This window comes from Oncorhynchus mykiss, chromosome 6 (assembly GCF_057628025.1).
Source record: "Oncorhynchus mykiss isolate SJ-2025 chromosome 6, ASM5762802v1, whole genome shotgun sequence".
NCBI lineage: Eukaryota > Metazoa > Chordata > Actinopteri > Salmoniformes > Salmonidae > Oncorhynchus > Oncorhynchus mykiss.
The window spans coordinates 64,910,710-64,981,548 of record NC_143027.1 but is presented as its reverse complement, the minus strand read 5'-3'; the positions used below and the strand labels follow the sequence as shown (position 1 = coordinate 64,981,548).

The following is a 70,839-nucleotide window of genomic DNA, read 5'->3' as shown; positions in this document are numbered from 1 at the left end:
AGCTATAATAGTATCCGGGATAGTACTAGAAGCTATAATAGTATCCGGGATAGTACTAGAAGCTATAATAGTATCCGGGATAGTACTAGAAGCTGTAATAGGAGCCATACTTGGGGATGGGAGAGAAGATGCTGAGTCCTGCGCGGAACTTCTTAATGGTTCCCCCGGCCTTGAACCAGCTGTGTCTCTTCTCCTGCTGGGCCTTCAGGAACTCATTACTGAGGTGCTTCCACTGCTGGGACGTGAACGTACTCAGGATCCTATAGGGCAGACAGCACAACCAGTCACAATCAATTAGCAATTAGCAGATGTCATTGACTCTACTGTACATTTAAGTCCATAATATACATTAAATGACCAAAAGTAGGTGGACACCTACTTGTCGAACATCTCATTCCAAAATCATGTGCATTAATATAGAGTTGGTGTGCAGGCCAGTCAAGTTCTTCCACACAGATCTAGACCATTTCTGTATTGACCTCGCTTTGTGCCCTTGGGCATTGCTATGCTGAAACAGGAAAGGGCCTTCCCCAAACTGTTGCCACAAAGTTGGAAGCACAGAATTGTCTAGAATGTCAATGGATGTTAAGATTTCCCTGCACTGGAACTATGGGGCCTAGTCCGAACCATGAAAAACAGCCACAGACCATTATTCCTCCTCCACCAAACTTTACCGTTGGCACTGTGCAATCGGGCAGGTAGCGTTCTCCAGGCCTCCGCCAAACACAGATTCGTCCGTCAGATTGCCAGATGGTGAAGCGTGATTCATTACTCCAGAGAAGGCGTTTCCACTGCTCCAGAGTCCAATGGCGGCGAGCTTTACACCACTCCAGCTGATGCTTGGCATTGGGCATGGTGATCTTAGGCTTGTGCACTCGACCGTCGGCTGTCCTTTTCTGTGAGCTCGTGTGGCCTACCAGTTTGCGGCTGAGCGGTTGTTGCTCACAGACGTTTCCACTGCACAATAACAGCACTTACAGTTGACCGGGGCAGCACTAGCAATCCAAAACTTTGACGAACTGACTTGTTGGAAAGGTGGCATCCTATGACAGTGCCACATTGAATGTCCCAGAGCACCTCAGTAAGGTCATTCTACTGTCAATGTTTGTCTATGGAGATTGCATGGCGGTGTGCTTGATTTTATACACCTGTCAGCAATGGGTGTGGCTGAAGGGGTGTCCACATACTTTTGCATATTAAGTGTAAGTTGTATAGGTGTCATTGAAAATGGTGGAAATCTTGTGAAATTAGCGTAGGACCCATGGATAGCCTCTCTGAACCAGAATGTGAGGAATCGTGCTGAGTGGCATATGACTTGAGTAGGACTCACTTCTTGAGCTGCAGGCCCAGGCTGAAGCCCTCTTTATTGGAGGGCTGGAACACCTCCACTGACGGTTCTGAGAATAGATTACACATTATTTCGCAACCCATAGGAGTGACGAGCTCAGCTCTCATTAAACACACACAGGCACACATACAGTTGAAGTCGGAAGTTTACATACACCTTAGCCAAATACATTTAAACTCAGTTTTTCACAATTCCTGACACTTAATCCTAGTAAAACTTCCCTATCTTCGGTCAGTTAGGATCACCACTTTATTTTAAGAATGTGAAATGTCTGAATAATGGTAGAGTCAATGACTTATTTCAGCTTTTATTTATTTCATCACATTCCCAGTGGGTCAGAAGTTTACAAACACTCAATTTGTATTTTGTAGCATTGCCTTTAAATTGTTTAACTTGGGTCAAACGCATCAGGTAGCCTTCCACAAGCTTCCCACAATAAGTTGGGGGAATTTTGGCCCATTCCTCCTGACAGAGCTGGTGAAACTGAGTCGGGTTTGTAGGCCTCCTTGCTCGCATGAGCTTTTTCAGTTCTGCCCACAAATGTTCTATTGGATTGAGGTCAGGGCTTTGTGATGGCCACTCCAATACCTTGATTTTCTTGTCCTTAAGCCATTTTGCCACAACTTTGGAAGTATGCTTGGGGTCATTGTCCATTTGGAAGACCCATTTGTGACCATGCTTTAACTTCCTAAATGATGTCGAGATGCCATTTCTCCTCCAAACATAACGATGATCATTATGGCCAAACAGGTCTATTTTTGTTCCATCAGACCAGAGGACATTTCTCCAAAAAGTACGATCTTTGTCCCCACGTGCAGCTGCAAACTGTAGTCTGGCTTTTTATATGGCGGTTTTGGAGCAGTGGCTTCCTCCTTGCTGAGCGGCCTTTCAGGTTATGTCGATATAGGATTCGTTTTACTGTGGATATAGATACTTTTGTACCTGTTTCCTCCAGCATCTTCACAAGGTCCTTTGCTGTTGTTCTGGAATTGATTTGCACTTTTCGGACCAAAGTACGTTCATCTCTAGGAGACAGAATGAGTCTCCTTCCTGAGCAGTATGACGGCTGCGTGGTCCCATGGTGTTTATACTTGCATACTATTGTTTATACAGATGAACGTGGTACCTTCAGGCATTTGGAAATTGCTCCCAAGGATGAACCAGACTTGTGGAGGTCTACAATATGTTTTCTGAGGTCTTGGCTCATTTCTTTTGATTTTCCCATGATGTCAAGCAAAGAGGCACTGAGTTTGAAGGTAGGCCTTGAAATACATACACAGGTACACCTCCAATTGACTCAAATTATGTCAATTAGCCTATCAGAAGCTTCTAAAGCCATGGCATCATTTTCTGGAATTTTCCAAGCTGTTGAAAGGCACAGTCAACTTAGTGTATGTAAACTTCTGACCCACTGGAATTGTGATACAGTGAATTATAAGTGAACTAATCTGTCTGAAAAAATGTCTTGTGTCATGTACAAAGTAGATGTCCTAACCGACTTGCCAATGCTATAGTTTGTTAGCAAGAAATTTGTGGAGTGGTTGAAAAACGAGTTTTAATGACTCCCACCTAAGTGTATGTAAACTTCCGACTTCAACTGTACACAGGCAGGCGAACGCATGCACACACACACACGCACAGACACTGGGGTTCTTCTCACCCGGTCCATCTAGGTACTGGGAGAGAGAGAACCGTAGTCTCAGAATGATGGGCTCTGTTCGGATGACCTTCCAGGCTGTTGCCACCTCCTCCTGGAACAAACACACACACAGATGATATACACATACACGTTCTACTATGCTGAATTGTAATACTGGAATGCCCAAAGATAATAAAAATGAAAACTCACATCCAAGAAACTGATATTAATCTGAAGGTCAATGTCCACATCATCAATGGTTCCATACTCTCTGAAAGAAGAAGAATAGCAAACATTCAGATGTAATAATCACATTAACTGAAAAGCTTTTCCGCACCAAGAAACTTGACATCTCAGTGGGTCTGACGTTCTCTGTAGCAAAGTATTTACTGATAATGACAATAACAGTTAGTGGTCTTGGTTTCCAGACTTGGCTGTGGCGACTGTGTGTGTACTGTAGTACCTGACAGAGACAGCACTGTCGGTATAGATGTCCTTCACTGCCTCGATGTCTGCATCCAGTTGGGGGTGTCGGTACAGGTCAGCAGCACAGCTCCCCTACAGGCCGGGAGGGGCACAGGTCAGACCACTGAATTATCCCCGGAGATGCTGCTGTAGCATCCATGTACAGTAATATGAGCTAGCACTGATACTCATGTATACAATGACTGTAGTATTAGAAAAGGTACAGGGGCAGTCTCCTGTTCTGCTGCCTCACAGGACTGTATCGGCGTGTCTCTATCTCTAGTTCCGTCTTCTATCTGTCTCGTTCTCACACACATATATTAGTGCCTACAAACAGGCTCTCATCTCTCGGTAGATGGTCTGAATCCACTGGAGAATAGGCTTTTAAAACCGGACTGAATTTACAGTACTTTCAACTCAATCCTTTAGAGATAACTTTTTGTAAAAAGCTGATTGAAAGATTAAGACATTGTGTATGTCATATAGGATTTGACGTAATAAGATTGCAGTTACTGAAGACTCCTAGGGGAGTTCTGTAGACCCCATGTGTTGATTCTGTTTGTATTGGACCAAAGAGCCTAGTGGGCAAAACTGGTTGAAATGAAGTCATTAAGACATCATTTCAACCAGTTTTGTCCGGTTTGCCCTCTGGGAGGGATAGGAGGCCTGGGAGGATGTCATGACGGCCTGGGTACCTGGATCCCATAGAGGAACTGCTCCGACTCATTCTCCCCATCTGATTCCTCATCAGTCCAGGACTGGCCTTTGATGTCCTGCAGGCATACAGACAGATGTGAAACGCCATTCTAGTTATTATCGCTCCATCTCCCATCCTTTCTCTCTCTCTGTCCATTTAGCTGACAGTTCTTCAAAGACTTCCAAATAAAGCTTTTGATGTCACGTCAAAGGGATGGACGGAGATCCATTTGGATAAACAAAGTACAACTAGACATGAAATAAGCCACAGATATTCAATACATTATTTGTAAAACATGTATGACGATTCACTATTATGTTATTGTTTGGCTTAGTAGTTATCGACAGCAAGGGATCACGCCTTATATATCTATTAGAGATCTACACACATCAGACATTCTGACTGTATCTATTATGATAACTGCAGTCTGATGATAAACAGAGACTACAGTATTACGACTACTACCATTGGATATGGTGTTATACGAGTTGTCTCACCATTGGGTCTGTTGTTCATAGGGGTTTCTCAGACAGGGTTAGGCTTCTCCCATCCATAACAGCTGAGCTCCATGTAGGTGGAGGGACTGAGGTTGAAGTCTGGCCTGGTCACTCGGACTTCCTCTCAAACTGTGGTACCTAATCATTTGGCATGAGAGACAGGAGGAACAAGAACAATAATCTTACAGTATGTCTCTTATTTCAGCATTTTCACAAAGCATCTACCTTAAATAAACACAGTCTACTAAACAATGATGCAATGACGTTTTCCGCATTGCCACTTCCTAATGGCGGCCTCCTTTTCCCCTTTTTCTTTCAATCATCTGCACTCCACCTTGCCATGTATCCTAGCAACAGCCACTTCTGCCATCTGTCACCGTCCCATTAATCACAGTGAAGACGGAGAGTGTGTGGGAGAGAGAGGCTTTATGTGTTTGTGCTTTGTGCACAATTTTATGTTTAGGTCATCTGAATATCCAACAGAATCTTCATCTAACCTTTTCAATCGGTGTACAAAAGATAAGGAAAGGGTAGTCCATTTGATAAAAATCACTTCATTGTATTACCTGCACTGTCAAGTTTAGGAATAGTCTTTGTTAGGAATAATCATTGAAATTGTGCAAAAATATTTATCTGGCTGAATTAGGAGTTAAAGCCAGGGATGGATATATTTATCTCAGGGCATTTTTTTACATTTTCTCAACATCCTAAAATTGTGATATTTCAATAGAGGTATCATCATCAGCCATTAAGCTCTCATACCTCACAATGACCTCAGAGGATGAGATCACTGTGCTAGATGGCACCAGGTGTGTACTTTTATAAACTGAATCTATGATATATCCCTAACAGCTCCTAACAAAAGCATAATAGCGTTACAGATTATACCGTACTTCCCTCCACATATTCCAGCTGCCATATCTTTACATTCAGATGCAAACACATCAGACATTGTGTCCCCTAAGCTAAATACAACATGCACTGAAGGCAATACCTTTTCAACATTGGACAAAATTACAACAGAGATGGCAAAAGATCTAGAGTGACACATCCAACACAAAAATAATATTATATCAGTTAAACTGCATAATGGTAATGGACTCCTGTCAGCTGAACGATGCTCATAGTTGATAAACACACACTCACGCTAATAAACACACACTCACAACACATACACAGCCTGTGGCTGTTAGCATCAACAACAAATCCAACGATGCCTCCTCTACCAGATACGTATGAGTCCATAAAAATGAAGAAACACTGTCTCTCTTTTCCTCTCCCTCTCTCTGTCTCTCTCCTTTCTTCTTCTGTGCTTACTCAGTTCAGCGACCTCATCTCTCCCCAAAACTGAGCCATTTTGTTTCACCAGAAGCTGCCTCTAGTGAGACCACATTCAATTTCAACTATAATGTATTTATCATGCGTTATTTTGCTATTAATGGTTTTCCACATTTCCTGGATGTTCAGCAATCCTCTTTGGAACCCCCCCCCCCCCTCCTCCCGTATCCCCCCACCTGCATTGCCTATCCCCCGAACACCCCCACCCCCCCACCCCCTCGCCTCTCTCTGTCGTCTCACATACCGATAGAGATGCAAAGTGACCCCCTCCCCTCATTCCTTCAATGAGAATTAAACACACGCAGAGGCATGCAGCTTTACCCATCCCCCACCTCTCTTCTATCCGACACGCTTACCTATACAGGAGCTGGAGATGGAGGATGGAGATGGAGGATGCTGTCCTTGGTCCTGATCCTTTCCCTCTTAAAGGGAACACCTGCTTTTATATCCCTGCTATGTCCCCCCTGAATGAAAAATAAAAATAAAATGACTTAAAAACAGAAGTGAGAATTGTAAATGCCAAAATGGCTGCCTCCCTCTCTCTCCCTGTCGGTATCAGCCTCTCTGCTTCCCGGTGGCTGCTCTATGTCTGTGTTTATCTATTGCAGATCTCTGCTCGTACTGCCGTCTTAGTTTTTGCCTGACAACACTGAGGAGCCTGAGCATGCTCAGTTGGAGCTAGCAGCTGGTCATGTGACTTGCAGCTGACTGTGTTTCTGCTAAGGGGAGAAGGGGGAGAGAAAAATTTAGGAAAATGGCAGTCCTGTTAGTGCTGTGATGACTGTGTGTGTGTGTGTGTGTGTGTGTGGGTGTGTGTGTGTGTGTGTGTGTGTGTGTGTGTGTGTGTGTGTGTGTGTGTGTGTGTGTGTGTGTGTTTCTAAATCTGGGCCTGTGTATCTACCAGAGCAATCACTTTTTGAGAAAGAAGTGCATGTCTGTTGTCTGATACTATTTTAGTACCATTCTGTCTGTTACGCTCACAAATCGCCTTTTCTAAAAGATTAAATGAAGAAAATATATACAGTGAAAACTCAGGAACGACACCACAAAACATTAAACATATTACATTCTAATTAACTAATGAAATGTAGAAGCATTGGTACAGTATTTAATGTATTGCAGTGTGTATATCAATTATATAGCAGCATATTGTTTAGGATATTGTACTGTGGCTGAGTCAGCGTCTGAGCCAATGGCAATTAGCCTCTGTGCAACAGTCTTAATCAGTGTTTATCCTGGTTAGCTCCCTGCATCGTGGTAAGTACTGACCAATATAACGGACAGATTAGGCTCTGGACGAACTGTCTGTTTGGCTCTGCTCTGTGTCCACTCTTAGTAAGGAGTGCTGTCTCACTCTTTGCTGATGTGTTATGGCAGGAATTCAAAAGTGCAGTGACCCTTGTCAAGATTTTCTGCCTGAAGACAAAGATAGGACATACAGTGCATTCAGAAACTATTCAGACCCCTTGACCTTTTCCACATTTTGTTACGTTACAGCCTTTGTTCTAAAATTGTTTTATTTTATTTTTTAATCTCACCAATCGACACACAATACCCCATAATGACAACGCAAAAACAGGATTTTAGACATTTTTGCAAATGTAAGTATTCAACACCTACTCCTTCAAGGGTTTTTCTTTCTTTTTACTATTTTCTACATTGCAGAATAATAGTGAAGACATCAAAACTATGAAATAACACATATGGAATCATGTAGTAACAAAAAAGTGTTAAACAAATCAAAACATATTTTAAATGTTCAATTATTCAAATAGCCACCCTTTGCCTTGATAACAGCTTTGCACACTTGGCATTCATTCTCTCAACCAGCTTCATGAGGTAGTCACCTGGAATGCATTTCAATTAACAGGTGTGCCTTCTTAAAAGTTCATTTGTGGAATTTCTTTCTGTCTTAATGCGTTTGAGCCAATCAGTTGTGTTGAGACAAGGTAGGGGGTACATTGAAGATAGCCCTATTTGGTAAAAGACCTACTCCATATTATGGCAAGAACATCTCAAATAAGCAAAGAAAAATGACTATCCATCATTACTTTAAGACATGAAGGTCAGTCAATGTGGAACATTTCAAGAACTTAGAAAGTTTCTTCAAGTGCAGTCGCAAAAACCTTCAAGCGCTATGATGAAACTGGCTCTCATGAGGACCGCCACAGGAATGGAAGACCCAGAGTTACCTCTGCTACAGAAGATAAGTTCATTAGAGTTACCAGCCTCTCAGCATCAACTGTTCAGAGGAGACTGTGTGAATCAGGCCTTCATGGTCGAATTTCTGCAAAGAAAACACTACTAAAGGACACCAATAATAAGAAGAGACTTGCTTGTGCCAAGAAATATGAGCAACGGACATTAGACCAGTGGAAATCTGTCCTTTGGTCTGACGTCCAAATTGGAGATTTTTGGTTCCAACCGTTGTGTCTTTGTGAGATGCAGTGTGGGTGAACGGATGATCTCCACATGTGTATTTCACACCTTACAGCATAGAGGAGAATGTGTTATGATGTGGGGGTGCTTTGCTGGTAACACTGTTTGTGATTTATTTACAATTTTAGGCACACTTAACCAGAATGCCTACCACAGCATTCTGCAGCGATACGCCATCCCATCTGGTTTGGGCTTAGTGGGACTATCATTTGTTTTTCAACAGGACAATGACCCAACATACCTCCAGGCTGTGTAAGGGCTATTTTACCAAGAAGGAGAGTGATGGAGTGCTGTATCAGATGACCTGACCTCCACAATTCCCCGACTTCAACCAAATTGAGATGGCTTGGGATGAATCAGACCGCAGAGTGAAGGAAAAGCAGCCAACAAGTGCTCAGCATATGTGGGAACTCCTTCATGACTGTTGGAAAAGCATTACAGGCGAAGCTGGTTGAGAGAATGCCAAGAATGAGCAAAGCTGTCATCAAGGCAAAGGGTGGCTATTTGAAGAAACTCAAATGTAAAATACATTTTGATTTGTTTAACACTTTTTTGGTTCCTACATGATTCCATATGTATTATTTCATAGCTTTAATGTCTTCACTATAATTCTACAATGTAGAAAATAATAAAAAACACTTGAATGAGTAGGTGTTCTAAAACTTTTGACCGGTAGTGTAAGTATTGAGACCCTTTAATTTTGATTGATTTATTTTTATTAAACTTTATACTTTATTTAACTAGGCAAGTCACTCAGTTACTCAGTACTTTGTTGAAGGACCTTTGGCAGCGTTTACAGCATCAAGTCTTCTTCGGTATGACGCTATAAGCTTGGCACACCTGTATTTGGGGAGTTTTTCCCATTCTTCTCTGCAGATCCTCTCAAGCTCTGTCAAGTTGGATGGGGAGCATCGCTGACCAGCTATTTTCAGGTCTCTCCAGAGATGTTCAATCGTGTTCAAGACCGGGCTCTGGCTGGGCCACTAAAGGACTTGTTCTGAAGCCACTCCTCCGTTGTCTTGGCTGTGTGCTTAGTGTCGTTGTCGTGTTGGAAGGTGAACCTTCACCCCAATCTGAGGTCCTGAGAAGGTGTTCATCAAGGATCTCTCTGTACTTTGCTCTGTTCAACTTTCCCTCGATCCTGACTAGTCTCCCAGCCCCTGTTGCTGAAAAACATCCCCACAGCATGATGTTGCCACCACCATGCTTCACCATAGGGATGGTGTCTGGTTTCCTCCAGACATGACGTTTGGCATTCAGGCCAAAGAGTTCAATCTTGGTTTCATCAGACCAGAGAATCTTGTTTCCCATGGTCTGAGATTCCTTTAGGTGCCTTTTGACAAGCTCCAAGTGGCCTGTCATGTGCCTTTTACTGAGGAGTGGCTTCCATCTGGCCACTCTACCACAAAGGCCTGATTGGTGGAGTGCTGCAGAGATGGTTGTCCTTCTGGAAGGTTTCTCCCATCTCCACAGAGGAACTCTGGAGCTCTGTCAGAGTGACCACCGGGTTCTTTGTCACCTCCCTGATCAGGGCCCTTCTCCTCCAATTGCTCAGTTTGGCCGGGCGGCCAGCTCTAGTAAGAGTATTGGTGGTTCCAAACTTCGTTAATTTAAGAATGATGGAGGCCATTATGTTCTTTTTGGAACTTCAATGCTGCAGACATTTTTAGGTACCCTTTCCCAGATCTGTACCTCGACACAATCCTGTCTCGGCGCTCTATGGACAATTCATTCAACCTCATGGCTTGGTTTGCTCTGACATGCACTGTCAACTGTGGGACTTTATATACACAGGTGTGTGCCTTTCCAAATCATGTCTAATCAATTGAATTTACCACAGGTGGACTCAAATCAAGTTGTAGAAACATCTCAAGGATGATCAATGGAAATAAGATGCACATGAGCTCAATTTTGAATCTCATAGCAAAGAGTCTGAATACTTATGTAAATAAGGTATATTTAAAAAAAATGTTTTAATGCATTTGCAAACATTTCTAAAAACCTGTTTTTGCTTTGTCATCATGGGGTATTGTGTGTAGATTGATTAGGAACATTGTAATTTAATCCAAGGCTGTAACGTATGGAATATGGGAACTCTGTCAGACTGCAGAATGAAGGAAAAGCAGCCAACAAGTGCTCAGCATATGTGGGAACTCCTTCAAGACTGTTGAAAAAGCATTCCAGTTGAAGCTGGTTGAAGGAATGCCACGAGTGTGCAAAGCTGTCATCAAGGCAAAGGGTGGTTATTTGAAGAATCTCAAATGTAAAATATATTTTGATTTGTTTAACACTTTTTTTCAATACATTTGTAAACATTTCTAAAAACCTGTTTTCGCTTTGTCATCATGGGCTATTGTGTGTTGGTTGATGAGGTAAAGGGAAGGGGTCTAAATACTTTCCGAATGCACTATACTTCAAGAGCCTATGGTGGGGGAGTATGACATAATAATTTAATCAACTCAGTTCTATTGCATGACCCTTTCAATAGACATAATTATACAGGACAAATGTACACACCATCTCAAAGGATGGCTCTAGCTGCATGCATACAGGGGATACTTGCCATGGACATAGAATAGATAGTTCTGCAGTGAATAGTGCTTTTCTAGGTCTTTTTCAAAAATGGAATCACTTCAATGAAATATTATAAAAACCTGATGAAGATTTTTACATGATATGAAAATAAACTATCATCTTAGTCAGAAAACATATAATCTCACAAATCAAAATATGAATATGTCATCACAGCCGCTTATCTAATATCTATATATCTATAGCATTTGACTGAGGATTTCACCAGGGTGAGGGTTATCTTACTGTATCTCATGACTGTGGTGTGTGAGATGATAATGCCCTGTGACTGGTAGGGGCTTGGCCAGTGTGGCCAGGTGATTGGGTTGGAGGGAATGTCCCTCACCTGGGCAGGTGTCCATTGGTCTGAGGGAGCAGAGCAGAGTGCAGGACACAGCCAGAGTCTGGCCGGGGCCAGGGAGAAGCCAACAGTGGCAGCAGCTGCAGCAATGTTACCGTTGAGATCAGGTGAGGACTACCGTAGGAGCGGACAGAGAGGGAGGGGTTACATTCCATAACTGAATGGTGTACATGATGACATGTAGACAATCCCTACACAGAACACTTCGCCAGTGACAACAGGTAGGAATTTTCCTCTAACTTGGCTTGATGAGGGTTAGGAAGGACTTGTAGTCTCACTCCCATCTGTGATGAGAGCTTGAGTTGAGTAGGAATACAACAAGTCAGATTGAGTGAAAGGTTTTTTGTTTATATAACTCCTTTACCCAAAATATATTGCATGATATAAAAGTAAGAGAAAAGGTTAGAGGGAAACCATCAAAGGTTTGTGCTGGGGGAATGAATATTCAATTGTAGTTTAGCCACAGCAAGCTAAGCCTCAGCTAATCTTTTCTTGATAATGAACACTAGAGGGAGCTGTTGATTATAAATTATCTCATCCTCAACTGTTACAGTAGACCAAAGATACTGTCTCCTAACTGTGGTTATACTTGTGCTGATGACAGACCCCTCTGAATTCTCTAAATTAAAAAGTTAACTGTTAAAGTGAAATGTTGTGGAACTGCCTTGCATGATCAGTAGTATGGTGATGGTAACTACAATTATGTAAAATATCGTTATCATCATCAGATACTATGTGTTTGGGTGAGATGAGTGGAGATTGGAAAGGATTAAAGTACTGATTTGTTTGAGCGCGTGAGACACGATCATTTTCTGACACATTTGTTACTTAACACAATAATATAACCTTTCAGTCATGGGCATCCCATGAGACACTGCGGCTTCGAGGATGTACGTGCAATTTTAGGTGTGTCTTTCCTGGGATTTTCACATCTCCAACCACCATGATGGGTATACATTTATGCAACTATTGACTATACAGTGAGATTGAGCATAGTGTAACTGAAATGCAGGTGTTTGAATATAATGCCCTATGGTACCCATTCCGATGAGATGTTCAAGAAATTGTACCGCATCCCTGAGTCACATGTCGGCCCCATGCTTCAGAGATGCTTCTCGTTCCTGATTGGGCATCAGCGGTATCGCATCACCGCACTTTCATTATGTTCCTTTATGTAAACTTCCCCATGGCTTATAGTTCCAAGCCCTAGTTAAGCGGGTGTTTTTTTCTCAAAAGAATACATCATAAATCATATATAAATACATTCTAAATATGTATGAATTATTGAAACCATATCTTTCGATTGAATTCATTATATACTTGTAATAGCGACTTATTTATCGCGGATGGATACGTGATGCATCGAACAAAAATAGTTCCGCTTTAGTATAGGAGATCACCTTGAGCTTCTGGGTGTAAGAGAACTACGTCAGTCTAGCAGTTGTTCATCGATAGAAGGTGAGTATCATCACAAGAGTTGTAGCTAGCTAATGACATGATGTAGGTTTGTTTTACTGTACTGCTGTCACCAAATTACAATTGTATTCCATTGACGTTATCATATTCTGTGTTGCCAGCTGTTTTTTTTAGTGGCGTAGTCCAGGCAAAGGATGGATTCCAAAAGATAACTGTCTAGCTACCTAGTAAGAGGTAACAGTAGTTTACACTTTGAACCATCATAAACCGTTTAAATTTACAAACCATGTGGTGTTGTAGTCCTACAAAGAATGTTGTCGTTTGTCAGTGACTAACTCGGTGTGATGCAGTTTTCTCCAGCTAACTATTTATACAGGTTAACAACTATTTTTATGAGTGGAGTTATTTGTCATGAACTAACATGGTATCAGTCTAAAACATGTATTTTAAAGCGAAGAGAAAAAACTAACGCGCTCGTATTTTACTAGTCTCGCCTGGTGGGTGTGGTTGCCCGATGAACTTGGAATTCCATTGGCTAGTTTCTCTTCGCGATATCTTAAATTCGTGAAAATGTGACGCAGAAATGGAGACGTGCGCTGTGGCGCATCAGTGGATGCATTGTACTGCAAACTAATGACTGACCATTCTCATGTTACCAATTTACTGAATCGATTGCTTTTTAATAACAATGTTCAGATATGTGCGGTCCTCCCGGCCCCCTGAACAAAGCTGTTATTCACACTGACATTCAGTGGTCTGTTGTCCTTTTGTTGGAAGTAAGTCTACAACAAGCAGTAATGTGGCCTCGCTGACCTGTCAAACTCTAGGGCCCTATAAAATCCGTGAAAGTGGACAGCAAAAAAACACTTTTATATGGCCCTAACTATGTCTGAATGGATTGGCTTTGTTGACACTGGGAGGAGGGGGGAGTCGGTGCAACCTTCTAGAACCCTCTTCTACAGTGCCTGTTTATTGACTAGTCATACATCAATACTGTAGCTCTTTCTATCAGCTAGCCTGCATCAAACCCTGACCTCGATCAGTTCTTCCATTTTTCCCACCTCCCAAATCAAATGGTCATGTAGGCCCTCAGATTAATTTTGTTTTTGTTTTTTATGAAACCTGTCTAGACTTGAACAATTTGCAAATTTCATATCAGAAATGTGTGTGGTTAGTCAGTCTCAGAACTAATTTAGGCTTCAAATTAAGGTTTAGTGCTCCTCCTACGTCTGGTTAGGACTGTTCCTGAGATGCTCAGCCATTGTTATGTAACAGATTCTTCTGGCCCAGAGCCCTGTGTGAGTGTAGGAGGAAATACAAGCCACCCTGGCCCTATACTTTACACCGCATCAGCCAGGTCGCTTGAGGGAGCCAACTTCTATTTTGGGATGCTAGGGCATAGAATCACTTCTCAGTAGGTTAGGAATCATGTGTTATCAGTGGGGACAGGAGTGGCTATACTATGGTATGTCCCAACATAGTGCTTCTTTTAGGGGTGTGAGGCCTAGCTTATAATGCATACGTCAGTGCCCTATCTGGCAATCTGCATACCCGGAGTACTGGGCTGAAAGCACGTACGCTGCAGGCCCCACAGTAAATGTCTAAAATACTCCCAGTATTGTGTCACTTTTAGTCATTTCCTGCTGTAACTTTCCAGTTTCAAATATCATGCTATAGCCCCTAACGGTGCACAGGGAGAATGACTAGGCACCTCTTCCTCTGAAGTTTGTTCTCAATGAGGTGAAATAAGAACTCAGAATGCCCAGGTTGAAAACCCCACCTATGACTCACTATTCTGCACAGCATATTTCTGGTCTCCTACTCAACTGCAATTGAGAGTTGACTAAGAAGAAATCTAGCCATGGCTCCTCTTTGAACTGTCCTTAACCTGCTGCAGTGTTGAGGGGTGTAGGCCTACACTGACTGAATTTGTTTTGCTGCAGTAGTCCTGCTGCAGCTAGTGTCACCTTCATGCAGTCTGCCATACATAGTGGTAGTCTTGCCTCCTGCTCTTGGCTATGTCTGGCAATGTGAGACTAGCATAGTGGCTACAGGTGCTGAGTAACGCTAGGCTGCAGCGCAGCAGAACATGGATACTATCTGCTGTGTAATGCAATGCAGCACAGAATGCAAATGTGTCACCCACCCAGTGATGTATGACTACTGCCACCCAATGGCAGCATGAAATGCACTAATCCCAGGCTAGCGTTTTTGTCTTCTACACAGGCTTACCATGTGTTATTATTAGAATACACATCCACCATTTTTAGAGCCCTAGGGGTAATATGACCTAGTGCTGCCAGCATAACATGGCTGTGGTAAACGGCAGGTTTGAAGGTCTCATGTATAGCCGCAGTATCAGGGCACGCAGCCTGAACTGTGTGTACTGCAGCACGTTATCCTTGCTGAAGAGAATGGGATTTATTCCTGAGCTGTGCGTAGACAAGCGAGTCACTCTACCGGGAGTTCCTGCTTGTCCGGTTAGCTCTGCTGCTGTTCCTGCTGCGCTCTGTGGGGACCGGGGGTCACACAGCCTGGGGATCTTCAGGAGGTCGGTAGCAGCTACGTTCTTGTACGTCCCCAGGAGGAACAGAAAGGTTTACTGGTATGTAATGCCACATTGCTGGATGATGAGACTGAATCAATGTAGCGCAGGGGGAGAGAGTTAGGCTTCTGAGGTCGCCAGTGTAGAATTATTGGCTACGTCAGGGTCGTCATGGCTGCTCCTAGGATGTCATGTGATGTCACTCCTGTAAGGCAACCTCTGGCTATGCTGCCAATGCGCAGTGGAGACATCGCACAGTGTGTGCATGCATGTGTGAAAGTGAGGGGAGGGGGCAGTACGTAGGCAGAGGGGGCAGTACGTAGGCAGAGAGGGGCAGTACGTAGGCAGAGGGGGCAGTACGTAGGCAGAGGGGGCAGTACGTAGGCAGAGGGGGCAGTACGTAGGCAGAGGGGGCAGTACGTAGGCAGAGGGAGTGCATGGAGAGCGAGGAAGCATATTCTGTTCCAGTGAGAAGTGGTGGTGTTGCAAGGGATTGGGGAGGATTGATAGCAACAGGGCAGCTCTAAAGTTAGATATGCATCTGGGTCACTTAGTTTTATTACTGGTGTATGTCACTGGCCCCAGGTCAGCCCTAACATTCTTTACATCTTTGTCACAGGCTTATGTATAATGTCTCAGTGATAAAGGGTGGATCAGACTGGCCTGGCATGGCCTTGTACTGTAGAGCATCTTTTGGCGAGCCATCATCAGCCCAGTTGTGTGTTATGTGTTAGTCACAGGGTAGGAAGGGTTTCCTGCGAAAGCATAGCAGGCTGGGTCATGTCAGAACTAGAGGTCGACCGATTATGATTTTTCAACGCTGATACCGATTTATTGGAGGACCAAAAAAGTAATAATGACAATTAATAATGACAATTACAACAATACTGAACACTTAACGTAATATAAATACATTTTGCCTCAAATAAATAATGAAACATGTTCAATTTGGTTTAAATAATGCAAAAACAAAGTGTTGGAGAAGAAAGTAATATGTGCCAATATGCAATATGTGCCATGTAAAAAAGCTAACGTTTAAGTTCCTTGCTCAGAACATGAGAACATATGAAAGTTGGTGGTTCCTTTTAACATGAGACTTCAATATTCCAAGGTAAGAGGTTTTAGGTTGTAGTTAATATAGTATTTACAGGACTATTTCTCTCTCTACCATTTGTATTTCATATACCTTTGACTATTGGATGTTCTTATAGTGACTATAGTATTGCCAGTGTAACAGTATAGCTTCCGTCCCTCTCCTCGCCCCTACCTGGGCTCGAACCAGGAACACATAGACAACAGCCACACTCGAAGCAGCGCTCCACAAAAGCTGCGGCAAACTACTCCAAATCTAAAAGCGAGTGATGTTTGAAACGGTATTAGCGCACTCCCAGCTAACTAGCGAGCCATTTCACATTGGTTACAACAGCCATTAAGCTGATAGGCTTGAAGTCATAAACAGCGCTTTGCTTGCGAAGAGCTGCTGGCAAAACGCACAAAAGTGCTGTTTGAATGAATGATTACGGGCCTGCTGCTGCTCAGTCAGACTGCTCTATCAAATCAGACTTAATTATAACATAATAACACACAGAAATACGAACGAGCCTTTGGTCATTAATATGGTCGAATCCGGAAACTAATTTCGAAAACAAAACGTTTACTTCAGTGAAATACGGAACCGTTCGGTATTTTATCTAACTGGTGGCATCCCTAAGTCTAAATATTCTTGTTACATTGCACAACCTTCAATGTTATGTCATAATTACGTACAATTCTGGCAAATTGTTTCGCAATGAGCCAGGCAGCCCAAACTGTTGCATATACCCTGACTCTGCGTGCAATGAACGCAAGACAAATGACAATTTCACCTGGTTAATATTGCCTGCCAAACTGGATTAGTAGTCATAACTAGTGATTATGATTGTTTTTTTATAAGATAAGTTTAATGCTAGCTAGCAACTTACCTTGGCTTCTACTCCATTCGCGTAACAGGCAGGCTCCTCGTGGAGTGCAATGGTTAGAGCGTTGGACTAGTTAACTGTACGGTTGCAAGATTGAATCCCTGAACTGACAAGGTGAAAATCTGTCGTTCTGCCCCTGAACAAGGCAGTTAACCCACCGTTCCTAGGCCGTCATTGAAAATAAGAATGTGTTCTTAACTGATCGCTACAGTTGCATATCAGGATATTTATTTTTGACAATATCACTTTTGCAGGCTGTACCAGAACTCCAGTATTTTTCCTTCAGAGCTTGTTTTCAGAGCTTTTATCTCCATGACTGATCATTTGTTTTCTCATGGTTTTGTGATGCAGAATACAACATTGGCTAACATTAGCCAAACAAATTTAGCCTCGGCTAATTCAAACTAGCCTGGTAATTTTGAGGGGAGGTATGTGATACGATTGTGCTTTGCAGTAAATGGGGCTACTGAGGAGGATGACATGCTCTCTCTGTCCCTATGCATTCTGCAGATTCTCATCTGTTTTTAAGTAGTGTCTTAGAGGTCTGCCAGACTAGTGAAACTGTTCACTGCAACAAGGTAGACTAACAGATGTAACCTATTAGAAAGCTTAGTATTTCCTAGAAGCTCCACCTTGAAGAAGCAATCAGTGAGTGTGTTCTCTGTTCATGTGATTGTCACTGTATGATTTAGACTGGGTTAAATTAAACTCTCCACTGGTTAGTGTTTAGGCTAGTCCAGGTTGGTAACCCTGACTTGTCTAGGGCAGCCCTCCAGTGATCCCCCTCGTCATACCTGCCGTCTGTGGTATGTAGGCTATCTATTGCCACATTCCTTGGTTATGTAACCATGGCAACAGCCCCTGAAGCAGAGTTGACTCGGGACTCTGCACTCTCAATGAGATGCTCCATCTTGCACAGAGCTACCATATTGACTTTTTATTTATTTTTTTGCCTGCCCTAAAGCCACTGAGAATTTGGCTTGACATATAGTACCTGTACAAAGAGCCTGTTGTGTAATACTGTTAAGACACACGCTAGAAAAGGGAAGAGTCTTGAGCAAAATAACTTTATGGTGCTAGGTTACTTCATATTGGGTTTGATGCAGTCCTCATCGAAATGTCCGCTTGTTTTCAACAGCTCTGTATTGAGCCATGTTGAAAGTGATCTGTCCCGGGCTAGGAGGAAATAATGAAAGCACTGCCAGTCAGGGCTGCGGTTGCCATGGAGAACTCAGAGGAGGGGGAGAACACAATGTGCAAACAGCTCAATGTGCTCCTCAATGAAAGAATGTTACTGGCTAGGAATAACCTTGACATGTTTCTGTAGCCCAGGCTATGTTATAGATCAATCGTATCTAGGCCCATGTCTTTGTCTATTGTGCAGCATGAGAACCAGCAGGCAAGGGCTTCAATCACACTTCCTGTTTTTTCAGATGTGGTCCTCTTTTGAATAGGTTCCTCATTCCACAAACAAACGGTTATTTGCACAGATGTCAATTGTTTCAAAGCCACACACTGCCTCAATAAGCTGTTGTGTGCTAATTCCTAGACTGGTGGCTCTAAAGTTGGTTTCATGGTCATGTGTGTTTTAATGTGGCAGTCCAGTCCATGACCTGATAATGCCTGAGATTGGAGACACTGAATTGAGTGAACCATTAGCACCTTACTGTCTTAGTACGCCCTTCATATCACCTCATCTCTCTCTTTCCTCCTCCAGGACTTCAAATTCTGCCATCATGCCCGGTTCAAAGTCTCAAGACATGGGCTCTGCCTTCGTCCAGACGCAGCAGCTCGGCGCTGCCATGGCCGACACCTTCCTGGAGCACATGTGCCTGCTGGACATCGACTCTGAGCCCACCACAGCCCGCAACACTGGCATCATCTGCACTATTGGTCAGTGGCCACGCTATCACACACTAGGCTTGGGCGGTATCTAGATTGTCATACCTTCATACCGACCTTGTGCCATCCTGGGATATTCGGTAATACCGGCACTGAACACAAGGGCTGCTATTTTCAAACTCCACTGAGCCTCTGTAATCCGAAAGTTAGCAATGCTAACAGGTACATGTAAAATCCCATAGAAAATGCTAACAAACGTATTGTCAATGTCTCTGACCTAAACTATTTGGAGGACTGACATCCCATCTTCAGCTTCAGCTAGATGGCTAACTAGCTACTAAATTAGTAAACCAAATGCACAACTGGAGAGCATTTAGGACATTTTTAGACAATTAACTTAATAGTTATACGGTATCTAGATGGCAAACATTTAGTTGTGAATTCCATACTGTAACTAGATCACCTGGCACGTGCTGCACAACAGTAGGTATCACGGAATATCACCTAACACAATGGATGTTAGCGTTCAAATGTCTGTAGGCCTATAATATTTTTACATCTGTATTTTAAAAGCCCTCTACTATAGGATGATGCTGTGAAATACATACTGTATGACATCACACGTGTGTGTGTGTGCTGATGTTTCAACCCACCTCTGTTGTAACAGGGCCAGCCTCCCGCTCTGTGGACATGCTGAAGGAGATGATCAAGTCTGGGATGAACATCGCTCGCATGAACTTCTCCCATGGATCTCACGAGGTGGGTTCCCTAGCATGTCTAGACACCTAGACTTTTTCAGTGGAGGATGATCACACACTTCTACGCAGACTGGATCCAGTCCTAAAATCACAGTATCGAATCGCGATACATATCATATCGACACCAAAGTAGTGTGATATCGTGTCGCGATGTCCCTAGCAATTCCCAGTTCTACTGAATAGCACAAACCCACACAGGCTGTTTTGATGATTAGGTCAAGGACATTATTTTTTTTTAAACGAAACATCAATACAAAAGTACATGGGGGAACACGTGTGTGTCATATACACATACAAAGGACAATTGGGCTAGGGGGTGCAATATCACGTTACACAAGGACCTTAAGGGACATAAACACTTATTCTAACAGCTTTTTTGTTGGTAGAGTATTTAAATGTCTTAAAATATAGTTACATTTATTTTTGTAAGAATTGTGGTGTATGTAAATTGAGATTTTGAATATGAAATTTGGTCTAAAAATTATGAAATTAATTACATAATTGTTTCAACTTATATCGTAGTTAAAGAATCCAAGCAGTACATCTCTCCATAATAGTGTAAAATCCTCATAAACGTGTTCAATTATAAAGCTACTGATTCCATGAATACAATGCCAAAAAAATGCAACACCGTTTCTGGGTGGTCATTACAAAAGGTACAATGTGAATTAGTGTTTTTCTTCTTCTTCTTCTTTGTATGGTGGTTGGCAGGATAATAATTGTGAAGAATTTAGAAAGGAACTTCCTTTAATTTAGTTAGTAAGAAGAAAAATCTTTGTTACTGATGAGTCAACAGGGTTAATAAGTAGGTATGTTCTGAGAGTCAGGTCTTGACACGTTCCTGAATAATAAAGCAACACCTGAGGGAATGACATCTAAAAGAATTGCAAAATCATGAGGTGTTACAGGGATCTTAAAGTGATAAGAATTACCCTCTGCATTTACAAGTTGGCTCACCGATAGGATATTATTTCAGGAACCAATATTCTAAAAACAATTTAAGTTATTTTATACTATGTCCTGATTTATTCCATATATAATGTGTGGAGAAATTGACGAGAACCTGCCGATGAAAAGCAGAGTTTCACTGGAACTCTGTCAATATTATAATTACAAACCAACATGAAGTGAAAGTCACCAAAAGTAGAGAAGACATGATGAGAAATAAAGTTCTTCTTAGGAATTGATTTATCCAATTGATCTTAAGTATTATTTAAGTCCAGTAAATTCAGCCCACCATACTCGTACGTGCTCATTATACGTTTCTTTCCTAATGGGTACGGGTTCTCCACAGAAATGAGAAAAGCATCTGGTTTCTCTTTGCTTATTTTACTGTAAAGATATCTCTAGACTAACATATGCTGCTCTAATATGAGTGCAAAGCTGTCATCAAGGCAAAGGGTGGCTACTTTGAAGAATCTCAAATATAAAATATATATTTAGATTTGTTCAACACTTCTTTTGGTTACTTCATGATTCCTTATGTGTTATTTCATAGTTTTGATGTCTTCTATTCTATAATGTAGAAAATTAGTAAAAATAAAGAACCCTTGAATGATTAGGTGTCAACTTTTGACTGGTAGTGTGTGTACATTCTTAAGACCGTTCTCACTTAGAAAGAAGTATTAATAGCTACAGAACAATAACAGTGTAAAATAAGTCATAACAGATCTGTATGCCTCAGTTACTGTATGCAGAAAAAAAAGAATACAACTTTCAGTCTTCGTGAGTTTGCAATCGAAATAGGCCGCTATCTGGTCATGCAAGAAAGAAAAAAACGAATAAATGATTGCAGTACCTGGTTCTAGGGAGGAATATGGATTTCCAAACTGTTGATGAAACCTCGTTCTCCGTAGTAGGCAGCATTTCATGCTTTCTTGATCGTTGGCCACAACTTGTTCCTTGTTTCTATGTCCTCCGGGTTGAGATGCTTGGCGACACGCAGACCGTGGCTCTGAAGGAACACGTTCTTCCGAACCGCCTCCCAGACAGCATCACTGTAGAATCTGGCAGTGAAGAGGATGATACCCCTTAGTCTTGAATCATTTTGCTTTTTCTTCTTGGCGATGCACAACATCGATGGTAACATCGACGGTCTTCTCTGCAGGCGTTACTACTTGGCAGATGTGGATAGCCTTGCGTTGAACATCCTCATTCTCCACCTCGGGCATGCCGTAGAGTCTCAGGATTCATCTTCTTGTGTATTGCTCCAGATTAGTGAGATGTCTATGGTAGACAATGTTATTCTGTTCCACCTTTTTCCACACGCTTTTCAACTTTAGCTACTCATTTTCACATGCAAACTCCAATCTTTTTCCAGCCTTTGATTACCATGGTGTTTGAATACCATTTTCTCAATGGCATCAGACCTGGAGTTGATGAGTAAGGAGAGTGGAGGTTTGCACGGAGTAACCGATAAAGAGGGAAACTCGTCATCTTCAACAGCCTTCACATGCGTGAGATCATCCATAGGGCAAACTTAGTTATGGCAGTTGTCTATAAGAACGTTCCTCTCTTGTTGTTTAGCAATAGAACGGCTCGCTTCTTCCTTTCTCTTTTTGTCACGGCTTCGCATGGACATGCAAAAATAAATGATCCACTTATCATTCCAGTCACTGAAAAAGCTCTTATATCTTGAGCAAGTAAAAACAATAATAGGAATGTCTGGAAACGTTTTATTTCTCTCCACAATCTTTCTGAAGTTTGGTGCGCAACTCGCTAAAGCGTCTGTTCTAGCCGCCATTTTGACCGCCTCCCCTGCTCCAATGTCGTCATTGTCTGTCAGGCATGCTTCTTTGCAAAGTATCATCTACCTTCAGAAGATGTCGTTTGAATATGAGATGTACTCTGTGCCAACCAGGGTGTGCAGTTCAAGGGTAGAGTCGGTGTGGAGTTGTCTGCTCAGGATCAAAGGTAGGCCCTAAACTGTGCGATGGAGCAGGCAGACCGCAGTGGAAACCTTACCTGAGGTTGCTTGTGCCAATATAAATACTTAATCTATGCCTTCATCTTGTAGTTTTATCACCCTGCCCAGGGTGCAGGCCTGGAGCAACGGGTGGAGTTCCTCCCACTCTGTCAGTCACCTGCTTCAATTCCCTATTCAGTAGAGGTCACTCAGCAGGCCAAAGACGCTTCCTCTTCCTCTGTCTTAACCTGCTACTCTCAGACAGGGGGCCTGAGCCACTCTCCTGGCCCTCTACTGTATCATGGAGGCTTATCAAAATGTTAGGAAGTGCACTTCCACGTCTTTATTTATATCTTAATGAAATGACATATCCACTCGCTGAAACTATACCCAGTTCTCAGATGACCTGGCTTTGTCTGACTAGCTGCTCTAAGGCATATGCTGCGAATGTAGTTATCTTGGTGTAGTTTGGCACTGTGCACTTGGCTCAATTTGATGCCAAGGCTTTTTGTGGTGATACAGTAACAGCAGAATAACTGGGAAGGAGAGAATGGAAATTAAGCCCTATGTGACTACCTGCCAATTAAGTGCTTAGGTAAAGGTCAGGTTACTTTACCCAGATGGGGAGAAGCTGCATGAGCCAATTGGGGCAGCTGTCTCCAAGGGTAGTGCTAGCACTGCCACTCAAGACCATTAGTATAGTTGTGATGTACATGTGGACAGGCAGGTTGTAGTAGTGTATTTAACTATTTGTACATATCCAGGTCATGCTGTCTGTGAATGTTTTGTGTTAACCACACATGTTTACAACGGATAAAGGGTGTTGTCTAATCTGAAATGGGGACTAGCCATAAATCAGGGGTTGACATTAAGCTTTCATGGGCACTTGCTCATCTAGCAAGTTGGGAGCAGTTTTCACATGCCTGAAGATTATGGTTTGGTTTTGCACATGCCATAAATGGAATTCTTTCACTCCAACGTGGGGGCATGGAATTAACTTTTTGGTGATCCAGCTGGTGAAGAAAAACAAAATCACCAGCCTCTGACTTTACAGGGGGGTTGTAACCAATTGCTTAATGGCACACTAGCAGTTTGCAAAATAGCACCGGAAAATAGACACACCAATTATTCACAAAAATGCAGCACGTGGTTGGAACACAGGCCAACTTCAATCCACCAGACCATTTATTTGCGATAAAGCGTTCATGATTTGGCAAGGAATGTAGTTTGTGTATCCCATCAGATGTTTTATAGGCAGTATTTCTGCAGGCCTAATGGGAGCGTGTGTGTGATCTAGAGGGCGCGGTGAGACATGCAGGGGAAAGGAATGTAGTTTGTCTACAGTTTTGTGTATCCCATCAGATGGATATGTTTTATAGGCAGTATTTCCGCAGGCCTAATGGGAGCGTGTGTGTGATCTAGAGGGCGCGGTCGGCATTGTAGGGGAAATAACTGTATAATGGCTTGGCCTTGGTTTATTTTTTTGTTGCGATTCGCTAATGCACATTAACAAATGGAACAGTAGAATCAATTTTACCTGTCCAATCGGGTAGCCACACAGATTTTCCACCTGCTCTACTGTTCCGTTTACCTGCCCAGGGCAATCGGGCAACAGTTAATGTCAACCGCTGCTAAATGCATTTTCCTTCTTGACTCTCACTGTTTACATAAAGGAATTACTCTGTACTGCATGTTGTAGCTGAAAATATGACCAGTTTAAATGACCTCTTCCTAGAAATCCGGGGAGAATGTTTTCTATTGCGCTTCAGAACATCTTAGCCTTAATTGAAAACCATTTGAACGTTCTCAGTGGTACCTAATACAGAGGGTAGCTAGATGGATGTTTGCGCTACTGGTAACAGTTGTCAAGACTCTAGACCACATCCTGGATTGCGTCATATTTCTCTCACGCGTATGACCCCTTTTGTAGTAGTTATAACCAGTGGTGTGGAAAAAGTACTAAATTGCCAGACTTGAGTAAAAGTAAAGATACCTTGTTAGAAAATGACTCAAGTAAAAGTCACCCAGTAAAATACTATTTGAATAAAAGTGTTTGGTTTTAAAAAATAAGTAAGTAACACTGAAATATACACTTTTGATAAGTACATATTTCTAATTCTTTATTTTAAGCAAACCAGGCAGCAATTTCTATTTTTATTTCTATATCTATTTCTATATTTGGGACGGATAACCAGGGGCACACTCCAACACTCAAATCATTTACAAATAAAGCATTTGTTTAGCGAGTCTGCCAGATCAGATGTGGTAGGAATGACCAGGGATGTTCTCTTGAAGTGTGTGAATAGGACAATTTTTACTGTCAAAATGTAACGTTCTTTTGGGTGTCAGGGAAAATGTATGGAGTGAAAAGTACATTTTTCTTTTTTGGAATAAAGTAAAAGTTGCCAAAAATTACTTAAGTAAAAATACTAAAGTACTTTACACCACTGGTTATAAGATGATGCATTATCTTCTTATTGCCCTGCCCTGATATGTTGTCAGCTGATTATGTTCAGTTGCGTGACTCATTACACCTACACTAGGTTTCTACCCTCCGACATGAGTTTTCCCCATGCCTGGGCCATCTCTCACATTGTCACTGAAATAAAATGTCAATATCTGGCTGACATGTTGTTGCTTTAGTGTTAAATGTACAAGCCTGTTCATAAATGATTTCCTTCTTATAGAATGTTTTATTTTTGTTCTTATTATATTCTCTGTTGCACAGTACCACTGTGAGACTATTAAGAATGTGCGTGAGGCCTGTGAGAGCTTTGAGCCAGGCAGCATCCACTACCGCCCCGTGGCCATCGCTCTGGACACAAAGGGACCTGAGATCAGGACTGGACTTATCAAAGGAGTGAGTAGAACCAACCAACACTTAACTACCATGTTCCCAGCACACATCAACTGATTGGAGGCCCTATCAAATGTTTACTACACTCATTTTGTTGTACTAAATATTGAGTACAGATGTGGGATGAGCCAGTTTGCTACAGCAGGAAAAAAAATCCTGCAGCAATGGGAAATGTGGATTATAGTTACTTGGCATTTATATAGGTGTTGATCCTTCTTTTCTTAAGGCAAAATCGAGCCTGAAATTGTATAGTGGAATTACACATTTCATAAGCCTTTTAAACCTCAAATATACAACAAGTTTTAAATTTCCTGCATTGCAGGAAAGTTCTCCTGTAACTGGGTGATCAAATTAAGATCCTACATCTGTATGACATATTGAATGGCTTGTGGTAAAGATATCTTGGACCACTACAAGCTTGAGAGATTTTTCTTGACCAATTTCAAACTCTTCAATGAGCCATTGAGTGGTTGAACCCCCATAGACATGGTCCCTATTGAGACTCATTCATGGTCCTTTGTGTGTGTCAGAGTGGCACATCTGAGGTGGAGCTGAAGAAGGGCAACATGATCAAGTTGACCCTGGATGATGCCTACCAGGAGAACTGTGATGAAGACAATCTGTGGCTGGACTACAAGAACATCACCAGGGTGGTGGAGCTGGGCAGCAAGATCTACATCGACGATGGACTCGTGTCCCTCCAGGTCAAGGAAATCGGTGAGTCCATGTCTGGCTCCCACTTAAGAGCTGAATAGACTAGAGAATATTCCTTTGAGGATCTATGAGCCCTAGAATCTCCTCACTTACTGAACCTTTGGGTGGTTAAAGGATGGGCAGATGGTCCTTTCCTATTCTTTATTGCCTGGAGATAACAGTTATGTGTCTCCTCTCCAATGTGTGTCCCCAGGTGGTGACTACCTGATATGTGAGATTGAGAATGGAGGGACCCTGGGCAGTAAGAAGGGTGTGAACCTGCCTGGTGCTGCTGTGGACCTGCCTGCTGTCTCTGAGAAGGACATCTCTGACCTGACCTTCGGCGTGGAGCAAGGAGTGGACATGGTGTTTGCCTCTTTCATCCGTAAAGCAGCCGACGTGCACGCTGTCAGGAAGGTGCTGGGAGAGAAGGGCAAGAACATCAAGATCATCAGCAAGCTGGAGAATCACGAGGGAGTGCGCAGGTCTGTGTGATGGCATTAAATGCACAGAAATACAAGCTGATTTTGGACCCTTGGATAGTAGAAATTGTGCTCGACTGGCCAGTGCCCAAAATCTTTGTTCCAGCACTAAATTCACATTCACCAACTCGATGGGAATGTTAAATCCGAATACTACATCTGAATCTGGTTTCCCGTCCCCTGTGCAGGTTTGATGAAATCATGGAAGCTAGTGATGGCATCATGGTTGCCCGTGGTGACCTGGGAATTGAGATCCCCACAGAGAAGGTGTTCCTGGCCCAGAAGATGATGATTGGCCGCTGCAACAGAGCCGGCAAGCCAATCACCTGCGCCACACAGGTCAGTTTACTTGTGTTGACAGCTTTTTATATATATATATATATATATATATATATATATATATATATAACGGGAGACGTTTCTATTTCCACAGTGATGCTACAGTTTGTTGTGATGTGAAAGGTTGTGCATGTTATTACACTGTTGGTAGCCTGACATTGTGAATCCCTGTCCTTTCCACAGATGTTGGAGAGCATGATCAAGAAGCCCAGGCCCACCCGTGCTGAGGGCAGTGACGTAGCCAACGCCGTGCTGGATGGAGCTGACTGCATCATGCTGAGTGGAGAGACCGCCAAGGGAGACTACCCCCTGGAGGCTGTCCGCACACAGCACATGGTGAGACAGTGCCCCCTACAGTTAGCCTCCAGTACTGTCCTTCAGTCTGGATCTCATCAGCCCTCGACTACCACTAGTCCTGACCTACACTGTGTAGACCTATCAACAGCAGGGTCAGGGCTACTGGAAGTCATGTTGCAGATGGAAGTGAAACACGCATTTCCACTTTTTTATTTGTTTGTGTTTTATGTCATGTGATGTTTGTCAGGGTCAGCAAAAGCAGTCTGGATTCAGCCGGTATTATATTGACTCATAATGATCCATAGAATGGTTGCTCACCTGGTTTTAATAGTACAGAGTGTAGGACATGGGTGGAGAATGTGGCTGACGCTGTCCTCATTTCCTTCTACTCAGGCCTTTAACAGCTGACTCTAGTTCAGCTGCTGCACTCCTCTCTGGATGCAGGCAGGAGTGACTCAGCAGTCCTTGAGCAGCTGCTTATGGGTTCCCTGCAGCACCAAGTCCTTCACTCTTTAACATGTTTTCACCTCTTAAGAATGCATTGTTTGTCAACTGATGGCACTGTCCTCCGCAAGGCTGACGTTACGCTCAGACTAACTCTGCCTCTCTTTTACGGTCTTTGAATGTTTTCCCTCTGTTTAGTTTTTTTTTATTAGACTTTGAAAAGATGTTACTTATTCCTCTCATTTCCTGTTTGACTATCTCTTCATGTGTGACTGCAAGGCGTGCATGTTATAACACCAGTTGGCTATAGTTACCTGCCCATCTCATAAAACCTCTTCACAGCTAACTAGTTTGAATGAGCAAAGTCAGTTTGGGCGGTATGTAGAATTATATTCCGATACTAACTATAGAATTAGCATAGGGTCATAAAAGCCGTTTAGTGTTTTTGTAATGCTGTGATGTTAGACGCCATAGCTAAATGCACTGGCTGCGGTGGCCCATTGGCTGTGTTTTAACATGTATGTTTTGTTCTTGTCTCACTAAACTGCACTCTGACTAAACCTACATTTCTGCCCTTTCTCTCTGCCTACCTCCTCTCCATCTCCTCATCCTATTCCTTTCACCTTAACTTCCTACCCTCCCTCTATCTCGTCTCCTATCACTCTTTCCTTATATCCATCTGTCTGGTGTTCTTCCTGTCCGTCTGCTACATCTTGCCCTCGCCTGTGCCAGATCGCTCGCGAGGCAGAGGCAGCCATGTTTCATCGGCAGGTGTTCGAGGACCTGCGGCGCGCCGCACCACACTCTACCGACCCGGCCGAGGCTATCGCCATCGGCGCTGTGGAGGCCTCCTTTAAGATCTTGTCCTCTGCGTTCATTGTGCTCACTAACTCTGGAAGGTAGGCAGGTGGCTGTAGCACAGCTGTTCGGGAGGGGGACTCAGGAGGTTTGTGAGAAGCCAGAGTAGGGAGAGACAGGGACTGAATGAAAGGGCATGGCACATGTTTACAGGTCTTTACGGTCACAACAAACTGGAGAACACTAAAAGTTGACTCCATTATAAGAATGGGGGTACATATCTGGTAGTGCCTCTGCTTGACAGCTGTTACATCCACCTAACTCAAATGAACTGGACCAGGACTGGATAAGCGTTTGCCATGCCTCTCAGGTGCGAGGCATGCCTCTTGGTGGTGTGACTGAGTGTAACCCCCGTGCCTCGGGCCCACCCTCATACTCAGATTGCTCGGGAGGCTGAGGCAGCCACCTTTCACAGACAGCTGTTTGAGGAGCTGCGGCGCACCACCCACCTGACCCGGGACCCCTCTGAGGCCGTGGCCTGTGGCGCAGTGGAGTCCTCATTCAAGTGCTGTGCTAGTGCCCTCGTCGTACTCACAAAGACCGGCAGGTAAGAGGGACAGGCAGCGGCAGGGAGGAGAGGGACAGGCAGCGGCAGGGAGGAGAGGGACAGGCAGCGGCAGGGAGGAGAGGGACAGGCAGCGGCAGGGAGGAGAGGGACAGGCAGCGGCAGGGAGGAGAGGGACAGGCAGCGGCAGGGAGGAGAGGGACAGGCAGCGGCAGGGAGGAGGAAGGCAGGGAGGAGAGGGACAGGCGGGTAAGAGGAAGGCAGGGAGGAGAGGGGACAGGCAGCAGCAGGTCAGGGACTTACAGAACATGCAACTCTGACCCTTAACATCCTATTCCCCTACTTTAGATTGGTGGGGAACAGTTGCATGGTCCCAGATAGACGTCACCCCTCTGTGTGGGTGGAGACAGTAACGTGAGCTGTAGAAGGGTGGGTGGGGAGTATTATGGGTTGTACAGACAGAGGCCACTCTGTAGAGACAGATCTGTAGATAATAAATACAAGAAGAAAATGTGTATTATTCATTTTAAGAGTCCTCAACATTATTGGGAACACCTACATTGGTAGCGCCATACAGTTTCAGGGTAGAGATTTCTGTGGCTGTATTGACAAAACACTGCAGGAGTCATTAAATTGTGTTCACCCTCACATCAACCGACCCTTTTGACTGCTCAACCTTGACATTTTCCTAATATTTTTAACTGTCAATGTGCGGACTTTGGTCAAACAATCTAGAGTGACTGTCTTTGTAACCCCAACAGAACCAACAGGATGAAATGTTAACTGTGGCTTGTTTAATGTTCACAATGAGACACATCCTTGGACTTGGCATGTAATTCAAAATAGCTCCCATTGACATCAATGCACACTAGGTTTACGCAAAAATTTATTTTACTAAAGAGTAGGTCCTATACTAATCAAATCATTAGTTTCCTAATATTTCAGAAATACATTTTAATTAAAAGTTTGAGAAATCTATCCCCTTTATAGATTTCTGTAGGCTTTGTTCAAGCCATATTGCCAGTATCTGAAATTGGAATGGCAGCAGGCCTTGGGTGTGTCCTTGGCTGACAGAATCTGAGCTGTGTTTGTGTGCAGGTCAGCCCACCTGATCTCCAGGTACAGGCCCCGCGCCCCCATCATTGCTGTGACCCGTAACGGCCAGACCGCCCGCCAGGCCCACCTGTATCGCGGGATCTTCCCCGTCCTCTACAACAAGCCTGCCCACGACGTCTGGGCCGAGGACGTCGACCTCAGGGTCAACTTCGCCATGGAAATGGGTGAGAGTCCACAGCCATTACAAAGATAATTTCATAAGCTGTAAGATGATCTCCTGGATATTTATGGTATTTTAGTGTTCACCAGAATAAAAGCTCACTCCAAACGGTCTAAACCAGGGGTCTACAATCCTAGGTTTCAAATAGGCACACTTCTCTCCCCTGCAACTCTTCCATGTCATTAGTGTACAAGAGAAAATGTTCTGCACTGTTCTGTCAATATACCTGGTAAAATAGTTAAACAATAAGGCCTGGGGAGATGTGGTAATGGCCAATATACTATGGCTAAGGGTTGTGTCCAGGCACTCCACGGTGCGTTGTGCATAAGAACAGCCCTTAGCCGTGGTATATTGACCATTTATCACAAACCCCTGAGGTGCCTTATTGCTATTATAAACTGGTTTCCAATGTAATTAGAGCACCCTTTGTTCTGTCATACATTTGGTATACGGCTGTCAGCCAATCAGCATTCAGGGCTCGAACCACCTAGTTTATAATGGTTATTAAAACGCTCAATGGGGGGGGGCCTATAAAACCTCTTCTCCCAAATTCTGTTTTTTCTTTAATTTCTTGGTTTCAGACTTAGTTTTTCACTGCATGCATTTGAGTCAACTCTGACAGGTTCAGCTCATGAGTTCCATTAGCAGCAGATTTTAATTTGGAATGGAAAATGAATGTGTATGCAACAAATGCTAGTGTCGTATCACACCACATCGACTCGTTCCTCTAATCAAACCGAATCACACAGAATAGTTTCAAACTACCACGTATCGGAGCCCATGTATCGAATTATCCTGAAAGGGAAGATGCACTCCAATACTAACTTTCCTTGCTAGCTTCCAGCTTAAGTTAAAATCAATTCACTAGAATTCCCTAGAACCTTTGTTTGATCATATGCATAAAAAAAATACTAATTCAAATCTGATCGTCACCAAAAACATTCACTGGGTTAATCGTCTCTCCCTCTCCGAACTGACTGCAGGTGCCTTATGAATGACTGTCTTAGAAACAGCTTGCACCTTTTAAAAAGATGACTACTTCTATGCAAATGTTGCTCAGTACAATAAAATAAGTCCCAAAGGGAAGCAGATTGTAGCCCCAGGTGACAAACTGTAATCAGCCAGAAGAAGCTCAGCTCAATGCATTCAGTGAGCAGGCCTAGGCTACATCTTGATTTACAGTTTATCAAGACCTACTATTCAAATAAATGACTACGGTCATGTTTTATGTAGTTGGATTGTTTTCACAAGTCAAATTGATTTTATAATTGATTCATACATGACTGTCTCAAATAAATTGACTTTTTATTTTAAACATTCCAAATGTAATCTTGAACTTGAGATGCCCAGAGATTTGCCAGATCAGTGTAGTAGACTAGTTTCTGTCTGGATCAAGTGCTGTTCTTTGACTTTGGATCATCTTTATACAATTTGTTTTTTTGCCATTGTATCGCAATACTAAACCTGATATCGAAGTCAAAATCCTGGTGTGGTGACAACACTAGTAGGAGTATGGTGGTGACGACACTAGTAGGAGTATGGTGGTGACGACACTAGTAGGAGTATGGTGGTGACAACTTTGCTCCTTGTTTTCCAGGCAAGGAGCGAGGGTTCTTCAAGGAGGGAGATGTGGTGATCGTCCTGACCGGTTGGCGCCCAGGCTCTGGCTATACCAACACCATGCGTGTGGTTGTGGTTCCTTGAATTATGACTACCCTCCTTTGCCCTTCTCACCCCTCCACTGTCTTGCCCTCCTTGTCCCTCTGCTCACCGCTCCCTGTCCCAACACCAGGGCTCAGACAGACTTGTACAGCCCACAACAAACACCTGGCCTTTTCTTCCTCCCCAAGAATAGGCCAGTGGTGGTGACTCGACCAATAGGAAATCTCCCCACTACAGTCCACCCCAGGGTTCCCCTCACGTAGGTGTGCTCTGTTCGCCCCCAGTCTCCAGGGTATCTGTACGCGCCCACCAGAAACAGCTGTATTTATTCACACAAACAAAACCATGTATGATTCTTACATTCAAACCAGACTGAAAGAGCTACAACCTAGCCTGTCGGTCTGCGCGTCCCAGGCACCTCTGTTTTGAGAGGCAGGCGGGGCACACCTTAAGAGAGCCTGCTATACTGTAACTTGTAAAAATAAAAACACACACTCCAATTCCTATAACACGAACAAAATGGTGGCAACCCGACGAACAGCTCTTCTTTAAGGCCCTGTCACAGTTAAACTCTTCCCCCAAACATAGCCCCTTGTTGTGCTGTCTGTATTTGCATTGTGTTCTGTATACTTTCTCTGCACTCCCAATCTACTGTAGACAATGTTACATTCTGTATTATACTTGACTTTTGTGAAAGGTGAATTTAGATTCTGGGCATCCAATACTATATATTTTGTCTAACCATAGAAGTCCTATAATAGTTTGACAGGTTACTTTTTTTGTGTTGAATTATTCTTAGAAAGCCCTTACATTTTGGTCATAACTAAGTTGGCACTTAAGAACCACTGTCTGTATGTATGTATGTATGTATGTAAGCTGCTACATGGTTCTCTCAAATGAATGATGTATGAATTCAGTACTTTGAGGGTTTTTCAGAGGGCACTGTGGGAGGGGGGGGATAAAGGAATGAGTTGGACCCCTCCCCCTCAACCTCTTCTTTCCTCTTGCTCCTGTCTGTCGGTGACCTAGTGTGTATGTGTCTAAATGTCCAACTGCTTCTTTGATTGTGAGGGTAGGGTGTAACACAATGTTAACTGGTGTAATGAGTTGTCCTTTACTACTGGATTTCAATCATTAAAAGAGATGAGCACCTATCTTGTTCCTGTCATGTTTGTATAACAGTACTCTTAACTGGGTTCACAAGATTTGTGTACGTGCCATCTCAGACTGGCTTGGAGCTACTCACCACTGACTGTTGACACTACATAGAATTTACACTCCAAATGTGCCTCAGTTCATTTTCTTAATGTGGTCTTAAAGGATTCCATAGAATATATGATATTAGGTAAAGTCAATTAAGTGTTTTGATGACAAAGACCATTTAGTGGATCATTTTATTAAACAAAGGTCTGTTGGTCACTGGTGGTCCTGGCTGTAAACCACTCCCACCTGCCTGCGTGCCTCATCCATCACCTCAGCCAGGAGCAGAGAGTCTGCCCGGGACATCCTGGGGCTCTCCTTCAGGCCTACAGGACACAAGAGAATCACTAGAGATTGCATTGTCTGACATGTTGCCAGGAGCCATTAGGCAGAGCTTACATCAGAAGACATATGCACTGAAGGTACAACTGTTTTCTGAGGAACACATCCAATAAAATGTTATTGGTCACATGCACTGACTACAACCGGTGTAGACTTTCGAGCCCATTCCCAATAATGCACAGTTGAAATAAAAGATTTGCTAAATGAAAATCTACTGAACAACAAAGTATTGGTTTCATGAGCTGAAATAAGACTGCACAAATTGGTTTACATCCCTGTTAGTGAGCATTTCTCCTTTGCCAAGATAGGCCACGCCTGTCAGGTGGATGGATTATCAAGAAGCTGATTAAACAGCATGATCTTTACAAGTGCACCTTGTGCTGGGGACAAAGGACCACTCATATGTGCAGTACCCTCTAGTACTTTGCAGTTGCCATACCAAGCAGTGATGCAGCTAGTCAGGATCTGAGGGCCCATGCCAAACCTTCTCAGCTTTCTGAGGGAGAAGAGGCACTGCCGTGGTGTGTTTGGACCATAATAGATCCTTAGTGATTTGGACAACGGGGAACCTGAAGCTCTCATCCTGCTCCATTGATGTGAATGGGGGTGTGTTTAACCCTCCTGTTTCCTGTAGTCCAAGATAAGCTCCTTTGTCTTGCCCACGTTGAGGGAAAGTTTGTCCTAGCACCACACTGCTCATTGTTGTCGGTGATCAGGTCTACCACCGTTGCGTCGATGGCAAACTTAATGATGGTGTTGGAGTTGTGCGCGGCCACGCTGTCGTGGGTGAACAGGGAATACAGGATGCCTACCCTTACCACCTGAGGGCAGCACGTCAGGAAGTCCTGGATCCAGTTGCAGAGGGGGGTGAATAGTCCCTAGCTCCTTAGCTTAGTGATGAACTTGGATGGCACTATGGTGTTGAACTCTGAACTGTAGTCATTGAACAGCATTCTCACATAAGTGTTTATTTTGTCCAGGTGGGAAAGGGCAGTGTGGAGTGCAATAGAGATTGCGCCATCTCTGGATCTGTTGGGGCTCTATGCAAATCATCTCACAAATACATATTTGTATTATTATTTCATGAAAAGGCCCATTGTTGAATTTGCCAGTGGTTTGTTTTGTCTGTGGAGTAGTCTCAGGAAACATTACAGAAGTCTTGAGCTAGCTGAATGTCAGAGACATGTTGAGGGCATTTCAGATGGTTTGCTGCCATCTTGTTGTGATTTCACAATGAGTAAACAAGACATGGGTCTGTAACTGCTTCAACATTTAGGGAAGGCGGGGAGCTAGTTGAAAGGCAATCCATGTCGCACACTGTTACATCTACGGTCTCATTAGTGTACCTTTGAGCAGGCACTGGCGCACCTCCTCTGCCTCATAGCGCATCCCAGTGCTGTTGATGAAGTTGAGGGGCAGGTAGGGCTCAGGCAGAGTGTATTGAATCTCCTTCCCATTCACCACCAGGGAGGTAGGACACCATATGTGCTCAGGAACCTAGATGAATTAACACAGTGTACACCACCACTAGAATACATACTGTATAATTAGACTTTTTATGATTAGCAGGTGGTTTGAATTAGCTACGATGCGACATTGATTCAACGTATAAAATATGTTTCTGGAGGAGTGTGTCCCTTGTAGAACCTACCCTGATGGTTCCCTTGGTGCCAATGATAACAGCGTCGTTGGGAAGCTCCACTGCAATAGAGCAGGTGAACACTGCCATTCTGTTCCTGGAGAACTTCAGGGTGACCACCATGCCTTCATCCACACCTAGCACAAACACGATGACATGGCTGATAAAGGCACCTGTTAACATGTTCAACACATATTGATACACGTTCCCTCTAACATTTCAGTAGTCCTTCCATCATGTCATTTTCACAGACCATATCATCCATTCAAACTAGAGTGAACACGGGTCTACAGCTCTGCATTGTAATGAACATGCACTTGCTTAGTAGCACTGTCGTTGCAGGGAGTCATTAACATTCCACTTTTGGACTACCTGAATAGCACAACGAAATATTTTCCGACAGTGAAAGTGATAAGAGGTAAGAGTGAAGCCTAATCTAAGAAAAACTAGAAAGACTGGCCCTCTCCCTAGGTTAAAAATGACAGAATTGACAGATTCAGTAGGTAATACGAAAACAGCTGTTGCACAACTTTTACAGGCTAACCATTGTAAACCTCAAGCTAAACGGTTATAAAGAAGACCATTGTAATTTAAACCTCAGTGGCAATGAAATGACTTCTGAGTGAACCCAAAGAGGACCACAGAACAGACAACAGAGTGTAAGCAGTCATTGTAAATAAACATTTCATTTTAACTGACTTGCCTAGTTAAATAAGAGGTACATTTTTTTAAATGTTTAAAAACAACAGGGAGAAGACTAACACATATCACAGGAATATATATCAGAAGCAGGGAGTTGACACAAGGACTAAAATCTTAAAAGTGGAGGAATATAAAGATATGACCTTAGTGTTCTCTACAATTGCTAGCTGCGGTACTAGGATATCCCCAATAGGTAAAGCACTAGTAATATATCCCCAATAGGTAAAGCACTAGTAATATATCCCCAATAGGTAGATCACTAGTAATATATCCCCAATAGGTAGATCACTAGTAATATATCCCCAATAGGTAGATCACTAGTAATATATCCCCAATAGGTTGATCACTAGTAATATATCCCCAATAGGTAGATCACTAGTAATATATCCCCAATAGGTAGATCACTAGTAATATATCCCCAATAGGTAGATCACTAGTAATATATCCCCAATAGGTAGATCACTAGTAATATATCCCCAATAGGTAGATCACTAGTAATATATCCCCAATAGGTAGATCACTAGTAATATATCCCCAATAGGTTGATCACTAGTAATATATCCCCAATAGGTAGATCACTAGTAATATATCCCCAATAGGTAGATCACTAGTAATATATCCCCAATAGGTTGATCACTAGTAATATATCCCCAATAGGTAGATCACTAGTAATATATCCCCAATAGGTAGATCACTAGTAATATATCCCCAATAGGTAGATCACTAGTAATATATCCCCAATAGGTAGATCACTAGTACCCCCAATATCTACAACTAGTATTTGTTTCTAAGTGTCCCATCGCTGTCTCACTACCTGTGTCCAGACAGACACCGGTGGCTTGGATGCACTCAGGCTTCTCTCCATTGTACACCATGCATATAAACTGCAGGCAGTAGATGCCGATGTCCAGCAGCGCCCCTCCTCCCAGCTCCTTCTCCACCGCTCTGGGCACGTGCATGAGGGGCACCCCAAAGTCTGCCTTTACCATCTTCACCTCACCCACCTCCCCCCGAGACAGCAGGCGCTCGATCTCCAGAGAAGCTGGGAAGAAGCGGGTCCACACTGCCTGGAGCATCAAGGGAGGAGGAGGGAGAGCACTATGGTTAAACACAAATACATGAACAAAGATGAATGAAGTATTATTTTTAACACACACAGGGCTGCCTTCACCTGAGTGCTGTTGAAACACTGGCTGGGTATGTGACGTGGTCATAATGACACAGGTGTAACAGTCCGTTTTACCTCCATCAGAAAGACTTTGTTCATCTTAGCAGAGGCCACCAGCTCTTGTACCTCTCTGAGGTTCATGGCCATAGGCTTCTCACACAGCACATTCTTCTGGGCCTTCATGAAGAGCATGCCAACTGGCAGGTGGTATGGGTGGATGGTGCCCACATATACCACATCTACCCACACACAGTGACAATGAGGAGACAGGGTTAAGGATACATTTTGAAGAATTAGAAGAGGAATACATTGTATTACTGGACATGAGGCCGTTTAGAAAAATGCCATAATAAAAGGCACTAATAAACACTGTTCTGATGCATATTACACACGCCGAGAGGGACATTAAGCACCGGAGGTGACGGCTAGATTATGTTTGAGACAAGACACTGACCAATCTCTGGATCTCTGGCCAGTTCCTCATAGCTGCCATAGGCTTGAGGGATGCTGTGCTTCTTTGCAAACGCCTCAGCGTCCTGTAGTTTCCGTGCTGCCACAGCAACAATCTAGGGAAGACCAAAAGGTGGGTTTTTTCATTCATTCATCACTTTACATTTGCAACATGTTTGTAGCATGTTGCACTTTTAAATAAGCCACTTTCACATTTCGATATTACATTTGCCCACATGCTCATTTAGTTCGAGTTTTACGGTAAAGCATTCATTTGTGCAGAGTGTACCGTGTGGCAGTAAACGAGAATGTAATGTCAGCAACTCGAAGAATTCATTACAATGGGCCACATTGTAACTGTTACAATCTACTTAAAGTTAACTACATGGGTGCAGTGCAACCTTCTGATTTCTGATCATAAAACGGGTGGGTATAATTAGTTGAACGTTCCAACAGGAATCGGAAACTTCGTAAAGTACAAGGTTGCCAACAAACAACGCATACAGCAGTTCAGATCATTCACGTCCATTTGAAACTCAACGCCGACGATAGCAAACTGAGGCTTGAACACGACTACAATAAAGTCTGTGGTGGTGGGTGTCACTGTCTACTGTAAACGGGTACAAGTACCTGATGGTCTCCGGGAGGGAGGGTTTTCAGTGCCACTGTGAAATCATGGCTGATTTTCCCGGCGCTACAGATTCCCCACCTGGTTGCCATATTGGCGTAGAAAACATGTAACTATTAGCCAGCAGGTGGAGACAGACTCTGTTTTGATGAACCAACCAGCCGTGTTCGGAATATTACAAATACATCCGGGTATATGAGGCACACACGTTATATAACACTGGTGTTGCAGTAACGTACATTTACCAACAGATGGCATCAACGTGCCATTTTACACCCATAAAAGACCGAGGTTTGGTGGTGATTTTTATTGTGTCTAATGAATAAATGATGTTCATATTTTGCATTAGGCCTACAACACTTCAAATCTTTAATATAAAATATTTGAATTACTTTTAGATTACATTATTTCCCCATGTGTTGCTTGGTGTACTGAAACCTAAAAGCTGGCCAAGGTAGCCTATGTTGTCAAATGTGCCATATCTAAACTTGCTGACTCATCAGGCCTTTTTTCCACCCATGACCTTGGGTAGCAAAGTCATTGGTCGTTGTTTACTCAGACAATAGTTTTCAATATGGGGGTCCGACAAAGTGTCTATGACAATTCGTTTTTTCTCCAATTTCGAATGTATTCTGACTGATGATCACCCTCTTAGAATGATCTTGTCACCTCATGAAATAAACCTCACCATGACAATCAGTGTCCTTTATTGAACCCATCAATCATACACTTCACTGTGACAGATTTTGGTACTCTTAATTTAACCTGTCAGTCTTAGCAGCTCACAGTAGCCTACTAATCAACTCAGGCTTCCTTGTCTTTATCGTCATCGTGTTCAAATTTGTCTCACATCAGGTGCAAGCTGTATAGGGCTAAGTCGTGAGGGGATCATATACACTCATGGCTTGATCCCTCTCTCCTGCCTCAAACAGCTCTGTCCATGTCCAGGTCCTGTGGCACAGGTCAGATGGACTATGGTCGAGTGGCGAGTGAGGGGTGGTTATTGGCGGTCCTGGTTGAAGACCACTCCCACTTGTTTCCTGCACTCATCCATAACCTCAGTGAGCAGGGCCGACTCAGACAGGGGCATTCTGGGGCTCTCCTTCAGTCCTGCGGAAGAGAAGGAGAAATTGACTGACTATTGTAAGCAGAAATCGACTGACTGTATTGTAATCAAAGGTTCAGGTTGGAAGCAGCATGTATAACAACAATGTTATTGTTTATTTTACTGTTTTTACGGTTTATTTTCTAGGATCTACCAGCAGCAGTGCAATTGAATTGTTGTTGTATATCTGTTCAAACAAACACTCATCTTAGAACAGAGAAATTGTGTTTTTCTCCGGTAAGACCTTGCGAGCCACCATACCTTTGAGCAGGCACTGCCTGACTTCCTCAGCCTCGTAGCGCAGCCCAGTGCTGTTTGTGAAGTTCAGAGGTAAGGAGGGCTCCGGCAGGGGGTACTGTGTCGTCTTCCCATTCACCTCCAGTGTGGTGGGACAATGCATGGGACCTAGAACCTGAGAGGACATGAAACAGCCATTATGTTTTATGTGTATACTTATCAGTATATGCATGTATAAATAATACATCTCAATGAAATCTCAATCAGGGACATACTGTAGATCAGACATTGTCTAGCATTTGTCGGCTCTTTCATCAGCATATTACATTTCCCCTAAATGAAGATAAAACAGACTGGGCAGTTTAAAGGTTGATTCAGTAGCAACATACCCTGATGGTGCCCGTTGTTCCGCTGATGGTGGCGTCGTTAGGCAGTGAAACAGCGATGGAGAAGAAACAGCAAGCCAGCCTGTTCCTGGGAAACTTCATCACCACCACCATGGACTCATCCACTCCTGTCAAACATCAACAGGTCAAACAGAAAGTTCGCCCTTTACACTTCAATAAGTAATGAATTATTGTCGTAGGCCTAGTTAATACTGACCCCAATGTTAATCTGATCCTTGGGTTGTGCCCAATTCCAAACTCATTGTCCCCGTCCCACGCTCTCTGGTTTACTTGATCGGTACTTGGTTTACATGACCAGTGAGTAGTATCTTGTGATAGATTGTTAGCTGGCCAGCACGCACAGGATATTTGGTACTACATGTAGGTGACAAGATTAATACCTGAGTTGAGAAGAACTCCAGTGGCATGGATGGACTCTGGCCTCTCCCCGTTGAACACCATCAACACAAACTGCAAGGTGTAGACCCCAATGTCCAGCAGAGCGCCTCCTCCGAGCTCCTTCTCCACCGAGCGGGGGATGTGAAGCTGAGGGGAGCCAAAAGAGGCCTTCACCAGCTTTACGTCGCCGATGGCGTCCTCAGCCAGCAGCCTGCGAACCTCCCTGTGCAGTGGGAAACAACGGGACCAGATGGCCTGGGAAAGGACAGAGAGAGACCATCACCTCACAGAGTGGACAGACAGTTCCTTTCTATACCTCAACAGCCCTCATATGATCAACAAAATCCGGCCATATATTTGCCTGACCTTTGTTCAAATATATGTGTATTTGAGGATCTGGTATTTAAAATACTTTTTTTCTGTATTTGAGTATTTTCAAATACACAGCCCAAAACAAGTACTTTTATTTGAATATTTCAGTGGTTATTTGTAAACACCAAATAGTCTACCAAATTGTATTTGATAGTATTTTCAAATACCTTTTCAAATAATATATTCAAATACCTGGGTTAAACGTATGGGAGTGTATTTGATTATTTTCAAATACTTTGCAAGTGTATTTCCAAATACTTAGCTACTTGTGAATACTTACTTTGCATATACAGCATGTGAAAGTAATTTAGATATTTTAAATAGTATTTGAGCCCAGGTCTGATATTTTCTACAACAATGTGACAACAGTACAAATGGTGAGAATCAAGCAATAAATCATGTTAACAGACTGAGACACGTTGATGGAACCCCCAACTCTCATTGAGCCTTTCCCACACCTCCATGAGAAAGACGTTGGACTTCTTGGAGGCAGCAATGAGGTCCCCCACCTCCCTGGAGTTCATGGCGAAGGGCTTCTCACACAGCATGTTCTTCCCTGCGTGGAGTACCAGCAGGCCCAGGCGCCAGTGCTCCGTGTGTAGCACGCCCAGGTACACCATGTCTGCAGGGACAGTCACACAGTACACAGACTGGAGGCTGATTTTCAAACAGTTACGTCATTAAGCCATTATCTGTGGCTGCACAGACAGGCCCTCCGAGGCTGTTAACCCACCAATCTCTGGGTCGCTGGCCAGCTCTTCATAGCTCCCATAGGCCTTGACGATGCTGTGCTTCTTGGCAAACTCCCGGGCACGCTCCAGACTCCTCGCAGCCACCGCCACTATCTGGAACGAGAGGGGAAAACACACAGACATTCATCACTTCTAGGCAAGCTGTCAGTGCCGACGGAGAGAGAGAGAGAGAGAGAGAGAGAGAGAGAGAGAGAGGCAGGAGGAAGAGAGACATCCAGCATGTGAATCACAATAGAATGTGTTTGTTTGGGTGGGTGGGTGGAGTGGGGTACCTGATGGTCTCCAGGAGGGAGGGTTTTCATGGCCACACTGAAGTCGTGGCTGATCTTCCCCGCACCGCAGAGTCCCCACCGGGTCGCCATCTTGAACAGATGGTAGTTGGCAGGTAAGAGGGGCTGTGCCTGGGCCTCGGGTCAGAGCTGAGGAGAGCGGTTGTGACCTTGTGGAGTGCCGGATCATCAGATGTAGTGGAGCTCCACAGAGCTGGTAGCTTCACCCTGGAGAGCTGCTGCTGCATTTATATGCTGGAGAGGCTGGGAATACCAGCTCTCCACTCTGCTGCCCCTCGAGAGGCGGGAGTATCACACACACACACTCATACATATGCGTAAGCATACACACACGCACACACACATATGAGCACACACACAACCCTCGGAGCACCACCACAGGTTCATACAGTCATGTAATGCTGCTGCTGATACAAGTCTCTTACAACCAGGCCAAAGTGGTTTGTACCGGTTGTCTCTGACAATCTGTAACAGAACAGTTCAATGGAATTCTCCAGCAACATTAGCATCATGGGGAACTGGATGGTTTAATGTGTAGAGACATACTCACTTTGCCCTCACATAATCACTGTCCCAGAACGCTGCAGGTCAACCCGGGGAAGCTGGGACTATTAGGAAGGCGGTAGGGGGCTGTGATTAGGCATTGATTAGCCTGCAAGGGCTTGACAGCAGCACACAGGCCAATGGTTAAACTGGAGCCCCACAGGGACCACTGGGGTGAACAAGTAGGCTATGCAGTGTTCACAAGATCCCATAGGAACACACAGTACAGCCAAGCACAGTTGTTTAGCTGCTGGTCAATACACTGAGCTAGGATGACTATGGAAATGAGAGAGCTCAGTTGCCCCTGGGCTAAACATCAAACAGTTATGACAGATTCATTACCAGAACGGATAAACAGATGGATTACCAGAACGGACCACTAGATGGCAACATGTTATAAGTGTAGTTCAGGGATCCTGCAAAGCTCTGAGAATTTCAAATGGTTTATTGTTGTGTGTTACATTATAAAAGCATCATCAGGTATCAAACAAGTGTCAACCCGAAAATACAATTGTTGACATTTTTGGAAATGGCCATAGCATCTGATTAGAGAAAAACATACATTTATTTTGTTTTCTAATTGTTGTGCAACTTATACCATTATTGTATTTCAGGCTGATGTATTTATGAATATTATCACATTTCATATGATAATAATATGTCCCAATAAGCCAAAAAATAAATATATATCTATTTATTTTTTCCACATAATTTATTACACAGTGTACTTTCTTCCTCTATCTTAATTCAATTTCAAACAGATACATAGAGATTGGATTCAAATGAGAACATTGTCGAAAACAATTCTCATTGTGAAAAAAATAATACATTTTTATCAATGACTCTGACTCTGCTGGTCGGCTGCTTTGCCTTTGTGTCTCACTTCCAAAGGCATTCTGGGAGCTGTGTGCCGTTGTCATAACGACAAGGTACCAGCTGGGCAATTTGTATGCAAATGGCGTCAGGCTTGGCCTAATCTCCCTGCCTATACCACAGGACCTGGTTGCCATGGGAATGCCCATCTCCGCCTTGGGTGAAATGTTACACTTTCTTTGTGTAAACGTTGTGTGCAGCAGGAAAGGTGCACATAGTGATGTTACTGCCTGGTGGGTAGGGAGAGAAAGAGAGAGAGGGAGAGAAGCAGGAGGAGTGAGTGTCAGTCAGGGCCGTACCTGAGAGGACTGGTCCATCTGGGTGTTGGAGGTATGGAGGGGAGGACAGGGCCTGGTGGCACTGTGGCAGGGGCAAATGATGGGGGCAAGAGAAATAACCTAGAGTCTCAGGTGGTCTGCTATGGACATTCTGGACAGGGCTGGTGCAGAGAAGAAGCCAGGTACTGGGACCCAACTTTCTCCCTCCAAGCTGTGACATTGCCAGCCATAAGAGGGAATGAAAAGTCAAACTTTCTTTGCTGAGACTCGTCAAGACATCTTTCTCTGTTTCCAGCATGGCTCTCAAGGTCAAGAAGAGGGCATGCGTGCCTCTGAACTGAAGACGAATCAGGCAGGCTCACAGATCTGACAGAGATGGGCTGAAGGACAGGAGGGTTGGCATGGTGTGGGGTGGGACCAGGGGCCCTGTGGGGATTGTGCTTGAGATTGGAAGACGAGACGTCATACAGTAAAGATGGAGTTGGCTCCAGGAACAGAGACTGCTGATGAGATGAGCCGAGTCAGGACGTTGGCATGCAGGAAGCCAGGCGGGGGCTTCATTAATTCACAGCAGCCAGGACGATTGCCTTCCATTCCTATCACTTCTCACTGAGTGCTTATTTGATTAAAATTTCATGCATCATCTCTGTCTGACTGTGTCCCTGGCTTTGTCACTGACAAGGCTGGGGGAGTGTTGGGGGCTGGGTGGCTATCAAAGATGTCACCGTGGTTGGTTTCCATGGCAGGAGCCATGTTGTTGTTGTTGTGTGAAGGTGGCTGATCACAAAAGACACTTTTGTCTTTGCACTCCGTCACATCACTTCATCTTAGCTTTCAGCTGTCAGTAGAAGTGCCCTTCTTTTGGAGCAGCTATAGACTTCATCCTACAAAACAACATTTCATCTCTGACTTGAGCTTAATGGGAAATAAAAATGTCCATGCAGGGAGAGACTGTATAATCCTGTTTTGATTTAAAGGGTTTCTATTTCCTCTTAGACACAGCTGCCCATAAGTGTGCAAATACTTAAGTGTGCAAACACCTAGCTCTAGATATACTGTATATCTAGAGCTAGGTGAATTTGGTGGGACTAGTATCGCTGTATTAAAGGAGCTACCATCTCTCCATCTGTAACTCAAGGTCACTGCAGAGGGAGGAGGGGTGACAGCCAGGCAAGGAGAGGGAGGCGAGCGCCGGGCTGGTGAGGAGAGGATGTGCCGAGGGCAGGGGAGTTTGAGGTGGAGGGAGGCTGGGAGGAGAGCTTGATGAATGTGGGGGGAGAGCAAAGTGTGCAGGGGACCAATAAGTCATTTTGTCAATGGAACGGGATGTACTGACGTTTGGGGCTGCAGTTTTTCCTTTCCATTATAAAAAGTGTGATAGAGCAGAAGGATAGAGCTGAGGAAGAGACGAGAAGAGACGAGCTAGAAGGCTGTAATGGCAGTCTTTGAGCTTCTGCACTGTGCCAACCCTATCGGAATCTTATCTGTGTCTGCAGCACATACCCATTGGATGAGACTATACCTCAGCTCACTTAGCAGCCCTTCAGTCAGCAGGGAAAGAAAAAGTACAGCCAGCTATAGAGAGACAGAGAGAAAGAGAGAGAGACAATGTATTCACCCTGCACACCATAATTGACAAATAAAAACAAACAAACAAAAACAAAGGCAAAGTGTTCTCATGCTTTGTTGATTTCAAAATAACTTTTGACTCAATTTGGCATGAGGGTCTGCTATAGAAATGGATGTTAAGTGGTGTTGGGGGAAAAATGTACAACATTATAAAATTCATGTACACAAACAACAAGTATACAGTTAAAATTGGCAAAAAAAACAAACACTTTTCGGCCTCCTGAGTGGCACAGCGGTCTAAGGCACTGCATCGCAGTGCTTGAGGTGTCACTACAGACCCAGGTTCGATCCCGGGCCGTATCACAACCGGCCGTGATCGGGAGTCCCATAGGGCGGCGCACAATTGGCCCAGCGACGTCCGGGTTAGGGCTTTACTTGGCTCATCGTGCTCTAGAGAGTCCATGTGATGAGCCGGGCGTCAGGTGAATGGTGTTTCCTCAGACACAATGGTGCAGCTGGCTTCCGGGTTAAGCGGGCAGGTGTTGAGAAGAGCTGTTTATCGGGTCCTGTTTCGGAGGACGCATGACTTGACCTTCCATTCCCGAGCCCGTTAGGGAGTTACAGCGATGAGACAAGATTGAAATTGGGGAGATTTTTTTTTTTTTTTAAAACACACACATTGCTTTCCACAGTGCCGTGGGGTGAGACAGGGATGCTCACCCCAATCAGTTATATAACCTATTTCCCTTCATGGTTGTGAGGTCTGTGGTCCACTCATCAACCAAGAACTCACAAAATGGGACAAACACCAAATTGAGACTCGGCTTGCAGAATTCTGCAAAAATATCCTCAGCGTACAACATAAAACACCAAATAATGCATGCAGAGCAGAATTAGGCCTATACCCGCTAATGATCAAAATCCAGAAAAGAGACGTTAAATTCTGCAACCACCTAAGAGGAAGTGATTCCCAAACCTTCCATAACAAAGCCATTACCTAAAGAAAAATTAACCTCAAGAAGGGTCCCCTAAGCAAGCTGATCCTGGGGCTCTGTTCATAAACACAAAAAGACCCCACAGAGCCCCAGGACAGCAATAGCAACTCAATTAGACCCAAACAAATCATGAGAAAACTAAAAGATAATTACTTGACACATTGGAAAGAATTTACCAAAAAAACAGAACAAACTGGAATGTGTTTTGCTCCTGAACAGAGAATACACACAGTATACCTTCCCAAAGGGTTGGTCAGTATACCTGACCACTGTGACTGACCCTAAATTAAGGAAAGCTTTGACTATGTACAGATTCAGTGAGCATGGCCTTGCTATTGAGAAAGGTCACCGTAGGCAGACCTACCACTGCCCACAAAATTAGGTGGAAACTGAGCTGCACTTCCCAACCTCCTGCCAAATGTATGACCATATTAGAGACATATATTTCCTTCAGATTACACAGACCCACAAATAACATTTTGATAAACACCCACATCTATTGGGTAAAATACCACAGTGTGCAAACACAGCAGCAAGGTTTGTGACCTGTTGCCACAAGAAAAGGGCAACCAATGTAGAATAAACACTATTGTAAATACAACCCATATTTGTGTTGATTTATTTTACCTTTTGTACTTTAACTATTTGCACATCATTATAACACTGTATATAGACATAATATGACATTTGAAAAGTGTATATTCCTTTGAAACTTTGTAATGTTTGTAATGTTTACTGTTAATTTTTGATTGATTATTTCACTTTTGTTTATTCTCTATTTCACTTGCTTTGGCAATGTAAACATATGTTTCCCATGCCAATAAAGCCCATTGAATTGAATTGAGAGAGAGAGAGAGGGTGGGTAGGTTGGGTGGGCGGGTGGGTGGGTGGGTGGGGGATAGATGATGTGAGTGCTGTTATCAGCTGCTGCTGGTGGAAAGACATCTACATACTGTATATAGATATGACATTTCCTGGCCTGCCATGGATAACGTGCGGTTTCCATAGGTTTGATGTGTTTGATATCATTCCATTTATTCCATTTCAGCCATTACAATGAGCCCGTCCTCCTATAGCTCCTCCCACCAGCCTCTTCTGCTACTATCTGTGGCCACTCGCCTGTGCAGACACTCCTATATGGTTTTCACCCAAATGCACATTATCCACGGCAGGCCAGGAAGAGTCATGTCAGGTGTGACTCCGCAGATGTGGTGTGATATGGATGTCCTTCCACCAGCAGAGGCTGATAACAGAACTCACATCATAGCAGGAGACAGGAATAAATATTCCGGACTCCGCAGTAGTGATAGGTGCTAGAGGTTTCCTGAGTTGAGGTTAGAGGTGCTTCTCTTTTCTCATCTCCCTCAGAGACGTGGAAATGTGATACTGTGGTTTATTATCTTTTGTACCAGCCTGTAGTAAATGCTAACAAAGCACAGATGCAACTAGTATCTGTCTGTGTCATTAAATGGAGCCTGTCCTACAGAAACTCTTGTCTGTGACTGTCACGACTTGCACCGAAGTTGGCTCCCCTGCCTGTTCGGGTGGTGCTCGGCGGTCCTCGTCACCGGCCTACTAGCCGCCACCGATCCCTTTTTCGTTGTCTGTTTGTTTTGTCTTATTAGTTGCACCTGTCTATTTGTGTGCTTGATTGGCTTCCTTATTTATAGTACGTTTACCCGCCCTTGTTTCGTGCGGGACTACTCGTATGTTACGTGTGTATGTTTTTTTGGTGTTCGTGCTCTGGACCTGGTACCATGTTGTGTTGGGTTAGTCCACATTTTCCGCGCCCTGTTTTGTTGGGCATTATTTTCTGTGCGATATTAAAAGTGCACGTCTTCCTGTGGAACTATATGCTCTCTGCGCCTGATTCTTCCCTCACGCACCAAGTTACCCGTGACAGTGACACTGAAAGTAGACACACACCGAAACACACACAGTACACAATTTGAGCCCTTCCATAAAAACAGCTGTGTCACTACTATCCCAGTGTACAGTGGAGACACTAGTATCTGCAGACTGACTGAGTACAGATTGTGTAAGGAGATACAGTTGAAGTCGGAAGTTTACATACACTTAAGTTGGAGTCATTAAAGCTAGTTTTTCAACCACTCCACAAATGTCTTGTTAACAAACTATAGTTTTGGCAAGTCGGTTAGGACATGTACTTTGTGCATGACACAAGTCATTTTTTCAACAATTGTTTACCGACAGATTATTTCACTTCTAACTCACTGTATCACAATTCCAGTGGGTCAGAGGTTTACATACACTAAGTTTACTGTGCCTTTAAACAGCTTGGAAAATTCCAGAACATTTTGTCATGGCTTTAGAAGCTTCTGATAGGCCGATTGGCATCATTTGAGTCAATTGGAGGTGTACCTGTAGATGTATTTCAAGGCCTACTTTCAAACTCAGTGCCTCTTTGCTTGACATCATGGGAAAATCAAAAGAAATCAGCCAAGACCTCAGAAAAAAATTGTAGACCTCCACAAGTCTGGTTCATCCTTGGGAGCAATTTCCAAATGCCTGAAGGTAATCTGTACAAACAATTGTACGCAAGTATAAACACCATGGGACCATGCAAGCGTCATACCGCTCAGGAAGGAGACGCGTTCTGTCTCCTAGAGATGAACGTACTTTGGTGCGAAAAGTGCAAATCAATCCCAGAACAACAGCAAAGGACCTTGTGAAGATGCTGGAGGAAACAGGTACAAAAGTATCTATATCCACAGTAAAACGAGTCCTATATCCACAGCCGGAAAGGCTGCTCAGCAAGGAAGAAGCCACTGCTCCAAAACCGCCATAAAAAAGCCAGACTACGATGTGCAACTACACATGGGGACAAAGATAGTACTTTTTGGAAAAATGTCCTCTGGTCTGATGAAACAAAAAATTTAACTGTTTGGCCATAATGACCATCGTTGTGTTTGGAGGAAAAATGGGGAGGCTTGCAAGCCGAAGAACACCATCCCAACCGTGAATGACGGGGTGGCTGCAGCATGTTCTGCGGGTGCTTTGCTGCAAGAGGGACTGGTGCACTTCACAAAATAGATGGCATCATGAGGGAGCAAAATTATATGGATGCATTGAAGCAACATCTCAAGACATCAGTCAGGAAGTTAAAGCTTGGTCGCAAATGGGTCTTCCAAATGGACATTGACCGCAAGCATACTTCCAAAGTTGTGGAAAAATGGCTTAAGGACAACAAAGTCAAGGTATTGGAGTGGCCATCACAAAGCCCTGTCCTCAATCCCATATAATTTTTGGGGGCAGAACTCAAAAAGCTTGTGCGAGCAAGGAGGCCTACAAACCACCAAAATGGGCCAAAATTCACCCAACTTATTGTGGGAATCTTGTGGAAGGCTACCCTAAACGTTTGACCCAAGTAAAACAATTTAAAGGCAATGCTACCAAATACTAATTGAGTGTATGTAAACTTCTGACCCACTGAGAATGATGAAAGAAATAAAAGCTGAAAGAAATCATTCTCTCTACTATTATTCTGATATTTCACATTCTTAAAATAAGTGGTGATCCTAACTGACCTAAAACAGGGAATGTTTACTAGGATTAAATGTCAGGAATTGTGAAAAACTGAGATTAAATGTATTTGGCTAAGGTGTATGTAAACCTCCGACTTCAACTGTGTATACAGAGTCCATCACTAGGCTCCTACTGGGGAGGGAGTGTCAGACATGAGGAGAGCCAAGAAGACACAGAGCAAATACCAACTCCTATCAACCGGTTGATAACAATGTCCTCTTCAGCTTCGGGAGCTTCCATTATGTCGACCTATCAACCAGTTGATGTGAACATATCAAACAGTAATCTACCAACCAGTTGATAATGTGCCAAGAAACAAGGCTAATGTCAATCTCTATCAACCAGTTGATAGTAATGTCCTCCAGTGCTTGGTAAATGTCCATAACCTCTTGATCGTCCAGAGTGGTGTATAGAGGTGTTGTATTGAGCATGTCAGTACTCTTCCTGCAGCCTGTCTGGAGCCCTCCTGCTCTGCCCACTCATCTGAACCCTTCTGTGGGAGTGAGAACCATCAAATAGTCCCCACACTTAGCTGTGTTTCAGTGTTTAATTGCCTGATATGGCCTGTAATGTTTTTATCAGCCGTCCTGTGGCGCAGGGGTGCCATGGGAGGAAGAGTGAGGCCCTGCGTGTGTGTCATGCCTCGATACACCCCTGACAGCAAAGAGGGAGCTGCCTGCCTCCCTACCTGCGCTTCATGCACCTGTAAAGTAAAACACTGACCCAGCACCTCACCCGTGGCACATCACAGAACATCCATACTCAAAATAAGCGTATGCTTTGTAGAGCTGTATAATCATCCTTTCAGAGCTCATTGTGGGTTATTTACTTGCACAGTTCTAATGATTGATTGTTGTGTTGGAAGGATGTTTACTGTACATGTTCTATTGACATGGTCTGCCTCAGGGTTTGGCACACACACACACACACACACACACACACACACACACACACACACACACACACACACACACACACACACACACACACACACACACACACACACACACACACACACACACACACACATACTACACACCTACCCACTGGCTGCCAGTTTTATTAACTGTATGCTTGTCCACAGTCATAGTCGGTTAAGGCTTTCGAGGCTGGTGGAGGAAGAGGTGTCGCTGAGAGCACCAGCGATAGAAGAGAAAGAGAGAGAGAGGGAAGGGGAGGGATGGAGGGAGAGGGAGAGGACACAGAGGAGCCTGTAATGGAATGCCTGAGCCCACTAACTGTGGACCAAGATAAAAACAGGAAAAACCAATTCTCTCCTTTTGCCAACTGAGCTGCGGCAGGGATTAGAGACTGGAGTCTGCTTCCAGTGTATCTCCCCAGAAATGTGAGTTGTGTTTTATGTGGGAATTATTGAAATCGTTCGTCGTCTCACTCAGTGGCGGCCTGGGTAATTTGATGACGTTAGCTCCACACTCTGATTGGACATAGTAAGTTAGTCACACCGTCTTACAAAGCTACCATCCCTCAACAAAGTGGGCCAAGCCAGAGAGATATCATGCAAAATATGCCAAACAGAAATAATAAAAGTCAATCAGTGGAATTCATGACTGAAGCTCATCTATGGAACAAATGCACCAAAACATATCCCCCATGTGTCATTATAACATCTTGGCTAGAAATGTGTGTTTGGGATCTTAACAAAAGCTGAAGAACATACGCAAATCCAGGTACTTTCCGTAGGTGCTTTCCATTTGTTTGGGATCTTAACCCATTACACACGTGGAAATTGGCCTATGTGGATCGGGCCATATGTAAATGTTTGTGGTTTTTGTTTGGAACACAGCCCATCACACATTTACTGTTGTTGTTAACGCAATCCAAAAAGGTTCCATTATAAAATCGCCATCTGGGTTAGGTGGACATAATTTGAAAGTTTATTCTATTGCCAACATGACTAGCTAAGTTATAAAATGCGATCTGACAGTATAAGGCTTTCAAAAGGCACTTCAGACAGATTGTCATTTTGGTGCGCATAGAATGGAGTCATGAGTTCATTCACGTGTGTGTTCTGTGGTTAACTTTCTTCACAATACCACAAACATAGACTCATTCTTGCCAGCAGCATACCACCCTGCATACCACTGCTGGCTTGCTTCTGAAGCTAAGCAGGGTTGGTCCTGGTCAGTTCCTGGATGGGAGACCAGATCCTGCTGGAAGTGGTGTTGGAGGGCCAGTGGTGGTGTTGAGCCTCTGGTCAAAAAAAATGTCCCAAAATGTCCCCAGGGCAGTGATTGGGGACACTGCCCTGTATAGGGTGCCGTCTTTCAGATGGGACATTAAACGGGGGACTTGACTCTCTGAGGTCATTACAGATCGCATGGCATTTATTGTAGGAGTAGGGGTGTTAACCCCAGTGTCCTGGCTAAATTCCCAATCTGTCCCTCAAACCATCACGGTCACCTAACAATCCCCAGTTTGGCTCATTAATCCCACCCTCCTCTCCCTTGTAACTATTCCCCCCAGGTCGTTGCTGCAAATGAGAACGTGTTCTCAGTCAACTTACCTGGTAAAATAATGGATAAATAAAAAAACTCTGTTCAGGACAACCCAGGGAATAAGGTGACTGTGGATCAAACATAGAGATCATAAATGTTGATACTGTAAATTACATGAGCTTTCAAATCTGGAAATGTGAAGTACACATTTGGACTCATGGGTTTGTTGTTTGTTTGTATGACATCAAATCTGTATTTATTGTAATTCTCAACGTCTCATCTTTTAGAACCTATCGATTCCTCTCGATTAACAGCATGTTCCACTCACACAAGAACAAATGTGCAAAAGTAGCCCAATTAGCTGGAGGGATAGAGGCATCTTGTTGTGCGTGTTGCTTAAGTTTATAACGGCTGTCAGTCAAAACCCATACAGCACTGTTAAATGAAGAACCTGAACTCTGACATCATGTGTAGCATGTTACTGTACAGTCACTGTGTTCCAATTTATTTATAAGTGTTCCAACTTATTAATGACTAAATCTGCCATTTTCAACCGGTATACGGGATGACAGGGGCTTCGAGTGGAAAGGTCTTCTCAACTTGTTGATTTAAGCATTAAGACATGTATGTTTCTTATACTGTACGAATATACAGTGTAAACTCTTTCAATCCAGTCACCAAAGTACCAGAGGTATATCACACTTCAAAAAAAAGAGGTCCCTTGAATATGTAAATCAAAAAAATAAACAACCACATGAATGGGGCAACAGGCATGGAACCAACATTCCTCAACAGACCCAGAAACATTGTATTCTCTTTCAAGAAAATGAAACAAATAGGATGTGCATTAATTATCTGAATCCCTGTGTGGTTGACTCATAACAATCATGAAATATTCAGAGATTAACAGTCTCCCTTTTAATCCCAACGGCTGGGGCAGGATAATAACAACCAGAACTGGATGCTCAAAAACACAGCCTCTCTCCCTCCGTCTCTCTCTCTTCCACGTCTCTCTCTCTCTCCGTCCGTCTTTCTCTCTTCCACATCTCTTTCTTTCTTTCTCTCTCTCTCTCTCTCTCTCTCTCTCTCTCTCTCTCTCTCTCTCTCTCTCTCTCTCATATTCATATTCTCCCACAAACTCGTTCCCCTCACAATCATTCAACCTCCCTCTCTCTCCCCAAATCCCCTCTGCTCTATTTTCTGGGTCCATTTGTTCTGATACTCTCCCTGCCCTCTCACCCACCTTAACCACCCCCCCCCCCCCCCCCATTTCTATCCACTCCTCCCTCTCACCCAGTTCATATTGTTCTGGGGTCTTGGTATAGTAAGACATCATACTGTGAGATGTGTGGTTTAACATAAATGCTACTGAATGAGTAATGCAAGCAAAGACAACCCCTGAAGCCCACCAGAAACACCAGCAGTAGTAACATCAAAGGACGCTTGGAATATATTAGTTCTAAGAATAGTTGAAGCTAACTATTTTATGCAAATGAGGATCTTCCTATTTCAATGCAATACATGCTGTAATGTTAATGGTTCATCCCTGGGTCTGGCCAGCTCATTTCAGGGGGATCATACAGTCAATCAACCAGAGAGAAAGAAGCAAAGCTTGGAACCCAGATGTGAAAGTAAGCGCTCACAATCTACCCAGATCAATCAGCTTCAAGGCAAGGAATTGAATTGCGGCACACCGGGGTGGGCGAACTCACAGGGGGTGTTGACTATACAGCAGCATCACACGGTGAAACATTGGAAGCCATTCATTTTCAATGGAAGTAAAGCGAAGAGAAACTGAGTGGGCGGGGGACCAATTAGCGATGCGAGCATGGGCGAGGGAGCTGAACAGGGTGGGACTAGAGTTAGGGAAAGCTGTACTTTATGCAAATCGTCTGCAATATCGTGGCGCGAGTGACCAATCACCACTGACCTTTTACCTTTTCAACCAAAAGATAACACATTTGTTATTGACAACTACAGCCTTATCAATGAGGATAATGTAGCTAGTTTGACTATAGTGTTAATGTTAAGCAAGCTAACTAACTTTATTACTAACAATGTTAGCAAGCTTATCATGCTAGCAATTCCCAGTTTCCTATTTGCCATGAGCATGTGAAGCCAGCCTGAATAAAGATATCCCATCAAGGCCATTTACCATTGAAAAAAATGGTCACAGTTCTAGTCTACTTAACCAGGAGTGGCTCTCTCCATTGACAGAGGACTCGTGCCCAAATGCCAGTTTTAGCATGGGCAACATCATTAGGGCCTCTCACCATCTGGGTGAGACTTCCTATGGGTTAAGGAAAGGTCACATAATTTAATCCAGGTCATCAAGAGGGATCAGCCAATTAATTATACTGGTGAGCAAACATTTCATAACTGCAGGTGGCAGTAAATCGCCAACCTTGACATTGTAGCTGTTCAAACAACACACTCCAGGTGGCAGTATGCACCTTTTCAGTTTGTTTACCAACTCATAGAAGTATTAGAAGAAGAAAATTAACTACTTCAAAATGGAAATGCCGCAATGGCGCTGCCCATGCGCTCACAGACACCGATGATCGGTTTGAACATTAACATGCATTGCTTGTTTTGGAAGCACCTTAACTTTCACATCAGCGAGAAATGTTTTTCCCCCTAAAAAAGGTTAAATTGATACACAACTTGAAAGGGTTAATTAACCTCTACAGGATCTGTGTCACCCCCGCGGGACGGTTGAGCTAACGTAGACTAATGTGATTACCATGAGGATGTAAGTAACAAGAACATTTCCCAGGACATAGACATATCTGATATGGGCAGAAAGCTTACATTCTTGTTAATCTAACTGCACTGTCCAATTTACAGTAGCTATTACAGTGAAATAATACCATGCTATTGTTTGAGGAGAGTGCACAGTTATGAACTTGAATATGAATTAATAAACCAATTAGGCACATTTGGGCAGTTTTGATACAACATTCTGAACAGAAATGCAATGGTTCATTGGATCAGTCTAAAACTTTGCACTTACACTGCTGCAATCTATTGACCAAAATCTAAATTGCACCTGGGCTGGAAAATACATGATGGTCTTTCTCTTGCATTTTAAAGATGATGGTAACAGACCTAATCTGTTATATTCTCCTACATGAATTTAACATTTCCCCAAACTTCAAAGTGTTTTCTTTCAAATTGTATTAAGAATATGCATATCCTTGCTTCAGGTCCTGAGCTACAGGCAGTTAGATTTGGGTATGTCTTTTTAGGCGAAAATGGAAAAAAAGGGTCCGACCCTTTAGAGGTTTTAAGGATTCTCTATTGCTGATGAAAGATGTTGGTCATATGTTTCGAAAGCCGTATTGCAAGCGATAATTATTGACGATTCTAAATGTTAAAACACAGCTTCTGGATTTTAGTTTACATGAGACAGTCATGGGCAAAGCTAATGGCTGAGAACTGTAGGGAGGTGGAATGAGGCCTCTAGTTTTCGAGAGCTAGCCTCACGATATCTCTGATTATTGGCCACCATTAATTGGATATTTGAGTGATATAAAATAAAAGTGAACTATACCTAACAAGTATGATTGGTTTCTCATCCTTTGTGGGCTCTTTGTATTTGCCAATGTACTTGATGCACTTGATGGCTAGCTGATATTGTTTAGGCCTACTTAGCGAAGTTATCTAACATCATCCCCTTTTCAACATTGTTTTGAAGAGTGTTTAATCACGATTGCTGCTGACAGACATGATAGGCTACACTGATTGATGGACCATGTCAAATTGGCTAGCAGGTTAATAACAGATCACGTTAATATGGCTAGTTAACAAATCAAATCAAAGTTTATTTGTCACGTGCGCCGAATACAACACCTTACAGTGAAATGCTAACATACAGGCTCTAACCAATAGTGCAAAAAAGGTATTAGGTGAACAAATAGGTAAGTAAAGAAATAAAACAACAGTAAAAAGACAGGCTATATACAGTAGCGAGGCCATAAAAGTAGCGAGGTTACATACAGACACCGGTTAGTCAGGCTGATTGAGGTAGTGACTAGTCATATTAGCCAATGTGCGGGAGCACTGGTTGGTCGGCCCAATTGAGGTAATATGTACATGAATGTATAGTTAAAGTGACTATGCATATATGACAAACAGAGAGTAGCAGCAGCGTAAAAAGAGGTGTTGGAGGGGGGCACACACAATGCAAATAGTCCGGGTAGCCATTTGATTACCTGTTCAGGAGTCTTATGGCTTGGGGGTAAAAACTGTTGAGAAGCCTTTTTGTCCTAGACATGGCACTCCGGTACCGCTTGCCATGAAAACAGTCTATGACTGGGGTGGCTGGGGTCTTCGACAATTATTTTGGCCTTCCTCTGACATTGCCTGGTTTAGAGGTTCTGGATGGCAGGCAGCTTAGCCCCAGTGATGTACTGGGCCATACGCACTACCCTCTGTAGTGCCTTGTGCTCAGAGGCAGAGCAGTTGCCGTACCAGGCAGTGATGCAACCAGTCAGGATGCTCTCGATGTTGCCGCTGTAGAACCTTTTAAGGATCTCAGGACCCAAGCTAACTTTCAGGGGATAAACTATATGGCTGTATATCCAAATATTGTTTGATTTGCTTGCCATCTATAGTGGTAATGACAGTAGTCCGACAACTTTACCAGGACGAGGACTTGCCGATGTCAAACTCTTTCCAAAAGCATAATCTGATTAAGCAAGCTAAATGACACGTTGTTTACTTAGCTAGCTAGCTTTATGCCAAATGGATAGGATTAACCTCACGTATCTGAACATGTAAAGCCTTTACTGATCATGTAAAGCCTCCCGTTACTTGCTGTATAACTCTAATGATATAGCTAAATGTGGAAAAGTGTTCTTCTGACTATGCTCTTCAAGAGGTGACGATATTAAAAACAAATAGTTCTAACATTTATTTAACACTCCCTTGAAAACGGTACGTAGTTGCCAATGGTTTTAGCGTAGCTGAGAACTCCTTGCCCCCCAGCAGGTAACTCGAACGCTCTGCACTTTTTTCTCCCCATTTTTTTCTCCCCAATTGGTAGTTACAGTCTTGTCCCATCGCTGCAACTCCGGTACGGACTCGAGAGAGGTGATGGTCGAGAGCCATGCGTCCTCCGAAACACGACCCCGCCAAGCCGCACTGCTCGCTTAACCCGGAAGCCAGCCGCACCAACGTGTCGGAGGAAACACCATACAGCAAGCGTGCATGCGCCCGGCCGACACAAGGAGTCGCTAGAGCGCGATGGGACAAGGACATCCCAGCCGGCCAAACCCTGCCCTAACCTGGACAATGATGGGTCAGTTGTGCACTGCCTCATGGTTCTCCCGGTATCGGTCGGCTGCGACATAGGCCCGGGATCGAACCCGGATCTGTAGTGATGCCTCTAGCACTGTGATGCAGAGCATTAGACAGCTGCATCACTCGGGAGGCCCGGTCTGCACCTTCTTGTGACGTTTTATTGAAAACGCCCTATATAGTTACTACTGTTTGGTTATTGCATATTAGCCCTTTTCAAAATGCCCTTTACAACAGAGGCCAGAGGCCAATAAAGCGAGGTTAGGTCAATAAAATGAATGTCAATCAGTAGATAGTATACCATCATTTAGACCTTGTATAGTCATTACCTTGCACTTAATTGTCCCTCACATTTGTTCATACGTTTGTTAGTTCCACGCAATATCTTCGACAGCACTGAGTCGATTTTGACTTGGGTGAATGATGCGTCTTGCCATAGAGATCCGGCATATACAAAATGAAACAGATTGATTGGTCTTAGGCAGGAGTTACAGTGATGAACTGAAATTTGTTCGTCAAATGCAACATCTCAATTGGCCCAAGGGGGGGCGCTGCATCCTTCGTGGGGGACGACGTGTTGGCTGTTGCCTTGTTACTCTGGCTCAAGGTCTTTCCCCTCTCTCTCAACCGTCTCTCCTCTCTCTTTCTCTTCTTGTCCTATCCCTTTTGAATCTTTCATCATCCCTCTGTCTCTTCTCCTCCACAGCCTGCTCATATTGAAAGGTCCCCTGTTTAACTTCCCTGTCTATTTTCTATTATATTTTGGACTCCTATGAATATCACCAGTCACTATTGGGGGAGAATGTATGCCGTTGTCAGTAAAGACATCTTTTGTCTCTTCTGTGACCACCTCGGAACACCAGGCTCCGTCCTTCACCTCCTTCACCTCTCTTCTCTCCTCCATCTCTCGGTAAGTGTTTCTGGGGCTTCAGTCACTCCTAACAATATCTCAGACAATTCAAACTAATTTGATTTCAGCCCTTCTAGGCTCTCTGACATAATATAACATGGCATATAACATGAGATGACGTTGAACAGAAACTTTCCCTCTGGCTACATATATTCACATGCACCGCATCACGTCCACTCTGGTGTCTGTGTCTGTTCATGTTGTGGGACTGGGATAACGAAGTACATCATGGCTACACATTTCAGAGCACATCAAAAAGGGGAAAGATTTCCGACATCAATGTCACGGTCGGTCGGTTCACCTCCTCTCAGATGGATGGATGATGTTTGTTTGTTTATAGGATGAATGGAGCAGAATAAATTGGTCTCTGACCCATGTGAATTAAGTTAATGAGGCCTTTAGGTTTGCTTTCTGTTTTTTTAATATCCATCAAATTCTCTATGGAATTTGATTTCACAACATAAATAGCATGTTTTTTTGTCTATCCTGATGGCTGGCTGGGTTATTAATTTGAGCAACAGGGTCAAGAGGTGCATTACTGTCTAGGTCAGAAATATACAGGTTAAGACAACATCATCATAAATCTGGGACAAGCACTGTTGCTAACTAGCATAGCTGGTCCCATCGTTGCAAAGAGTTATGGGATATTAGGATCCTGTTGTCTTAACCTTTGTCATCTTTAAACTAGACTACAGTGACATCCATGACGCTGGCTTTGGCTGACAACAAAATTGTTCCCCTCCCTCTCCTTTCCAAGAGAAACTGCTGCTCTGCTCTGCTTTGCTCAGTGGAGTGTGGTACTTCTGCCAAACTAATTATGGGAGTCATTGATGGCACTTCAAACAACCTTAATTGTTCTGCACAATGAGCGGATAGCCCTGCACATGTAATTAAGCCCCTCTTGATGCACACTGACGATAATTATTTGATTACCCGGCTAGCTCTTCCTGCTATCCTTCCCTAGCTTGGCCCAAATGAAATTAGATTTCTATATTTCTTAATTAAGGCCAACAATGGATGAGAAAATAACACTAAATTATAAATGAAGATGAACGCAATCCTTTTCCTGCTACATTATCCAAATGCATTTATCATGAGATTGATATTCAAAAATATTGATGGGAGATGGAACCTGATCCATTATGTAATATAAGTGTGCTCATAATAACGTATTCTCTATTGCACGTATACTCTATAGCAAGTCTCATGAGAGAAAAAGAGACAACATTGCATATCATACAATTCCCCCCACTCTGTCACAGCATGTGAGGCGGCAGAGGTTCACACACAGAAAGGCGTTCACATACATGCGTTCACATACATCACCTCCAAAATGATTGACACCCTTGATAAAGATGAGCAAAAAAGACTGCATGAAATAAAGCAGACAAATACTGAGCTGTATCCATCCCAGTGTGTTCTCCAATCTCATTAAACATGACAGAAAAAGGCTAAGTGCAGGTATCCTCGCGAGGGGAGGGTGTATTAGTATTAACAAATTGCCTAAAGACAAATTAAAGCAAACAATATTATTATTATTATTGTATTGTATGCTCCAATTTGTCTTTATACCTTCTTTTATTGTCATATAATTGCGAAGATAAATATATTTTGTTTTACAAGTAATATTGTTTTCTCAAAAAGATAGGGTATCAAAATTCTTTCTATACTTTGTGCACCCTCCCCTTGCGAGGTTAACTGCACTTAGCCTTTTTCTGTAATGTTTAATGAGATTGGAGAACACACTGGGATGAATCTTTTCTCCATACAGAATCTTTCCAGATCCTTCATGTCCTTCGGTCTGCGCTTATGGATGGCCCTCTTCAATTCAAATCACAGTTTTTCAGTTTTCAACGGGGTCCGGAGGCTGAGATGGCCCTTGCAAAATATTGATTTTGTGGTCAATTTAACTAACCATTTTTATGTGTGCTTGGGGTCATTGTCTTGCTGGAAGATTCACTTATGGCCAAGTGTCAGCCTTCTGACAGAGACAACCAGGTCTTTGGCTAAAAATGTCCTATTACTTAGTAGAGTTCATGATGCCGTTGACCTTAACAAGTGCCCTCGGACCAGTGGAAGCAAAACAGCCCCATAACATCAAACATCCGCCATATTTTACAGTAGGTTTGAGGTTCATTTCTGCACATGCATCCATCTTTTGACACCATACCCACCGCTAAGAACTCTATTTTCGTCTCATATCACCATAGCACCTGGTTCCAATCCAAGTGCCAATACCATTTAGCAAGTTCCAGGTGTTTACATTTGTTGGTTACTCTCAATAAAGGTTTTTTTTCTAGCAACCCCTCTAAAGAGCATATTGGCATGGAGGTGGCCTCTAATAGCAGATTAAGAGACTTGGTGACCCCAAGATGCGACCAAGTTCTGTAATTCTCCAGCTGTGGCACTTGGACTTTTCTTTGGCTACAGAACTATCTTCCTCACAAGATACACATGCATCCTCTACCAAGCAAGTTTACCTCTGTTCCAGTGGTTTTAAAATTACTTATAGGCCTTGAAAAGTCTTTAAAAACAGGCTGGCCTCCTGAGTGGAGCAGTGGTCTGAGGCACAGCATCACAGTGCTTGAGGTGTCACTACAGACCTGGGTTTGATCCCAGGCTGTGTCGCAGCCAGACCGTGACTGGGAGACCCATGAGACAGTTCAGGTTAGGGGAAGGTTTGTCCAGCCGGGATGTCCTTGTCCCATCGTGCTCTAGTGCCTCCTGTTCCTCCGACACATTGGTGCTTCTGGGTTAAGTGAGCAGTGTGTCAAGAAGCAGTACGGCTTGGCAGGGTTGTGTTTCGGAGGACGAATGGCTCTTGACCTTTGCCTCTCTTGAGTCTGTACGAAGTTGCAGCGATGAGACAAGACTGTAACTACCAATTGAGGAGAAAAAGGTGAAACATTTTTAAAATAAAGACTGAGTGGGCAGGAACTTATATTCATGAGGTCACCTTGAATGACAGCTCTTTGAAATGCCTATATCAAGCAACTTGGATGCAGTGTTGCAGTAAACTCATCTCAAGCAAATTTGGTGATATACAAAGCAACTCTAACAACGTTGAAATTGCATCAATGATATACAGTATATTTTTTATAGATCTCCCGTTTGGCATGTCTCTTGTGATGTGGTTCACAGCAGCACTGATGGATGTGTTGAGTTGACAACTGCATTGTGAGTTTTGAACGACCTGTCCACCCCTGTTGTTCATGCTGGCTGAAGACCTAGCTAGCCAGTAACTAGCGAACACCAGACACAGATGAAAGGGGAAACCTATAAGTATCTTTTCCATAGATTAAAAGGGTAAACTTTTAATTACATTTGCTGACACCCTACAGTAAAATGTTGGCTCCAGTAGAGTAGCTATCGAGCTATATAAACGACACACCTTTTCAAACACACCTTCTCCGATGTTGGTTACAAGGCGGTACTTATTTAAATTAGGTAAGAGAATATCATGTTACCATTGGTGTATTAAAATGAGGTAACGTGATGTCACCTTGTGCCCTTAATAATTCATCCAAGTGTTTGGCATGGGGGAGGGGACCAGTAACATTATGTTCAAACTTTATCAACGTAGAAGCAACAGTCATTTATCATACATTTGTCATCATACTTTGATCTGGTTTCCATCAAATATCATCTGAGTTCATGAAAAACTGGATTTTGACCTTTGACCTTTAATTATTGCCTTAATAGTAGTAAGTGGTATATTTCGTTTTTAGATATTGTTTTGTACACAAACTGCTAAAATAGCAGTTTTATTATATCTATAGTTGTTGTTATTTTGATCCTAATAAAATACTAAGGTCAAAAAGCATTGTCTCTTTTCGTTTGTGAATTCTTTGCCTTTTCCCATGGGGATGGATGACAAATGGATTTTACATGTGTGTTACCTGATTTGTATACCCCAGTGGCACAGGTACTCACACATACACACATATTGGTGCCACATACACACACAAATGATCACACATGTACAGTATACATACACATATACTGTACACTGCTGCTACTTTCACTCTTATTAATATCTAGATGATGCTTAGTCCTGTTACCCCTGCCTACATGTACATATCTACCTCAATTACCACGTATCCCTGCACATTGATGTGGTATTGGTAGTCCTTGTATATAGCTTTTTTTTGTTCATCTTTTTTTTCTCATCATTTTACAAGGGAAAGACCTTGTAAATAAGCATTTCAGTGTAAGGTCTACACCTGTGGTATTCGGCGCATTGAAGCCATGGAAGTCCACAATACAGTTTCTTATGAAGAGATTAACTTATGAAACCGAACATACATTTTTTTTATCAAGGCTGACACTAATTTGAGGTGACTGTATAAGAACACACAATGGGATTATTCAAAGCTCTCTTCACCCCACTTGTGTGATGACACTTGCGCATGTCTGTCACTTTCGCTTTCTCTTAGAACGTCTGATGCCCTTAAATGTGTGTCTGTGGTGATTGTGATGAATGTGCGCTGTTTTCAGTCCCCCCACTTCTCACTGATAAGCGGTGAAAGAGAGACAGATGGAAATTGTGGGCTCTGTGTATCAGAAGCGATTGGTAATCCTCTCCTCAGATGCTCTAAACTGCTTCTTCTGGAGCTCAGATGTTGAGATAGAGAAAGAGGCCGTTTTCTCCCCCTGAATAGTTGAAATAACGGAAGGGTAAAGGCACCATTTCAGGGACACAAGCCTGCCTCCTTTACAGGTGTTCCAGAAGCTCTGCTACAGTAGGTGATATTGGTGTACAAGACAAGGCCATTTACGCTTTCTTCAAATGATTTGAGTCTATGTGATTTATGGTATGACCATCTAGCCAACCAGGTCTATTTTCTCCCGCTCAGTTCAAGGAAGACCCTGTTACAGAGAAGCTCAAGAGCTTGGGCTAATATGATAAGCAGGGAACTGGGAGCAGGGGACAGTGGAGATTTCTGTTGAGTAGCATTTACCTTCCGCCACAAACAGAGTGAGAGAGGAGGGTCAGAAGAGAGGAATCTTTCCAGAGCAGAGCCATGGGGGAGAAGAAAATCTATTGAGATGGGAACTCCTTCCTCACCATGTCCAGGTCTTAGCTCAGGAAGGTGGGAGGAGGAGGAGAACACTGGGATCACCAGCCACAAAGGATTATTGTTATTGAAGTGAAATTAAATAAGAAAATGTTTCTCAAACCAATTTTGTCTATTTCATTTTTTACTCCAAAGTCGCCAATTTTAGAAGTTGACTGAATTGTACGGAAATTATCCAGAGCCCAAGAAAATAGTCAAACAAATGAACTGTAGCCAATATGATTTATATAAAACAGACAGGCAGTCAGAACTAGGGTTTTAGCATTACAGTACCAGGGATGAGTTTATATAGAAGCATTCCTGGAAAAAAGGCAGACGGGCTATGTAAGGTGAGCATTAACAGACAGGTCACCGTGTAGATTAGTAGGGTGTAAGGTTTAGTAGTGAACATGGGTTGAAAGGCATCAATATGTGAGCTTAGCATAATATATCAGAATTAGCTCCTACCTGTTATGCTGAATTTCTTATCACTTAAACTCTGTATGTATTTCTTAATGTGTTTTCTTCTTTTGAGTGGCAGCCTATGGGTACATGTTTTATAAACTTATAATTTGAAATAGATAATGTACATGTAACCCCACCCCCACAAAAAATGTATTCTGTGGGGTTAGCATTAGTGAGCTAGATAGCTACAGTAGTATTGTGTGCTGCCTGAGTGAGGCAGGCAGGCTCTCATAAACAGACAGTGAGGACTGTTAGCAGACGCGAGGGTAATGATTTGAGCAGTTTGTCCTCGTGTTGCCATCTCTCAGGGGAATGCAGCTCAAGACAGAACATCATTTCTGAAATGGTCCATGAGACAGTGCTATACAGTAGCTGCTGGGACCTCGGATGAATTGAGCACAAGCACATTCAAAGAGATACTATCTCCAATGATTCTAATACTGACCCATGACCTGTACAACAGTAAAATACACCCTAACCTACAATAAAGCTGACTTACGGCACAGCTCCTATGTTGAGTTAATGCTCATGCGAAATGTCACACAATTCCCAGAGCGGCACACGTCATGACAGTAAAGACCTTTTCCCTAAAGTGGACCAACTCACAGATAGAGACAAGTGACATAACTGTACTTTCTCCTAATTCTAAATAGGGCAGGCATGTATCCATCCATGACCATTGACAAGTTTTATAGGAACAAATTACCATTTTTGTGTGAAACTGGGGATCAGGTTGGATGGCCTGTGGCCATCTTAATCTCAAAGTTTATCATGCATACACTTCCCTGAACCCTAATACCCTGAGGAGCTACCCCACAAAATAAACACATCGACACAAAAAAAATGAAAAACTTTCAGCCGTGCGCATCAAAGGCTGGAGCCTTGCTAAGTTGGCCTTTTGACAATATTTGCGAACATGCTGGCAGATGTCAAAAGGCTTTGACGGTAGGATTTTATAGGGGTAAAAAAACACTAATACGGATGTGCTGTAGTTTCTGTGTGTTATTGAGTGTTCCATGTCTGGGACTGCCAAAAAACAACGGGGCAGGCCAGCATGCTTCAGAACGAGTGTGAGAAGATCTGCAGAAACGGAATGAGTAGTCGACCCAAAGCCAGTCTTCTCCTTTTACAAGGGGAACCGTATAATGATGAATCTTAACCATATAATGATGAATCTTTGTTGTGCTCATGTGAATTTCTATAATGATAGGTTATTCCTTTTGATTCAGAGCAGAACTGTAGCATAGCCATAGCTCTTAGACTTTTAGCATACTTAAATTTCATCCCTCTGGTTTGTTGAAATCCACTCTAATCCCCATGTCCCCTGAAATGCCACTATGAAAACATTTTAATTTATGTAAAAGTCAAGGCCTGCTTACCGCCCCCTCCATGACCACAGAATGCTCCGGCATAGAGAGAGAGAGAGAGAGTCTAAATGGTCATCTGAAAAGGAGGGAAGACTTGAGAGAAACAGACACACACACAGCCGCTCTACCCCAGCCTCGGCCTCACAGGGCAATGAGTGGGATTAATTACTGTTGAGTTTGAACCAAGGAGGCCCAGAACAGATTATCCCAGATGCTTCACAAAAAGGCATTAGCACTAGCTGTCCATCCCACCATGGCAGGAGAAATCGAGATGACGGGCAGTGCGATGGAAGTCACTGTGGAGGCACACATATATCCACAGTCGGAGGATATGAGAGTCTCACATCGGAGAAGTGCTACTCACTTGCTGGCTTGCTTGCTATGCAGAGTTTTGTCTCATTTCTGAACATGGGGTTAGTAGGCATGAGTATGCCAATCTCTGCACACTCCTCACAGCAGGCGTATATCACGAGAGGAGAATTCTGTATAATTAAAAGAGACCATCTAAAACAAAAGGCCTTCACTTTCAATGAGTCCCTCTCTCTCCTCTCCCCTCCTCCCAGGGAAGGTTACCTCAAGGGGGAATTCTAATGAAACAGATGGCTGAGTGCTCACAGGGGCAGAGTTAGACAGTCCCCCTTTTACAGTCTGCCATGCAGCATAGCATTCTGAGGAGCTGCACTTCTTCTCACTGCCTGCCTGTGTGCATGTGCATAAGAGAGAGAGAAAGTAAAAGAGAGAGGGGGGAAAAAGTGTGAGAGAGAGGTGCTGAGTGGTGATGAGAACATGTGAAAGGCAGGAGTGTGTACTGAACTGTGGCTACATGTGCTAGTGAATGTATTTGCTAGGGCACGTGTGTGGCTACATGTACTAGTGAATGTATTGGTTTGGGCATGTGTGTGGCACATTCTACAGCAAACACTGAATAAGACAATGAATGGAGAAAACACTCAAAGCAGTTGTTCCTTATATTTTATTCGATACCTTTTTAATATTATCCAGTATGTGTGCTTATCAACAACCCCATTTATGCTTTGCCCCCCCCCCCCCCCCCCCCTCATCATCCACATTGTTACTGGACAGCGCTGGTCGTGCTGATAACACAGTGCCTGGTAAACACAGCCAGTCACAACATACCTGTACATCTCCCTTATTGCTATATCCCATGGTTCCCATTTTAAACACAGCAAATATATATTGATATCCATTGATCAATAGCAACGCAGTCAAAAATACTGTCCTCCGCAGAGAGGTGTCTGTGTGAGAGCTGTGGGACTGTCACTGCGGTTACAAAACAGAACAAAGCCATCTGATAGAAAGTGATGTACCGTAGCGCGTCATGTCCCACTCCTGCACATTACCAAAGTCAAAGAGATTATACAATGCAAACAATGTGTTTCGTTTAAAAACCATAATGATGATATGAATCTGTACATACACACAGTTTGGTGAACATTGCTTATCTTTATCATGGTGATGATGACGTCACTTAAGAATCTAAAATAAATACAGAAATATAAATAGGTCCTATGGAAATATATAAATCTGTATACGTAAATATACATTGACATATGATCCTAAGTATCATCAGAGTATGTGAGATATACATAGTTCAGCTAAACGAAAGCTACAGTAAGAGAGAGAAGCAGGTTGGTTCACCTCCACTCCATGTACTGTATGCCCTTTCCCCCCTAAGCCAGTGAGGAGAACTGGAGGGTCTTGCTCCAAAGCAGCCTTGTTTGACTAACACCCATGACGCCTCTGTGTTGCTAGGTGATGCGGTTCAGAATTGCACACTCATGCGTACCACCCATCCTTGATTTGACGCACTCATATTTGCTACACTCTCACTAAACTGGGCCATATCCGGGTTGCACCCTTAACACTGCTCCCAACAGCATACTTAGGGATTAAACTCACATCATTTTCATGTTATTCTATCGGACCGAAGTAGAGTGGAAAAGAGGTCAGTTGCATCAGGCCCTGCCATAAACAGTAGTTTTAACCACATTCCATTTCTCTATTTGAATTATGTTGCTACATGTGTCCCTGCCTCAGATGCCTACATAGGCTGGGATGGTTTGTTTGTTGAAGGTTAAGAATGAATCTGTGGTTCTAAATGAGCTATGAAGGCGTCTAGTAAACATAACGGTTTCTCTCTCCCCCCCCCCCCCCCCCCCCAGCCTCCGAAATAGCAGGTTCAATTCTGCTGCTTTTACCTCTAATCCTCAATCACTGCAGCTGATTTCCTTTTAGTGTGCACCACTGGATTCCCCCACCCACATTCACGGCCCAGTAATACAGCACAATGGGAAGTGGGGAGGCAAAGATTAGGTTCGGAAATTGGGAGTGGTCCAAATGGAATCAAAATGTGTTGTGTTACAGAGACCGCCCTGAATTGGAAATGCTGCTGGGTATGCCAGGAGAAGATTCTCCAAGTCTCCTATACAGACAAGAGTCCGGGATGAAGCACTACAACAGCAGCACAGAATCCCTTTCCCTCCACTTCCTCCAGCTCTCCAGCCCTGGCTAGTGCTATAGGACCAGAGCATGCTAACACACTAAGGCCCTGGAGTGATCTGGACAGAGGTGAACACAATGACATACATCTGCAGGCAGAAGGAAAGAGAACAAACTTCCACCCTGCCATTCTACAGTAAACTTGTTTGGTCTGTTTTTACTGAATTACAGAAAGACAACATCCAAGGGTTATGTCTGCCTATCCTGAAATGAATTCAGAATGGAGGGGCTGTTTGTATTTGAATTGAGTAGTCTTTAGTTGCCACGCTCTCACTGTCCTTGATATGTCCTTCATATGCTTTCTATGGCATTCCACAACACACCAACCTTCCCATGTTGGATGGATGGTAAAAGGGAAATGGAATGGAAATAGCTCTACTGTATATTGAGTCAGTCTCTGATATGTAGAATTCAAACACGGTTCACTGTTTTGTAGAATTAAGTCTATTTATAGTCTACCATAGATGGTCTTTATGGATGAGCTCTGAAATCTCCAAGGACATAACGTTGGTATGCCTCTGTTTGCCTCTGTTCCCCACAGACATCCTTAAAGACGATCTATAGAAAGCTACAAATTTATCAGCAGCAATTAATCAAAGGCCATGTCTAGACTTGACAGTTCATGCAGCTTTAGTATTCTGATCATGGAGTTCTGATCAATTTTGAACACCTCATACCTCTACACCTACATTTAAATGTCTACCGTGTCCACATTTCCTATATTCAAATGCAGTATACATTCTGCAAATGTTGGAACAGGCTAAATCTGATATTAACAAAACAACTTGATGGCAGTAGCCAACTACTGTAGCTAGCCAACTAACCTCTGTAACTAACCAGCAAGCTAGCTAGCAAAGCTAAAGCGATTGCAAACGGGTTAGCATAACTCTAGCCAAAGAAAACATTGTGTTTTTTTTTATTTTAGCTAGCTGGCTAGCATTTATGAAGCCAGTAAATACGTTCCTCCCATGCTAGGTATGTATTTCCTCCAACATTATTATGAAAAGGTGCCTCTCGCACCCAAAACACACGTTTTCTGGAGACTTGTGGGCAGAGTGCTGATGACGTCGCCCACTGTATGCACTTTCGGTAGCCTGATTGTGTCCAGACTGAGGAGAAATCTGCACACAATACATCCCTGACCACCTCCTGAAGTGGTCAGGCAGATCTGAACACAATCGAGACACAATGGGACTTTTGTGCATCTAGACCCGTCTTTTCAATGTGATCTTCCTATCCTGATAGCAGAAGTTGCATGTAAGTGTTAAGTGTAGACATGGCCAAAGATAACCAAATCCACTTGAAGAACAAATAGCATCAAAGGAAGACCAGACAGTTCAGTGTTAGGGAGGTGTGGCCTAGGTGAGAGACAGAGTCATGTACATTCAGACGGGACACTGACAGCTCCCTGAATGACAGCGGCAGACTGGAATGATTGACACACTATGCACGTCCTTATCTGTGATAATGGCTCAGGTCTTCCAGGTCAGGTCCAGACCCAGCTAATCGATCACTGTCTTGTGCCTATCTCTCTTTAAGCCATGACCTGTGCCTCCCCTGCCAACCCATCTTCAGACACCGACCACTCCCAGACATCGACCCTGGCACTGGGTTGAGAACGCTGGGTTGTGATCTTTCCTACAGACACACATGTACAAACGCACAGGCACACACACCGTTACCTCAGCAACACCCAAAAGCTGCCTCAAATACCCACAAATCAATATCCTCCTCCCTCCCACAAACCTACACGAGCGCTCAGGAACAATCATAAGGCAGGGGTGACATGCCTTCAACGTCCCCCAGAAAACAAGCAGCTCGTCAGCCTGCGCACCCCATGGGCTGGCTGTCTACCTGTCAGCGCCCTGACCGTCTGTCCAACCACGTCATTCCTCCAATCTATCAGTGTCTCCTCACATTTACTCCTCTGTCTCAACCACTAGCTCCCTCAACCCCGATCCAAAGTAGTCACATTTCCCAACTCTTGGACTTAATAAGGTCATATTGTGGAAAATAAACAAACCGGTTGAGGTTCTTGTTGTTTTTTTGTTCAGATGTGAAACAGCCACGGCAGTCTATTGGCTTTGTGTTTTAACAGCTCCAGCAGTCACAGTCTTTAACGATTGCACTGTACACACTACAGACATTAATATTCCTCTGCTGGAGCTGATCACTTCCCTGTTCCCTCCCTGTGTCCAGCCAATCACGCTGCTGAGTGTTCTATCTGAGAGAATAAATCCCTCCCTGTCTGTCTGTCTGAGGTGATGTCTGTGGGTTTCCCACTGTCAATCCGGCCTGTCAGTGAGTCATGTGCAACATGCCAGACAGACACAGACAGTGAATAAATATTTCAGATATTTCTAGATAGATAGCGCCTCGCTGCAGAAGAAGACCAGGTGTAAAACAACAACAACAAACAGAGGGAGGGAGAGAAAGAGAGACGATTTAAAACCGATACTTTAGATCTGCATTCACTCCAATAGGAGAACATAACTAATTTTAAAAGCCCTTTTAATTAATAGAAATCTTACTGTTCTGTTCAAATTAATTCAATTCAACACTGCAATTTGCACTGGGAGACTGCCAAGGCTTGTGTGTGTGTATGCATGTGCATGAGTGTGTGCATGTCCATGTATGTGTGTGTGTGTGTGCGTGTGTGTGTGTGTGGTTAGCCCTTGATACAGGCCTGCTGAGGGAGGTAGTAATGAGGGACTAGAGTGTGGTCACTGTGCACTTCTGTCAACTAGCCCATGCTGGCCTACACGGGTCAGAGGTCAGGGGCTGTGTTGTTAAAAAAGAGTGTTGTGGCTGAGTGGTGTGACTGAGATAGAGATGGACCCAGCTGTCTGAACCCAGGGTAACATGCTGCTCCTTATGATGGGCAGGAGAGCAGGAGAGGGATGGGCTGTGGAGAGAAGCAGAGGTGATTACTGCTACCTATACAGAACACACAGCCAGGCCTACAGCTGGTTGGTTGAAATGAAGTCATGCTATCTGGCTGGAATGACGTCATTTCAACCATTCTTGTCCGCTGGGATTAACCTCAACATACAGGTCTGTGAAATTGTCCACAACTACCATTTTTATTCCGTCATGA

General features: G+C 43.5%; 5 protein-coding genes across 19 annotated transcripts in view; 1 reads left to right on the top strand and 4 right to left on the bottom strand.

Annotated features, from left to right (window-relative positions):
- The window catches only part of LOC110526356 (protein mono-ADP-ribosyltransferase PARP6), a 36,371-nt gene extending 29,692 nt beyond the window's left edge, over positions 1-6,679 (bottom strand). For 4 of the 6 annotated variants that reach the window (XM_090238564.1, XM_036980698.2, XM_036980699.2 and 1 more), the window contains exons 1-8: positions 6,341-6,668; positions 4,647-4,784; positions 4,148-4,225; positions 3,451-3,545; positions 3,198-3,258; positions 3,009-3,099; positions 1,331-1,397; positions 111-260 (exon numbers count right to left, since the gene is read on the bottom strand). In XM_090238564.1, the coding sequence (XP_090094690.1) occupies positions 111-260; positions 1,331-1,397; positions 3,009-3,099; positions 3,198-3,258; positions 3,451-3,545; positions 4,148-4,225; positions 4,647-4,649 (545 nt within the window). In that variant the 5' untranslated portion in view covers positions 4,650-4,784; positions 6,341-6,668. Of the gene's footprint in view, positions 1-110; positions 261-1,330; positions 1,398-3,008; positions 3,100-3,197; positions 3,259-3,450; positions 3,546-4,147; positions 4,226-4,646; positions 4,785-6,340 lie in introns of all 6 variants that reach the window. The other 2 variants (XM_036980696.2, XM_036980697.2) reach the window with 2 other exon arrangements.
- Positions 6,680-12,783: 6,104 nt separating this feature from the next.
- On the top strand, positions 12,784-33,344 carry LOC110526352 (pyruvate kinase PKM). Of its 9 annotated transcripts, none has more exons than XR_016496809.1 (12): positions 12,784-12,813; positions 12,933-13,005; positions 18,992-19,167; positions 19,784-19,875; positions 25,508-25,639; positions 26,167-26,353; positions 26,544-26,814; positions 27,000-27,150; positions 27,334-27,486; positions 28,624-29,296; positions 30,353-30,534; positions 32,128-33,344. XR_016496809.1 is itself a non-coding variant. In XM_090238563.1 (12 exons), exons 3-12 carry the CDS (start codon positions 19,011-19,013, stop codon positions 32,232-32,234), a joined length of 1,599 nt encoding a protein of 532 aa, XP_090094689.1. In that variant the 5' UTR covers positions 12,784-12,813; positions 12,933-13,005; positions 18,992-19,010; the 3' UTR covers positions 32,235-33,344. The 9 variants fall into 9 exon arrangements, 6 of the variants coding, with proteins under 6 accessions (XP_090094689.1, XP_021462925.1, XP_090094688.1 ...); XM_090238563.1 differs by having other exon boundaries at positions 29,130-29,296; XM_021607250.3 differs by having other exon boundaries at positions 28,624-28,790.
- A 228-nt stretch (positions 33,345-33,572) lies between these two features.
- Positions 33,573-38,620, bottom strand: dhdh.2 (dihydrodiol dehydrogenase, tandem duplicate 2). The gene is made up of 7 exons (XM_021607253.3): positions 38,324-38,620; positions 37,698-37,809; positions 37,319-37,482; positions 36,890-37,142; positions 35,386-35,510; positions 35,081-35,231; positions 33,573-33,718 (listed from the first exon to the last, which is right to left on the bottom strand). The coding sequence occupies exons 1-7, from the start codon at positions 38,411-38,413 to the stop codon at positions 33,609-33,611; spliced, it is 1,005 nt and encodes a 334-aa protein (XP_021462928.3). The 5' UTR covers positions 38,414-38,620; the 3' UTR covers positions 33,573-33,608.
- A 391-nt stretch (positions 38,621-39,011) lies between these two features.
- LOC110526353 (trans-1,2-dihydrobenzene-1,2-diol dehydrogenase) lies at positions 39,012-42,249 on the bottom strand. Of its 2 annotated transcripts, none has more exons than XM_021607252.3 (7): positions 41,845-42,249; positions 41,554-41,665; positions 41,279-41,442; positions 40,451-40,703; positions 40,053-40,177; positions 39,688-39,838; positions 39,012-39,431 (listed from the first exon to the last, which is right to left on the bottom strand). In XM_021607252.3, the coding sequence occupies exons 1-7, from the start codon at positions 41,932-41,934 to the stop codon at positions 39,322-39,324; spliced, it is 1,005 nt and encodes a 334-aa protein (XP_021462927.3). In that variant the 5' UTR covers positions 41,935-42,249; the 3' UTR covers positions 39,012-39,321. The 2 variants fall into 2 exon arrangements, with proteins under 2 accessions (XP_021462927.3, XP_021462926.3); XM_021607251.3 differs by having other exon boundaries at positions 41,231-41,442; positions 41,845-42,194.
- Positions 42,250-66,183: 23,934 nt separating this feature from the next.
- Positions 66,184-70,839, bottom strand: part of LOC149983048 (potassium/sodium hyperpolarization-activated cyclic nucleotide-gated channel 4-like) — a 95,931-nt gene continuing 91,275 nt past the window's right edge. The window contains exon 8 of the mRNA XM_090238561.1: positions 66,184-70,839. This exon is cut by the window's right edge and continues 3,445 nt beyond it. The gene's annotated coding sequence lies outside the window, so the exon portion shown is untranslated.

Bases quoted from the DNA above. Each gene is read 5' to 3' on its own strand.
- dhdh.2 (XM_021607253.3), bottom strand. From the start codon at position 38,413: ATGGCAACCAGGTGGGGAATCTGTAGCGCCGGGAAAATCAGCCATGAT. The intron at 37,810-38,323 runs GTACTTGTACCC...GGTCTTCCCTAG, and splicing joins TCCCTCCCGGAGACCATCAG to ATTGTTGCTGTGGCAGCACG. The intron at 37,483-37,697 runs GTCAGTGTCTTG...GTGTGTGGGTAG, and splicing joins GGCCAGAGATCCAGAGATTG to ATGTGGTATATGTGGGCACC.
- LOC110526353 (XM_021607251.3), bottom strand. From the start codon at position 41,934: ATGGCGACCCGGTGGGGACTCTGCGGTGCGGGGAAGATCAGCCACGAC. The intron at 41,666-41,844 runs GTACCCCACTCC...CTCTCGTTCCAG, and splicing joins TCCCTCCTGGAGACCATCAG to ATAGTGGCGGTGGCTGCGAG. The intron at 39,839-40,052 runs GTATGTTGCTAC...ATGTCCTCTCAG, and splicing joins GAACAACGGGCACCATCAGG to GTTCTAGGTCCCATGCATTG.
- LOC110526352 (XM_021607249.3), top strand. From the start codon at position 15,081: ATGGCTGTGGTAAACGGCAGGTTTGAAGGTCTCATGTATAGCCGCAGT. The intron at 26,354-26,543 runs GTGAGTCCATGT...GTGTGTCCCCAG, and splicing joins CCTCCAGGTCAAGGAAATCG to GTGGTGACTACCTGATATGT. The intron at 30,535-32,127 runs GTGAGAGTCCAC...CTTGTTTTCCAG, and splicing joins CAACTTCGCCATGGAAATGG to GCAAGGAGCGAGGGTTCTTC.